The following is a 69,658-nucleotide window of genomic DNA, read 5'->3' as shown; positions in this document are numbered from 1 at the left end:
TCCCCATCCCTCCAGCCACTGTGCTCCCCATCCCTCCAGCCACAGTGATCCCCATCCCTCCAGCCACTGTGCTCCCCATCCCTCCAGCCACTGTGACCCCCATCCCTCCAGCCACAGTGCTCCCCATCCCTCCAGCCACTGTGCTCCCCATCCCTCCAGCCACAGTGACCCCCATCCCTCCAGCCACAGTGACCCCCATCCCTCCAGCCACAGTGCTCCCCATCCCTCCAGCCACTGTGCTCCCCATCCCTCCAGCCACTGTGCTCCCCATCCCTCCAGCCACCATGGTGCCTGCAGCCAGGGTCATGGCCACATTGTGGGGGGACAGAGCTGCTGTGGGAGAGGAGCTCCCCAGGGAATTAAAGCACCACAGAGGCATGAGGCAGCTCCTCTTTTTACCCCTCCCCAGGTCAGCCCCAGCCCAGGGGGGGGCTGCACCCAGAGTGGGAGGAGGCAAAAGGGAAAGGGAGGGGGTTGGGTTGGCTGTTTTTTATGCCGAGGTTTCTTTTGGAAGCTGTGTTTATCCCCCTTGTTAAACGCCAGATGAAAAGTTTCAGCCCTAAATTAGTTTTGTCCTCTTCCCTTCGTTTATTTACATGATAATAATCCCGCGCCTGCGAATTGTGTCAATTATTCTTTCCTCTGGGCGAGCCAAGAATTCTTTGTTCCTCTCTAGTTTACAAAAGTGAAATATAGGTGAGGTTTAGGACCTTTTAATCCTCCTATGTAATTACTGTTCCCTGCAGACACCGCAGCGTTTTACAATCGCTGCGTGTAGCTGCCGGGCTCAGATTAGACACACAAAGTCCCTTCACTTCATCAAAGGTTTCCTTATCTGCCCAAGACAGGGAAACAACAAACGATCCCCAAATCTCGCCGGACCCGCTGTTTATTTGACCAGCGCTGAAATAAATAGCTGTGGCTCAGCCCGGGCCGTTGGTTTCCCTGAGAACCGGGCTGGGCAGGCGCCTGCCTGGGAACTGGCAGCAGCAGCAAGGGGCTGGCGACTGAGCTGCAGCTTTTGAACTGCTGGGGTAGGGTTTTTTTCCACGTTTTATGAGCCCAAATGAGGATGAAACTAAAATGACACGAAGAAATAATCCCCCATTCAGGCCTGAAAGGATTATTCTAATTACTTTGATTATTAAAGATCAGACAGATTATTGTGGGGGTGGGGTGAGGGGGGGGTTTCCAGGCTTGGAGTGGGAGTAAAACCAACCCCCAAACACAAATCCTCACTGGGAATTGAGGAACGTCTTAAGTAAACAGCGGGAACAAACGGGTTGTGTGAGGGATCCCCAGGGGAAGGGGGGGAAGAGCCCTTTGTGCCGGCCTCAATAGGGGCTAAACGACCCCCCCTCCCCCCCAGCCCTGAGCCGGGGGCCGCGTCTCGCCCCTTTCAGATGCAAATGCCGGGGGGTTTCGCCTTTATCTGGGGCTGAGATGGTGGTGTCAAGCTGAGCCTGCATGAATAAACCGCAGGATTTATGCTTTATGGGGATCTGGGTTGTGTTTCTTTCCCCCCTCCCAGCCGGGCTCTGCCCGCTGCCCATGCTGGGGGGGGCTGTGCAGATGGTGTGTGTGTGTGTCCCCCTCCCCTATTTATCACCCAGCAAAGGCTCTCTGGGCACGATTCGTTTAAGGACTCTGTTTGTTTCTGCTGATGAGGACTGTTAATTTGCACAGCGGTCTCATTAGGCCTAAACCACCAATTAATTCCTTTTGTTCTCATTAAACGGCTGATTCCTGAACACTTCTGCAGCCACAACCCACAGCTCCCAGCCACAGCACCCTCCCGGGACACCCATGCACTTGATGCTCTGGGGCCTGATCCCAACCTGCAAAATGGGGTGTTAAACCCTCTTCCCTTCTCCCCCTATCCTCTCTCCTCCATCACCCATCCTCCATCACCTATAAGCCATCCTCCTTCCCCCATCACTCATCCTCCCTCCTCCATCACCCATCCTCCTTCCCCCATCCTCCCTCCTCCATAACCTATCACCCATCCTCCCTCCTCCATAACCCATCACCCATCCTCCTTCCCCCATCACCCATCCTCCTTCCCCCATCACCCATCCTCCCTCCTCCATAACCTGTCACCCATCCTCCCTTCCCCATCACCCATCCTCCTTCCCCATCACCCATCCTCCCTCTCCCATCACCCATCCTCCCTCCTCCATCACCCATCCTCCTTCCTCCATCACCCATCCTCCTTCCCCCATCACCCATCCTCCCTCCCCCATCACCCATCCTCCTTCCCCCATCACCCATCCTCCTTCCCCCATCACCCATCCTCCTTCCCCATCACCCATCCTCCCTCCCCCATCACCCATTCTCCTTCCTCCATCACCCATCCTCCCTCCCCCATCACCCATCCTCCCTCCCCCATCACCCATTCTCCTTCCTCCATCACTCATCCTCCCTCCCCCATCACCCATCCTCCCTCCCCCATCACCCATCCTCCCTCCCCCATCACCCATTCTCCTTCCTCCATCACTCATCCTCCCTCCTCCGTCACCCATCCTCCCTCCTCCATCACCAATCCTCACTCCTCCATAACCCATCCTCCCTCCATCACCCATCCTCCCTCACCCATCACCCATCCTCTCTCCTCCATCACCAATCCTCACTCCTCCATAACCGATCCTCCCTCCATAACCCATCCTCTCTCCATCACCCACCTTCCTTCCTCCATCACCCATCCTCCCTCCATCAGGAGCTGGGCAGTGAGCCTGGATGAGCCCTGGGATTCTCTGAAGCACAGAGCTCTCCCCATCATTCCAGCGTGCCCAAAATGAGGGTTTGGGCTTGGCTGCCTCGGGTTTGGGGTTTCTTTGGGCTCTGTGCTCCCTTATGGTTTGCTCCGATGACGGGTGTGTTCAGGCCAAGAGGAGCTGGCCACGTGTGCTTTGCAGCTTGGCCCACACAGTCTGCAGCCACGTTGAAGAGTCCTTGACTGTCTTGAAGTGATTTAATGCCAGAAAGCATCAGCTTTTGTCTGGGAGGAACGCTGGGGCAAGTACTCAGCCTTGCCTGACATTCCTGCAGTTCAGGCTTGCTTGGGAGAAATGAACTAGCCAAGGTGAGGTTACCAAACAGCTCGTCAGTGACCGCAAAGCCATGCTGCAGAGGGAACCTTTTACACCAAAACCTGCTGCTCTCCCAGCGCTTTCTGGAGCACCCCAGCCCTGGGGGGGTTGTTTTCCTGTGCCCTGGGCACGATTGCTTCTCTAAAGCCTCTGCTGGGGGTGGGGGCTGTGCCAGTGGGGCGGTTGGTGCCGGAGCAGATGGTTCAGCCCTGTGGATCCTGCCTCTTCTTCCTCCTGGAGCGGTGACTCTGCGCTTCCCTGCGTCAGTATTGTCTTGCCTCTGCTGTGCAACACTCTGTCCTTTCCTCAGCAATTCAAAGAGCTGCTGCAGGGAGATTAAATGGAAGAGGAGCAAAGGCAACCCTTCCCTGTCAGCTCCAGAGCCCTGCACCTCAGCCCTCACCTCGCCACCCATTTCATCCCACGTTTTCAGATGCCTTTTAGTTGGTTGCTCAGCAGTAGAGGGCCAGCCCCTGGCAGCAGCTCAGCTGACATCAGGGACACTTGAGGTGTTGCCCTTTGGAGACCTTTGTGCTGAGGAAAACGTGCTGCCAGGGTGAGATCCCTCCCACCACCAGAGCTGGGTGCCCCTCACGCTAACCCAGTGCAGGGGCAGCCCAGGGATGGCCCAAGGGACGCTCAGCACCCTGCTGCCGTGTCTCCAGCCCACTGCCAGTCGGGCTGGCACCCATCTGTCCCAGTTTCTGCCTCTCCCTGCAGCTGGTGGGGTTGCAGACAGGCAGAAGGGGCCACATGGGCTCCTGCTGGGTGCAGCACAGGCCACACCGCTTCTCTCTTTGCTCCAGAAAGGCAGAAGGGCCAGAAGCCTCTTTGGCACGTGCTCCATCGGGCTCCATCAATTTAGGGGAAGGAGAGAGGGAGGGCAGGTGGGAAAGGAACCTGTGGAAAGAAGAGCAGTGATTTGGGTGCCCAGATGCCTCTGGGGCAGCCTCCCAAGGTGCTGCCACCCCAACATGTGCCCAGCCCCAGCCAATTATCCTTTTTAACACAACCTTCTACTCACGTGGCTCTCCATTCCAGCCAATTAAGAGGAGCTGTGGCTAGGTATCATTACTGCCAGCCCTGCAGCATCCTGGGACCCAGAGGCAGAAACCCTGTGGCCATCCCACGGAGCCCAGGGGATGCTGGCAGGGTGATGCTGCCTCCCATCAGAGCGCAGTGCCCTCTGTGTCACACGGACACCCTCTTCTTGTTACTGATGCAGTGAAGCTCTGCTGTGGGCACAACCAGCTGAGCGGGTGTCCTGGTGCTGCTGGAGGGTGTCTGCAGGCTGCACAGCCCACCCAGGCTGATACACACACACACACAGTCACACAATCACACACATGCTCACACACACACACAAATACACTCTCACACACTTACACACTCTCATACACTCACACACATACACACACTAGCTCATGCACTCACACACACACACTAACTCATACACTCACACACTCACATACAAACACTAACTCATACACTTTCACACACACACTCACATACACACACTAACATATACTCACACACACTCACACTAACTTATACACTCTCACACACACACATACACAAACTCCTACACACACACATACACACACTAACTCACACACACACACATACACAAACTCATACATTCACACACTCACACTCATACACTCTCACACTCACACACACAGAGTAACTCAGTCTCACACACTCACATACACACTCATACACTCTCACACACACTAACTCATACACTTTCACACACACACACACATACACAAACTCCTACACTCACAGACACACTCACACATACACATACTAACTCATACACTCACACACACACACACACAAACTCCTACACTCACAGACACACATACACACACTAACTCATACACTCACACACACTCACACTAACTTATACACTCACACACACACATACACAAACTCATACACACACACACATACACTCACACACACTCATACATTCACACACACACTCATACACTCTCACACCCACACACACAGTAACTCATAGTCTCACACACTCACACACCACTTACACACTCTCATACACTCTCACACACATACACACACTAACTCATACTCTCACACTCACACATACACAAACTCATACACACATACACACACTAACTCATACTCTCATACTCACACATACACAAACTCATACACACACACACACACACTAACTCATACTCTCACACTCACACATACACACACACACACACACACACACAAACTCATACACTCACACACACTAACTCATACTCTCACACACACTAACTCATACTCTCACACACATACACAAACTCATACACTCACAGACACACACACACATACACAAACTCATACACTCACACACTCACACTAACTTATACACTCACACACACTCACACTAACTTATACACTCACACACACACACACACAAACTCATACACACACACTCATACACTCTCACACTCACACATACACTCACTCTCATACACACACTCACACAGATATACATGCACACACACATACACACACACACTCACACAGACACAGACACACACACCCCCTCGGGAGCTACTTCCATTTGTCTCTATTACCTGGCAGAAAGGCACAATGATCCTTGAAAAGGGCCCCTTGTTGGGCACCGCTGCTCCTTCCCTCGTTTCCTGCGCCTAATGAAGACAAATGAACATTATCTTAACCTGTCCCAGCAATTCCCCTTTCCAGCAGCACTGGGGGAGGGGACAGGGGGGGAACAACAGGCAGTAACCCTTTCCTTGCTGTGCCACCTGCACTGGTGCCTCAGAAGCGAGCTGGATGTCATAGAATCACAGAATGGTAGGGGTTGGAAGGGACCTTCAGGGATCATCTGGTCCAACCCCCCCCTGCAGAAGCAGGTTGAGCTAGATCAGGTCACACAGGAATGTGTTCAGTTGCCACAGGAGTCCTGGCTCTTTGCTGCTTGCACCACAAAGGGAGCTGATTTCTCCTCTTTGCTTTGCTGCAAGGGCAGAGCTTCAGCTGTGTTCCAGTTCCTGCTGCAAATGGTGCTTTGCAGCATGGAGGAGCTGCAGTCACAGACCTCTCCATGTTACCCTCAGGAGGGGTGGGTTTATAAACAAATGGTTTATAAAGCCAGTGGATTAAAGGAAAAAATAATGCCAGCAAGAGATAAAGCTGAGGGGGAAAAAAAGGACCTTTCTGAGCAGGACATCCTGACAACATCCTCCTGATGGACAGGGGGAGGATGCAGGAAGGGCAGAGGTGTTCAGAGCCATGTGTTGGGTGGCTGGGAGGAAGCCAGGGGCTGGTTGGGGTGGGTGGGTGGTGGTGAAAGCCGTCCTGCCCCTCAGGGACTCGCAGGAAGGTTGAGCAGGGGCTGGAGCTGGAGCTGTGGAAGTCGTGGCGTCCGGCTCCGCCACAGCCCAGGAGCTTCACAGCCAGTTGGCCAAGGGGAACGGTTGGGCCCTTAGTGTTGATTTTCAATCAGTGTTTGAAGAGCTGGGTGGTTCCAGAGGGCTGGGAGGAAGCTCAGAGTCGTGCTGGCGTTTGAAAAGGGCAAACAGGATGACCCAGGTAATTACAGGCTGTCAGGCTGACATCGATCCCTGGCAAAGTAATGGAACAGCTGATACGGGACTCAATTAATAGAGAGTCAGAGGAGGACAGTGCAATTAATGCCAATCAGTGTGGATTTATGGGATGCAGCCCTTGCTGTACTTCCTTCAGTGATGTCCTCCTTACAGCCTCCCAGAACAACCATCAACACCCAAGAGATAGGTGACAGGGACCAGAATCCCCCCCAGGTCCCAGCAGTGCTGGTGCTGCCTGCTGTGATCTGGGGATGAGCAGATGTAACCCTGGGGGGGTTGCAGGGAGGGTGAAGAGGTGGGGGGCTATGGAGTGGGGTACAAGGGGACTGTATCTATTTAAATCATCCCTGATGTAAGACAGGGATCAGCAGGTGAGGGAGGGAGCAGTGTGAGCACTCCAGAGCACGATGGGCTGCTTCAGAAGCACCTCAAACATGACCTAGGAGGAAAGATGGTGCTTCCAGCTTATTTAAGTCTCTTTTCAACCTTACAAAGCTCAGCCAACTTTCAGATTAGGAACTGAGAACAAAACCCCAGAGCCTGTGAACACAGAGGTTAAACCCCATTTGGGGAATGTCAGAAACACATCTTCCAAAGGAAAAAAAATCCTCCTCCTGCATTTTGTTTCCAGGCCAAAGCTCTGGGCAGGTTTTGCACCGAGTCCCTGGGGCTGCTGAGGAGCTTCCCAGCCCATCCCCAGGCTGCTCCCAGCACACTGGCTGCAGGGGGGGAGCTTGGCAATGTGGATGTGGGGGGATCTTTGGGGCTGGGGATGGGCAGGGGCCGGCTCACTCTTCACTCTGACACCCTGCCCTGCACGTGTGCCCCCAGAATGGGTCAGTTTGTGGGCAGATGGGCTGCAGTGTGACCACAGCCCATTCCCTGCTCATGCACAGCCCTGGCTCTGCTGCACTCAGCTCCCCACGGGCTCTTCTGGGGAACCTTTGATTTCAAGTATCAAGCTGCTTATAAAAACGTCACTGATGATTTGCTCGTGTTTTCTAAACTGTCGTGAGGAATTTACAGCCAGGACAAAAGGCAAAAGGGAGAGGAGAGACACACAAACCCTTTCCTTCCACCCCCCACCCCTGTGTGCTTTAAGCTGAGCCCCCTCCATAAATTAAAGAGCTTTGCTTTTGAGGGTGGTCTGCAGAGCTGCGTGCCAAAATTGTGTGTGTTCAAAGAGTGAGGATCACGAGGTTAAGTGTTAGGAAAGGGGAGGGGGGAAAGCAACTCCTGTAAGCAAGCTGTGCCTGAAGCAGAGCTGTGTGCATCTGCAGGGCTGTCTGGGCAAGCTCCTGGGCCAGGGAGCTGCTGGGGAAGTGGAAGGGGGGAGAGAGAGCGGTGGTTAATCCCTGCTGCCCTCCATTAGCATGCAAAGCTGTGCTCTTGCTTTGAGGAATTTTCCAGCTGCTTTGGGGGATTACGGGGGGACACTGGGCAGAGGGGCCACAGCACCCTGCTGCAGAGGGATGTCCCCTGCACCGGGACAGGCCCTGGGGGCAGCTCAGCAGGGGTGAAACACCAACCTTGAGAGACAACACGGTCCTTATTTCTGCTGTGAGGAGCATGAGCACCGGCCTGAGGGGGTTTGGGCACGCTGGGCAACCTCAGCTCCTGCAGAGAGCAGCAGGGAGGGCTTGTTGGCTCCAGAGAACTCCTGGGCTCTGCCGTGCTTTGCTGTTCAAATGCCTCCTGTGCCTTGGAAGGTGATTCCTCAGAAGAGGGATAAGTCTCCTTAAAGCTGGGCAGGGGGTCAGCAGTGTGCCTGGGTGCTGGCAGGTCTCAGAGGAGCAGCAGCCTCCAGCAACATCACACAGCTCTCCCCTTCCTCTTGCAGTGCTGCTGGGGGAAAAAAACATGTCAAAAGGAGCCCAAACCCACCCAAAAGCCTCAAGTTTAGCCCAAGGGAGAAGCAGGAGCTCACCCACCGTGCTGAGGCTGTGTGGGGCAGGCTGGGAGCCCCTGGCTGGGATGGCAGTGGGGGGACCCCACAGCAGGGGCTGCCCCAGCTGTGGCTTCCAGGGCTGTGTTGAGCTCGGGGATGCTGCACAGAGCTCAGCAGCGGCTGGTGGGATGGAGCCAGCCCCAACCAGGGCTTGGATGGCTGCAAACACACCGAGCTGCCTGGCCCCTGGGCAGGGTGCCCTCTGTGTGTGCACAGCACCACTGCCTCCCAGAGCCCTTCATGCCCTCCCCAGCCCCCTGTACCCCTCATCCCCCTGTACCCAGCCACCCACCGCAGCATGAGCAGCGGAGCTGCTGGCGGGTCCCTCCCGGCTGGTCCGGGCTCTGCTGCTGCCGTTTGGCCTGGCTGGATTTGATCTTGATCTTTCCACAGCTCTGTGCTGTCAGGAACATACTGGCTTTGGCACTTTTGCCTCCTACAGAAGAGCCAGCTGAAGGCAGCCAGTGGCTTCGTGGTTTGCCCAGCAGTGATCAGGAGGGTACAGCCATCACCAGCGTGCCATGCCATGCCATGCTGTGCCATGCCTCGTCTGCTGGCCTCACACAGGCCAAGCAGAGACTCCCAGAGCTGCTCTGAAGAAGATGAATTCAGCCCAGCTGTGAAACTTTGCACCTTTTGCATTCATTTCTAACACCCAAGCCACCAGAGGAGTGTGAACCGAGCAGCAGCAGTGGGAGGTGCCCGAGCCCCTCGCCTCCCCCCAGTCCCATCTGGCAGCAGGGCTGGAAGGTGCTGTGTCACACAGAGTGGTGAATCAGAGCAGAGAGCCTCATGGCCTGTGCTGACTGTGGGACCAGTGAGCCTGTGGGGTTGGCAGGAGCTCTGGCCAGACCCCTGGGCCCCCCACAGTACCCCACAGGCTGTGTCCCCACCACGCTGGGATGCAGGGAGTGCTCATAAGCACCACCTCTCTCAGCTTGCTGTGGGCTCACTGGCTCCCCTAGACAGACTGCACCAGGGGATAATATATTTATCTGCAAGTAAGGTAAAAGGCCACAAGTCCAAAGCTACAAATCCTCACAAGTGAGCATTACTGGATTATGTCTCTGCAATCCGCTGCGTGTTCTGGTTCTACAGCAGAAAAACTGGGATAATAAAACAGCTCTTAGTGTCAAAATGTAATTAAACTGCTTCAGCACGCCTTGAGAGCAGCACAGCTGCTTTGTGCTGCCATAAAGCACTCCCAAAGTGCTGGGCCGTTCGCTTGGGTGCCTAAATGAGAGCTGCTGGGTTCAGCCCTGGCTCCCACAGCGTGGTTTGGGCAGGGAGCTGAACCTCTCCTCACATAAAGCAGCTGCAAGGGGATCCCCCCCCAGCCCCAAATGTACTGCAGCACGGGTCAGGTGGTAAATGCCAAGTCAACAAGAGCTGCTGTCAATAGACTCTTGTTTAGTACTTCTGTGGGGATAAATGAACCGTTAATTAACCTCCCAGCAGAAGCCATCAAACCCACAGACATGAAATAGCAATTACCAGCCAGCCACAGGGTGGATTCTCATCAGTCTCCATCACCTCCACACACAGCCAAGGTACATCCAGGCCTTGGGTAGCACAGGGTGTCCCTGGGGTCTCCATCCCATTGTGGTCACTCCCACCAGAGCAGGGGCCTCTGTGCAGGGAAGGGGATTAGTCCAGTGAGCATGAGATCACAGGACCCCACAATAGTGGGGGCTGGAAGGGCCCTGCAGAGCTCCTCCAGCCCGTGCTCCAGCAGCTTCCCCTGGCTCAGGGGCCACAGGAACGTATCCTGGTGGGGTTGGAAACCTCCTGAGCAGGAGCCTCCACACCCTCCCTGGGCAGCCTGGGCCAGGGCTCCCTCACCCCAGCACCAAAGGAGTTCCAGTGGAACAGTTTGTGTTCCAGCTGATGTCCATCACCCCTTGTCCTGTCAGTGGACCTCACAGAATAAAGCATCCCCCCATCCTCCTGACACCCACCCTTTAGGTGCTGATCAGTGTTGCTGAGCTCCTCCCTCAGCCTTGTCCAGGCTGAACAGCCCCAGGTCCCACAGCCTTTCCTCATAAGGAAGATGCTCCAGTCCCCTGATCATCTTGGTGGCCCTGCCCTGGCCTCTCTCCAGCACTTCCCCATCCCTCTGGAGCTGGGGAGCCCAGAACTGGCCACAGGACTCCAGATGTGGCCTCAGCAAGGCAGAGCAGAGAGGGAGCAGAACCTCCCTCACCCTGCTGCCCACACTCTTGTTGATCCAGCCTGGGAGCTGTGCATGTGTGGCAGAGCCGTGCCAGGCATCCCACCTGAGGGATGGCTCTGCCCACGGGGGCTGCAGACAGAGGCACATCTGACTAACCAAGAGCCCCAGCAGGGCCCTGCAGAGCTGTCCCTGGCAGACACACACTGGCCCTATGAGTCCCACTGATGCTGCAGGGTCTGGTCCCACTGCCAAACCTCCTGGGGCAGGAGGGGTCTGTGTTTGTGTGAAACCCTGTACTCTAAACCCCACAACCATCCCTCCTCAGCACCCAAACCACAGCATGTGGGATGCCCCATGCCCTTGCATCCTGCTGGGACTGCCACATCCCTGACCTGGGGAAAAGGGGGTTTTACCCCATGGCATGGCCCATCCAGGCTTGGGGAGTGACAGGAGAATCACACCAGGCTGGGCTCATGAAGTGGGGCTGGGTGGGAGACACACACACGTGCAGCCACGCACGCAGCCCCCTGTCATCTCCCCCATCTCCTCCCCAGGGCTGTGCTGAGGGTTTGGGACTTTTGTGTGTAACAACAATAAAAAACCAGCCCTTCCCTTGTAGCAAAACACTGGCTGGTCAAAATTAGCCTAGTTAGTTCCAGAGAATTGTTTCATCTCAGCTCAAACAGCAATCATGAACCTTCTTGCCTTTTCTTTCTGTCTCTCTTACAAGATGACTTGGTGAGCAGCCAAGTTCCTCCAGGGCCATTCCTGGGTAGTGCTGATCCCCCTGGAATTCACCTTGGGAAAGAAAAGAAGAAATAAAAAGGGGGGGAAAAAACCCCCCACCCCCCACCAAAATAAACCCCTGCTTAAAACTATCAGATGCTCCTACTCAGAAGATGTTGTTTAGCTCAGTCATCTACTCACAGGGAGTGATGGAGCCAAGGCTCTTGCAAATAAACCACCCAAAACTCTGCTCCCCGTTCCTCAAAGCAATACCAAGTGCTCCCAAGCAGCTTCTTACCCTGGCAGGACCCAGAGGACCTCAGTGAGGGCAGAGCTGCTGTTAAAAAGGCCTTGGCCTCTGCTCTCTGTGCCCCTCAGCCATGGCTCAGCATCCCCAGGTGGGCAGGATTGGTCCCTGGGGCTGTGGGATTGGGCTCATCCAAGGGGAAGGTGTTTCTGAGAAGAGAGATAAAGCTCATTAATTAAAGCCCCTCTGCACCACCCACCCCTTTGAGGGGCTTTAATGAGATTTTTGAGACTTCTCATGCTTTAATGAGACTTGTCACACACTGCAGGGCCAGGGGAGCAGTGCTGGCCTTGCTGGAGGTGTTTGCTGTGGAGCTGAGGGCTGTGGGTCAGTGCTGGGCTGGGCAAGGTGAGGGCAGGGCTGGGACTGCAGCAGCTTCAAGGGCTTTAACAACCCAAATGGATTCTCTGATTGTACCCTGCCACAGCTGGGCTCACTCAGGGGGATGAGGGGAAGCAGAGCAGCCAAAGGCAAGGGCAGCAGCATGCAGGGGCCAAGTGGTGTCCATGGGCATGGGCCAAGCAGTGCCTGGCACCTTCCCTGCAGCTCCAGATGCCCTGGTCAGCGAGGGAGCAGGGGCTGGCAGCGGGGAGCCTGAGCCCTGAGCATCCTTCTGCCTTGGTGGAGGGGTCAGAACCTGCTGGTGATTTTTTTCATCAGGCAAAAAGCTCTGGAGTGGGTTTTTTGCCATTGTGTGTGTGTGTGGAGTTGCTGTTGTGGTGTTTTGGAGTTGTTTGTGTGTGTGTGTGTGTGTGTGTTGGGTTTGTTTTGTGTGGGGTTTTTTTTCAAGAGGGATTAAGCCAAATGAGTTTTTGTCTGTTTCTGCAGCTTTTCCACTGGGACTGAAGCAGCAGTGCCTGAGAACAGAGACGATAAACATCGGCACAGGCACTCTGAGCACTGTTTTATCTCTGCCATTTGAAGTGATGACACCCTTCAACCAGATAAACAAAGCAACGAGGAGGGGCATGTTGTTAGATGGAGTGTGTAACGAACAGAATACTCCCTGCCACATTACAGACAATGGTAATGCACAATCATTCATTATAACTCAATTACAGTAATTAAAACTGGTGGGATGCAGAGGCAGAACAGACAGAAGGGAGCAGTGCCAACAGAATTTACACTCCGTGTCATCAGCTAGAGATAACAACAGCTGATGGTGGCCCAGAGCCTCCTCCCGCCATCTGTTCGCACAGGGATGGCATTCCACAGCGGCTGGGGGAAGGAGAAGGGGGCAGCAGGGAGCTCTGGGCCCCCTGGCACGGCCTGGGGCTGCCTGAGCACCGCTAAGGTGGGCACAGAGGCTGGGCAGGGGGAAAGCAGGCACCCTGTTACCCCAAAGGGCACAGCTGCCAGCCTGGGAGCTCAAACTGCAGCCGTCTGCTGCGCTCCTGCAGCGTGGCACAGCCTGGCATGTGGCATGGTGTGGGAGGGCATGGCATGGCTCAGCGTGGGATGGCATGGCTCAGCATGGGATGGCACACAAAGGGGTGATGGCTGCAGGGTCTCAATGCTCAGACACTGCCAGGGGAAGAATATTGTGTGTCTCCATGGGAGCCCTTTGCTGCAGGGGGTGATGCTCATGGAAGGAAATCATACAGTCACAGAAGGGTTGTGGTTGGAAAAGCCCTTGAAGCTGCTGCAGTCCCAGCCCTGCCCAGCACTGACCCACGGCCCTCAGCACCTCAGCTCCAGGGCTTTGGGATCCCTCCAGGGCTGGGCACTCCCCCAGCTCCCTGGGCAGCCTGGCACAGGGGCTGACACCCCTCTCAGGGAAACAGTTCTGCCTCAGCTCCAACCTCAGCCTCCCCTGGGGCAACTCCAGCCCCTTTCCCCTTGTCCTGTCATTCGTTACTGGGGAGCAGAGCCCAAGCCCCAGCTCCCTGCAGCCTCCTGTCAGGGAGTTGCAGAGTGCTCCTGTCTCCCCTCAGCCTCCTCTTCTCCAGGCTCAACGCCCCCAGGGCTCTCAGACACTTCTCTGAGTCCTCTGGGGATGTCCCTCCCAGGGTGTCCCATGCCCATCTGGCACAAGCCTTTTGCAGAGCCCTGGAGAAGAGACTCAGCATCTTGCTTCCCTTTGTCCTGAAGCAAAAGTGGGTAAAACAGCCTAAAAGGCACCATGAGCCAGCCCAAGGGCTGGAGGCCTCTGCCATCCTGCCCTCCCTGCTCTGTCACAGCAGCACAAGCCCAGGCTGCCCTAAAAGCATGTCAACAGCCACCAGCAGCCAAAGAGAAACCCCCCCAAGCCCTGATGAACATCTGCTGTGTGCAGCTGAGCGTGTGGGGCCTGGGAGTGATCACAGCGCAGGGGGGGAGCTGTAAGCACCCTCTGCACCCTCCCAGGGGCTGCACTCGAAGCCAATTGATTGCACAGGGCAGCAGTTTGCTGGGAAGCGTTGAAAGCAGAAGCCAGGGAGGATCAGGTGCTGCAGGGGCAGCTCTGAGGGGGATGGCCCTGCTGAACCCTTCTGCTCCCTGTGCTCTTACAACAAAGGCTCCCTTGCCCTCCTCACCCTTTAGTGCTCCCGTGTGAGCCCCCTTCAGCTGGGGCTGAAGCCCACTCACAGCCACTGAGCAGCAGGGAGAGGGGCAGCTCCTGCTCTTTCCTTCCCCCTGGCAGCAGGTGCCACGGTGTTCAGTCCATCACGGGGCAGCCCCGGAGCAGGGGACACACGGCCTGGCTCGAGGGGAAGGGCTTTGGCTCTGGCAGGGGCTCAGGGGCCAAGCTGCGTCCCGGGGGTTGGGAGCTGCTCAGCACCGTTCCTGAGCTCGTGGGGAATTCTGCATGGGCAACTGGGACCCAGCCTCCATGTCCTCAGTCCCTGCAGCAGAAACAAAGCAGCTGGGGAAGGAAAAAGGAACAGCAAGGCCCAGGCTGGCTGTAGCCTCGCTCAGCCCAAGCAGGAAGGAGCTGCAAGTGGCTGCTGCCATCAGCCTTGGGCTGGCTCTTCCTCCATCCTCCTCCCTTGGCACTCCCCATGGGCAAGGGGCAGCCTGTGCCCCCACCTCCCCCCAGCACCACAGCAGCAGCAGCCCCTGCCTTGGCTCAGCAGCTGGGTGCAGCTGTGCAGAGACGATGTTTCACACACACGGGGCTGCCGCTTCGGCTCCGTTACATCCACTTTTTATTCTTTTTCTCCTTTTTTTTTTCCCTCTCCTTTTTTTCTCCCCCTTTTTTTACAAAAAGCCAGTGGCAGTTATGAACAGCTGTACAGATTCTGCTACATACTTTGGTGTAAAGTTGAGAAGTCTGACTCAGTCCCCCCTCTCTGCCAGCCCCGGCACATGCAGTTCCTCTTCTTTTGTGTCTCGTTTTGGGGAGCAGGGAGGGGGGAGGAAAACAAAGCACCGACTTGCAAACCAGTGATCACATAAGACAAGAGCTGGGGGTGACCTCACAGCTGGGGGAGTTTGCCCTGAGGGCAGTTCAAAGCTCCCCTGGCCCTTTCCAACACACTCCCCCCCATCAGTGTAAAGAGGGCTCGTGGCCATGGGACACACGGCTGTCCCCACACACCCCAGCACCAGCCCCAGGGCCTTCAGAACCAGCCCCAAACACAGCGTGGGCAGGGCTGAGCCCCTCAGAAGGCACCTGCACAGGTCTGGCAGCATTTTCAGAGTCATTTTCCCAAGCCAAGCTGCCCTCAGAGCCACCTTCCCCTCCCTGCAGCTGGGGGGAACTGGCTGTCCCCTTCCCTGGCACAGCAGCGCAGCAGACCCATCCCCTCTCCCTGGCACCAGCCCCCACAGCACCAGCACCCTTTGCCTGGGATGCTCCCCTTCTTTCTTTCTTTCCTTTGAACAGAAAAAGGTGAAAGATCTCACGAAACATCTTACTGTGATGGAACAACAGCATTTTCCTCACGAGATCTCCTTCCAACCCCACCTCTGCTCCCCAGGGCTGCGCCAGCGAGCGCACGCTCGGGCCACTCCAGCCTCCTCCTGCCCTCTGCCCTGCTCCTGTCTTCTCCCCAGGCCCCAGCCAGCCAGTTCCCTCCTGCACCTTCAGCAGTGTCATCACTCCTCACCCAGACTTCCAAACCAAAGCTTGAAAAACCACCGAAAGGCAGCATCAAACCCTCTTCCCCGTGCCACAGCTCCGGGCGCTTCTGCTGCACAAAGACTTTTCCTTCCCCCTCCTTGTCTTTTGTTTGTTGGGGTTGATTTTAGGTACAAAAGGGCTGAGGCACAGACCTTGTGCAAGGAGAGGAGGAAGGGTTTGCTTCATCAGAACCTACAAGACCAGAAGACACAAGAGCACACAGCCCAGAGGAGCCTAACCAAAGCCAGCCCCGCTCCTTTTCCCCCACCCCGCGTCACCCACTTTGTTAGCAAACCTCTTGCTTTTTCTCCTTAAAAAACCCACCCCCCCCGCTGGGATTTTAAAGGTTATGCTTCTAATGCTTTGGGTTTTTTTTCTCTTTTACTTTCATTTGAATACAAAACACATAAGTTTGCTTCTTCTCTTTCGTGGCTCCCTGAGCTGAATTGTTTTCACTATGCTTTGAAATCCACTCCTCGTTTCGCTTCTGTCCGAAGACCAAGGAAAGAAAAGGGGCTTGCACAGACGATCCTGCAGCTTGGGCTTCTCCCCTTTGCTTCCACAACAAAAAAAACCACACACAGAGATAGAGAGAGAGAGAGAAAGGACCCCCCAGAAAGAATCATACAAAAAAAAAGTCCATATATAAAAAACAACCCCAACCAAATCCCCCCCCAAAACAAATAAACAAAGGAAAGCCAAAGGTGATTGTGCTGCTGCAGCCCCAGGTGGGAGCTGAGGGTCCCAGCAGCGTCCCACCATCACCAACACACCCAACAGCTCAGGGCTGGGACAGCAGGAACAACGTGCCTTGCTTTTTGTTTTGTCTTTGCTCGGCTGAGTTCACGTCGCGTTGTTTGAGGGGAAAGGGGTGAGAGGGGGTGGGGGGGGGGGAAACCCCCCAAAATAAGCCAAAAAAACCCCCTCCCTCCCCTCAAAAAGAAAAAAACCAATAATAAAATTGCCACCACCAAAAACCATCAGTGGGATACAATTACAGCAGACAAAAATACACAGCTAGTGTACCGGGAGGGGAGAGGAGGGTCCCCCACCCTTCCAATGCTATTTACTAGTCCGTTATTTACACTTTTCACAAGTCTTATGCAGGATGCACGAGGGGGGGAAAAAAAACCCCAAAAGAACAACAACAAAAAGAACCAGTCACTTTAAAAAAAAAACCCAAAAAGCCAACTTCTGAGTCCTTTTTAGTGCCACCAAAGCGCAGCCGGGAGGAACCGGGAAACAACCGAAACTCGGCTGGAATAAACCCCCCCCTCCCCAAAAAAACCCCCAAAAACCAAACCAACAACAACAGCAACGAAGAGAAAAAAAACCAGGGAAGTAAATCCATGTAGGGCTCCAATGTGTGCCGTGTCTGCAGACCTCCAAATGAATCCGTGTGTGGTGCTGCCCGCCAGAGCCTCCAGGCAGGGTCCTGCCGCAGCCGGGCTGGGGGCTCAGCCCCGGGGGTTACCCCCTGCTGCAGCCCCTGTGAGCCCTGGGCCACTCGCTGCTGGCTGCCCCCCTGGCTCCTGGCCCTGTTGCTGCTGGGGGGTTGCCAGCCCCTCACATCAAATCCCTGCTTTAGTAGATGACCTCGTAGACTGTGGCTTTCTTGTCGCCGGAGCCCGTGACGATGTATTTGTCGTCCGCTGAAATGTCGCAGCTCAAGACGGACGAGGATTCCTTGGACTGGGGAGAGGAGGGAAAGGAAACTCCTCAGTTTGAGTTCATAAGATCACAGAGTGATGGGGGTTGGAAGGGCTCTGCAGAGCTGCTCCAGCCCAACCCCCTGCTCCAGCAGCTTCCCCTCACTCGGGGGGCACAGGAACGTGTCCAGGTGGGTTTGGGAACCTCCTGAGCAGGAGCCTCCACACCCTCCCTGGGCAGCCTGGGCCGGGGCTCCCTCACCTCAGCACCAAAGCACTTTCTCCTTATGTTTAAATGGAACTTTCTATGGTCCTGTCACTGGACACAACAGCAAAAAGTGCTGCCCCAGAGTGATTTCCCTGAGCGAGCAGCACCCACGCCAGTGGCATCACCACATCCCACCCAGTACCAAACCCAGAGGCCACCCCCCCAGGAGGGATTCCCTGCTCCCCAACCCCCCAGATGATGCTGAGAGTGGGGGGATCCTGGTGCTGCCCACCCCTGAGATCAGGCTCCATCCTACCTGGAAGATGCTCGCTCCGTAGGGCGTCCTCCAGGCGTTGAGCAGGTTGTCTTTGCCAGTGCTCACAAACCATTTACCTGCTCGGGGGAAATGTGGCATCAGCAGCTGAGAGCTGTCCCTGATGTGTCCCCTCCCCACCCTGTGGTCACCAGCCAGACCCCATGGCTGGGCTCTCCCTGTCCTCAGAGGCTTCTGCCTGTTTATACTCACAAACTGGAGAGTTTGGAGAAGGTGGAAGATGTGGTTTCCCCACCCAGCCCCTTCTCCTGGTGGGATGGATCCCAGTGGGATAGATCCCCACACTCACACCCGGGTCCCATCCACCTCCTGCCGCACGACTGGGCCACTTGCAGCCACTCCTGGGATGGTTTTACAGGCACAATCCCCAAGTGCCCCATCCCTGCTGTGGAACCTGTGTGCTCATCCCCATGCTGTGGGCCCCTGAGTGCCCTTCATGCCCCATCCCCAGCTGCTCACCGCAGTAGGCAAACTTGAGGGAGAGGACGCAGCTCTCGTGGAGGTGCAGCTGGTACTTGTCGGGTTTGGTGTGGTGCAGCACTTCCACGTTGCTGCTCTCCATGCCCACCGCCAGCCACTCGCCCGTCGGGCAGTACCCCAGCGAGAAGATCTGGGGTGAGGGGACACACACAGAGGGATGCTCAGGATGGGGGGTGTGTGTGTGTGTGTGTGCACCCTGCCTGCAGCCCCCTGCCCCAGCGGGCACCAGTCACCTCTGTGCCCCCAGAAGCTCCCTGCTGGGGAGAGACATCGAGCACCCAGCACAGGCTGAGCTGGGGGTGAACCCCTTTGGTCATTTTAGTGATGTGGTGGCTACCAAAGCACACAAGGAAGAGCCCAAGAGGTGAGGAAGGAAGGACACAGGCTGACCCTCTGCAATCACACAGTGTCCCCAAACGTGGGTGCAGCAAAGCCAGGAGCTGACCAGCAGCACAGCCCTGGCCCGGGCATCCCAGCTGAAACACAGCCTCTTCCAGGGACAGAAGTGTCTTTGGACAGGGAACACCTTCCTGGTGTCCTCCTGAAGAGGAAAACTCAGTGTGGAAGGCAGAGAGACCAAATAGGCCCTAAGCCACAGCTGCTCGTGGGCTGGAAACTGCAGTGGCACCGCTTCTGGGTGCCCAGCTCCACGCTGGGGAGTGGTAACGGCAGCACTGGGGGATGCAGCAGAGACCTCAGCCACACTGCTGCCTTTCTGGGCCCTGAAGGCACAACTCCAGTTGCACTGGCTGAATGGCACTGGTAGAGGCTGCTGGCCAGCCCAAAACGGGCACAGCAGGGTTTGGAGAGGCACAGCACTGTGCTTGGAGGAGCTGTGAATGCCAGGGTGGCTCCAGCCCCACGGAGACTTGCCAGGAGGACAGAAACACCCAGCTTTGCCCCAGAAGCTCCCTGCTAGGGAGAGACATCAAGCACCCAGCACAGGCTGAGCTGGGGGTGAACCCCTTTGGTCGTTTTAGTGATGTGGTGGCTTCACCCTGCAGCGTGGCTATCAAAGCACACACGGAAGAGCCCAAGAGGTGAGGAAGGAAGGACACAGGCTGACCCTCTGCAATCACACAGTGTCCCCAAACGTGGGTGCAGCAAAGCCAGGAGCTGACCAGCAGCACAGCCCTATCCCAGCTGAAACACAGCCTCAAGGTCTGCAGGAGCAGGGAGGTGCCCAAGCCCCGCAGCCATCCCACCCACAGGGCACCCAGAGCCAGCCTGTAACACCCTGGGGCTGCTTTCTTAGTGGCAGCCTTGTCCTGCAGGGGTTGAAAACACAATGGAAGAGGAGCTGAAACAGGAGTCAGGGGAGTCCCCCAGCTCTCCCTGCCTCCAGCACTCTCGGGTTCCACCTAAAGCAGCGGGGACAGTCACCCACAGAGCTAAAGGAGCCCGCACAGCCCATCCTCCCAGCAGCAAACCCCTCTGCCACAGCCACGCTGAGCCGTGGTGGGGCTCACAGGGAGCTGCACAGCCACTGCCTGCAGCCAGGACCCAGGGCAGCCCCCGCTCACCTGGGAGGTGAAGTCGTGCTGCTGCAGCTGCCGACCTTCCCGCAGGTCCCAGGAGCGCACCGTGTTGTCCAGGCCCCCTGTCCACAGCTTGGTACCGTCGTGGGAGATGTCTATGCAGCTGGCACCGTCCGTGTGGCCTTGGAATTGCCTTTTCAACCACAAAGAAACCCACATGGACGTACTGCAAACCCCCCAGAGCAACAAGGGGAAGAGTTGCCTGGAGGGAGCTGGGGGGCTCAGGCACTGAGCACGCCTGGACAGCCTTCCCACGCCGAGCCACGCCAGGCTGGCTGAGCCACGCTCACAGACACAGCATCACAAAGATGCCACCGCCCCCAAGAGCCTCGGGACAAGCCTCAGCCCCGGGCTGAGAGCAGGGTGGGCACGGGGAGGGCAGCAGCTCACCTGACCAGCGTCTGGTTGTGCAGGTCCCACACGGCGATGTTGCCGTCGCTGCAGCAGGAGAAGCAGACTTTGGCGTCGGGGCTGATGGCCAGGGCGTAGCAGGCGGGGGCAGAGGAGGTGAGCTCGGCCTTGATCCGCGGCGTGGGGGACGCCAGGTCCCAGATGGTGAGCGTGCTCGCCTCGCCCCCCACGATCAGCGTGCGGCCGTCGGGGAGCAGCTTGCAGGAGCGGATGTAGTTATCCCTGTTCTGCAGGGGAAAGGGACAGGGGTGTTGGGGCAGGAGAGGCACCACGGGGGAAAGAGAGGGTGAGGCATTGCGAGGGGTAGAGAGAGATTAGGGGGGAAGAAAGGGAGAGAGATTGGGGGGAAGAAGGAGAGGCAGAGATGGGGGAAAACAGAGGGGGAGATATTGGGGGAAGAAAGATATTAAGAGGGAAGAAGATGGGCAGAGATGGAGAGATATTAGGGGGAAAGAGGGAGAGATATTGGGGAGAAGGGAGAGATATTGGGGGAAGAGGGAGAGATATTGGGGAGAAGGGAGAGATATTGGGGAGAAGGGAGAGATATTGGGGAGAAGGGAGAGAGGCAGAGATGGGGAAAAGAAAGGGAGAGAGGGGGAAAGAGGGAGAGAGATTGGGGGGAAGGGGGAGAGAGATTGGGGGAAGAGGGAGAGATATTAGGGGGAAAGAGGGAGAGATATTAGGGGGAAAGAGGGAGAGATATTAGGGGGAAAGAGGGAGAGATATTAGGGGGAAAGAGGGAGAGATATTGGGGGGAAAGAGGGAGAGATATTGGGGGGAAAGAGGGAGAGATATTGGGGGGGAAGAGGGAGAGATATTGGGGGGAAGAGGGAGAGAGATTGGGGGGAAGAGGGAGAGAGATTGGGGGGAAGAGGGAGAGAGATTGGGGGGAAGAGGGAGAGAGATTGGGGGGAAGAGGGAGAGAGATTGGGGGGAAGAGGGAGAGATATTGGGGGGGAAGAGGGAGAGATATTGGGGGGGAAGAGGGAGAGATATTGGGGGGGAAGAGGGAGAGATATTGGGGGGGAAGAGGGAGAGGCAGACATGGGGGAAAAGAAAGAGAAGGAGAGACAACAGGGGGAAAGAGGGAGAGATATTGGGGGGGAAAGAAAGGGAGAGATATTGGGGGAAGAAAGAGAGATATTGGGGGGAAGAAGGAGGGAGAGGCATTAGGGGGGAAAGAGAGAGATGTTGGGAGAAAGAAAGAGAGGGAGAAATATTAGGAGGGAAGAAGGAGAGGGAAAGAGATCAGGAGAGAAGAAAGGGAGAGATATTGGGGGAGGAAGAAAGAGAGGGAGAAATGTTGTGGGGGAAAGAGGGAGAGGCATTGGGGGTAAGAAAGAGAGGGGCATTGGTGGAGGAGACGTCGTGGGGAGGACAGAGGACGATTAGATGCGGGGGCCAGCAGCCCCTGGCTGTGCCCAGGCGCCGGCCGGCAGCCCCCAGCCCCTTACCAAGCAGTCCAGCTGCGAGATGGGGCTCTTGCTGCCGGGCTGGCTGATGTCCCAGATCTTGACGCAGCCCTTGCCGCCGGTGTAGACGTGCCGGGTGGGGTTGCTGATGGTGACGGCGCACACCACCTCGCCGTGGCTCAGCGTGTTGATCTGCCGCGCGTGCCGCGGGATGCCGGGACCCGCCAGCGCGTCGTGGGGGAACGGCACCGGCTGCATCTGCCCGTCGGCGCTGACGTGGAACGAGTAGGCTCTGCAAGGAGAGAGCACAGGGAGGGGTCAGCCTTGGGACATGCAGCTTTGCTGCAAAGGGGAGGGTGGGTGGCATCGCAGCCCCGTTGCCAGGTTTGGGGCTGGACGGCAGCGCTGGGGTTTGGACGTAGTTCTGAGTGAAGCCCCCAAGCTCAGAGAATCATTTGGGTTGTTAAAGACCTTGAAGGTGCTGCAGTCCCAGCCCTCCCCTCACTCTGCCCAGCACTGACCCACAGCCCTCAGCACCTCAGCTCCACGGCTTTGGGGTCCCTCCAGGGCTGGACACTCCCCCAGCTCCCTGGCACAGGGGCTCACACCCCTCTCAGAGAAACAGTTCAGCCTCAGCTCCAACCTCAACCTCCCCTGGGGAGCCTCTTTCCTCTTGTCCTGTCATTCATTACTGGGGAGCAGAGCCCAACCCCCAGCTCACTACAACCCCCTGTGAGTGAGTGATCCCCTCCCCTCTGTAAGGAGCCCAGGAGCAGCTTACGGCTTCCCGCCGGGGATGGAGGCCAGGCTGGAGGGCAGCCCAGGGGCTCTCATGGGCGGGTGCGGGTCGAAACCAACCTGCCAAGAGACACACAGAGGTGGGTGAGGCCAGACAGGAGCTGGGCACACTGGCAAACAGCTTCCCACTGCCCAGACACAGGGACACTCGGTGCCTTCCCCTTCTCCCTGGCTGCTCAAGAGCCAGTGGTTAACTTTTGACTTGGCTGAAAGAGGAAGGGCTGGGGAATTAGCCAAAGGATTTGGGTGTGCAAGGAGCAGCGTGGGACGTGCTCACCCTCCCCATGCTGCTCCCAAACCCCCAGGGACAAGAGCAGCCAAGCCATGCCCAGCACCCTGGCTGCAGAATACCCCATCTCTGCACTGATGGCAGCTTTCACTTCTGGTTTTGACTGTTTTATTGCCTTTAAGCATGTGGCCCAGTAACAGGGCAGGGGGCTGTGTGGTCAGAGGCAAAGGATAAACCCCAACACCATGGCACACATGCATCACTCCCCTGGGAAGCATCTCCACACCCACCATGCCTGCCACAGCAGCTGATTCAGACCACAGCCAGCAGGGAAATCCCCTCACCTCTGCACCCCCTTGACCCTCCCACATCCCCTCACCTCTGCAACCCCTCTGACCCTCCCCACATCCCTTCATCCCCTCACTCCTGCATCCCCTGACCCTCCCCACATCCCTTCACCTCTGCAACCCCTCTGACCCTCCCCACACCCCCTCACTCCTGCATCCCCTGACCCTCCCCACATTCCCTCACCTCTGCACCTCCCCTGACCCTCCCACATCCCCTCACTTCTGCACCCCCCTGATCCTCCCACATTCCCTCACCCCTGCACACCCCCAATTCTCCCTACATCCCCCTGACCCTTCCCACATCCCTGCACCCCTCCTGACCCTCCTTACACCCCCTGCACCTCCCCAGTCCTCCTCACAGCCCCTGCACCCCTCCCGACCCTCCCCACACCCCCTCACTCCTGCATCCCCTGACCCTCCCCATACTCCCTCAACCCCTGCACCCCCCCCAACTCTCCCCTGCATCCCGACCCTCCCCTTCACCCCTACACCCCCCTGACCCTCCCCACACTCCCTCAACCCCTGCACCCTCCCCAACTCTCCCCTGCAACCCCTGACCCTCCCCTTCACCCCTGCACCCCCCGACCCTCCCACATCCCCTCACCCCTGCACCCCCTGACCCTCCCCACACCCCCTCACCCCTGCACCCCCGACCCTCCCACATCCCTTCACTCCTGCACCCCCCTGACCCTCCCACATCCCTTCACCTCTGCAACCCGACCCTCCCCACATCCTCTCAAACCCTGCACCCCCTTGACCCTCCCCATATCCCTTTACCTCTGCAGCCCCTCTGACCCTCCCCACACCCCCTCCACCCCTGCACCCCCCTGACCCTCCCCACACCCCCCACCCCCCCAGGAGCCAGCCAAAGGAGCTAAAAGTGCTACGTACAGCTCCAAAGCTCACCATTGGCGACCGGCCGTAGGCGGCGGCGGCGGCGGCCGCGGCGCTCATCTGCGGGGGGATGTTGTGCAGCCCCGCGTAGGCGCCGGGGCTGGTGAGCGACCCGTTCATCTCGTGGTGCCCCATCATGGCGAAGGGAGCGGCGTACGAGCCCGCGATGGAGATGGGCGTCCGCAGGGCAGAGGCTGCGGGAGGGACACGGTCAGGGCAGGGAGCCCGCTGGCATCCAGCCCCGCTCAGCACCCAGGGGAGGATGCAGTGGCTGTGCCTCCCTCCTCACCCCACTGCTGGCACAGGCACCACCTGAGCTGATGGCACCTCTGGATACATCTCTCCTCACCCCACTGCTGGCACAGGGACCACCTGAGCTCCTGGCACCCCTGGATGCCTCCTTCCTCACCCCACTGCTGGCACAGGGATCACCTGAGCTCCTGCCACCCCTGGATACATCCCTCCTCACCCCACTGCTGGCACAGGGACCACCTGAGCTCCTGCCACCCCTGGATACATCCCTCCTCACCCCATTGCTGGCACAGGGACCACCTGAGCTGCTGCCACCCCTGGATGCCTCCCTCCTCACCCCACTGCTGGCACAGGGATCACCTGAGCTCCTGGCACCCCTGGATATCTCCCTCCTCACCCCACTGCTGGCACAGGGATCACCTGAGCTCCTGGCACCCCTGATTTAGATCCCCCAGGTAAACGTGACCCCCTCCTCCTGCAGCGCTACTGTGCCCCTATCAGGGGGTCTGAAGCCACGCTGGGGATGGCAGCAGCGAGGTGGCACTGGGGGACCCCGGGACACCCACCCAGAGGGTCCATGCCAGCTGGCTTGCCGGGCATCGGCCGCAGCCCCGGGGTGCTGCTCGTCCCCGGGGTCGGCGCGTCGTTCCTCGGCGTCGGAGTGTTGGATTTGAGCCCGGGCGTCGATGACTTGTCGTTCTGGATGGAGAAGGGACGAAAACCAGAAAAGATGAGCTGCAGCACTAGAAAAGGGTGAGGCCCAAGGGCTGGGGCTGGCAAGCCCCCCCAGACCCAGCGAGCAGCCGCTCGACCCCCGGCACAGCGACGGACGTACGTGGCCCAGGTCTTTAGTCTTGGAGGAGGGAGTGCTGCTGGAGGAGGCCACCGAGGCCGGGCTGTTGGGAGCGTCGCCCTTCTTCATCACACGCCCTTTGTCGATGCCATTCTCTGGGGGGGAGTGGGCTGGGCTCACCCGGGGCGTCGCGGGGTCCTGCGAGACACGAGAGCGCGTTGGCACCCCTGGCAGCGGGGAGGGCTCCCTCCCATCCCACCCCTCTCTTCCAAGCCATGGGACCCCTAAGGCATCACCCCAAACCCCCCAGCATGCCGTGAACCTGCCCAAGCGCTCGTCTCACCTCGTTGGAGACATCGACCACCAGGTCATCGCTCTTGTCACCGTCGCTGTCCTGAAACACAACGCTGAGTCACATCCCCCACGGAGCCGGGGAGCCAACCCCCACCCCAGCAGCAGCACGTGGGGTCACCCAAAGCCCTTCTCCCACGGCCCCAGCAGCCCTGAGCCCCCTTGCCCTGCGCTCACATATCGGCTCATGCTGTCCTTCTCCTCTGCTTTCCGCTTCTTGGAGTCGATGCTGTAGTCCGTGGAGCTCCGGTGCTTCTCGCTGGCCCTCAGGCTCTCCGAGGGCGAAACAGAGTTATTCTGCAAGGACAGAGGGAGCTTTTAAGCTGGAAAGAAGCAGAGCTTCACAAAACCCCACCTGGGACACGTTCCTGTGCCCCCTGAGCGAGGGGAACCTGCTTTCAGCCAGCACCGAGCCTGAAACCCTGCTCTGCCCCAGGCTGCTAAGCCCCAACGATGGGGTGAGACCCCTGGAGTGCCAGGGTCTGGATATGGCTGGAGGATGGCCACCACCAAACTGAGCATCACTTTGAATCACAGAATCACTTTGGTTGGAACAAGACCTTTAAGATCCCCAAGCCCAACCACTAAGGCCTGGGGATGCTGTCAGGGCAGCCCTGCACGGCTGCTCGTGGGCACCTGAGCCCATCACTGCAACAGCACAGCAGCAAACAGCTGGGTGTTGTGGGATTTGGTGAGTGCAGAGAGGGGAAAAGCTGTGCTGTCCTCTAAAGCAGCCCCAGTTCCATCACCCTCAGCCCCTCAAAGGGAGTAACATGGTTTTCCCCCCAGGCAGGCACCCACGAGAGCCTGGGGATGCTTCCCGTGGCACCAGCAGAGCTGAGGGCCTCACCCCTGGCATTCATCAGGGTGCAAAGCAACCACTTCATCAGTGAAAGAGCATCCAAAACACAGCTGGACAAACCCCCATGACCAGCAGCAGCAGAGTCTCGTGCCCTGTGGTGCAGCTCTGCCCGGAGCCAGGGTGGAAGGGACAGGTTCTGTGCCTCCTTTGAGCAGCAAAGCCTGAAGGGAAAGCCCCTGCCACACTGGGATGGTGCTGGGAGCAAAATCAGCAGCACAAACCCACCTGGAGAATGCTGCAGACAGCCCCAGCCCCGCAGTGCCCCAGAGCACAGCCCCAGCTCTGTGCCCTCCAATTAGTTTCCCAGAGCAGCAGGAGAAATTACCATCATTTGACATCTTGCAGCAGAGGCTGCTGCCCCTGCTAAGCACAAACCCCTCCCCTAAGCTGCTCTGCCTGCCTTTCTTTCCCAGCTGAAAGGGAGAACTAAAGCAGTTCATGTTTCTGCTCGGTACCCAATAAGCAGCTTTGGATAACACCGGGGTCTTTCTTCTCAAGCAGTCATGCTGAAAAACCTCGCAGCTCCCAGAGAATCATGTCAAGCATTTAGAGGCATCGATCCATTCAGCCCCAACGCTGGCCCCATGCCAAGGAACTAAATATTTTTTATTGCTCAGGCAAGGCCAGGAAAATATGAATGAGAAGCCTCTGAGGCTGGAGCATTCCACCTCCACGGGGAATACCCCCCTGGCTGAGCTCACTCAGCGGGAACCTTCCCGGCCCCCATGGCTCCCTCCCTGCCAAGGAGCTGGTTAATGATGCCCAGTTCCCCTCTTCCTCCTGCCTTCCACAAGCACTTCTCTTCCCAGCCACCCCCCAGCTCTCAAAAGGTCTATTTGTGGGCTCGGTGATGGCAAGAAACTGCTGTGACAACGGCAGCTCACATGGTCACAGAATCATCACAGGATCACAGCATCTCAAGGGTTGGAAGGGACCTGGAAAGCTCAGCCAGTGCCACCCCCTGCCAGAGCAGCACCACCCAGAGCAGGGCACACAGGGACTCATCCAGCTGGGTTGGGATGTCTCCAGAGAAGGAGCCTCCACAGCCCATCTGGGCAGCCCCTGCCAGTGCTCCCTCACCTCAGCAGGGAACAGGTTTTGCCTTGTGTTGCTTTGGAACCTCTTCTGTTGCAGCTTGTCCCCATTGCCCCTTGTCCTGTCATTGGCCATCACTGAGCACAGCCTGGCTCCAGCCTCCTCACACTCACCCTCTATGTGCTTGTCACGTGAATGAGCTCACCCCTCAGTCTCCTCTTCTCCAAGCTAAAGAACCTCAGCTCTGCTGGGCTTTGTCCTGACAGCTCTTCCCTACACAACCCACTTCATGGGGAGGGCAGCTCCCCAGCAGCCTCTGTTCCCCCTACAACACATCCACTTCAATCCCTGCACACAGCCAAAACACAAACCAAACCCTCTGAGCTGAGACAGGGACACCAGAGGCACCGGCCGCTCTCCACTGCAGCCACTGAGCTGCTCAGTTACCTGCCTGACCTTCCAAGTCCTGCTTAAAGCAGCCTTCCTAGCCCAAACCAGCCCATCCCCAGCAGATGAGCTGAGCCAAGGTGACAGAGGAGCGACGAGAGGAATCCAAGAGCTCCTCATTCCTCGCCGTGCGGGGCTGAGCACGCTCGTTCCCGGGGCTCAGTCAGCTGGAACCAAACCTTGGGGCTCCCCAGCAGGCATGAAAAAGATTGCAATCAAACCTTCCCTTGAAAAGGCTCACACCCACCAGCCTGCTTCTTAAAACAACAAAGCAAAACCACACAACCACCAGCAAACCAGGGAGAGGGGGAAAGGAGTGAATGGGACTTACTGCACTCGAGTCTCGCTCTTCCAGGAGAAGCCGGTGGCAGAGGTGAGGTGGCAGCCCAAATCAAGAGAAGGCAGAAGAAAAACAAGGCAAGTTAGAGTCAGCCTGAAAGCACAAAAACAAACCCAGTAGCTCCTCCTTGCATGGTCTCCTGCCCCAACTCAAAACCTCTCCAGACTCTCTTGGGCTTTGCTTCACAATCCCTGGCCCCAGCCCATCCGGCTCCCGCTGTCTCCTGCCCCTTGCTTTTACTCCAGGGGATTTATTTGGCAAGGCACACAGAGGAAAGGGAAAATGCCCTGAAATGCCAAAGGAATGGCACCAGCCTAAGGCTCCTGTGCCCAGACTCAGCAGCTCAGCAGAAGGGCCTGACCACTCAGCTCCAAAGCCAGTGGGACGTGGTTTAAGCATTCATTTGCACACAGATGGCCCTGTTTCACCTGGGATCTGCTGGGAGCTCCTGAGAGCATCTGGGATCTGCTGGGAGCTCCTGGGATCCATGCAGGAAAAAGCCCAAATGCAACTGGGTAACTGGCACCAGTAGCTTTTTCTCACTGGCTTGCAGAAGGAGAAAAGCCACTCCAAACCCAGGGCTACCAAAGGCAACCTTAAGGCTACCAAGTTGATCAGGGGAGTGGAACACCTTTTGTATAAGGAAAGGCTGTGGGAGCTGGGGCTGTTCAGCCTGGAGAAGAGAAGGCTGAGGGGTGAATCTCATCAACAAAAGGATTGGCTTATTGCTAGTAACAAGAAAACCCAGCAGGTCTGCTGATGAATGTTGCTGGTTTCCAGACCATTGTGCCTCTGACAGCAACAGAAAGGAGAAGGAGGAAGGAGAAGGAAAGGACCTTCACCACTAAGGCCTGGCTGGAGGGGAACGCAGGGTTTGCAGTGAGACTCCATCAAAGCCTGCACAGACTCAAACCTGCTCAGGGCACGTGAGTGCCTCAGCCCAAGGGTCTGCCAGTGTCACCTGGGGCAGTTTGCATTCCCTGCCCTCAAGGAGCAAAGAAAGAGCTGTCCAGGGGCAGGTGCCCTCCTCCTCTGCCACCCTTCACAGCCCTCACCATCCCCAGCTGCTCCCAGGGAGCATCCTGACCTCACTCAACGAGCAAACCAGGGAAAGCTTTGCAATGGTCTGGAAGCTGCAGCCGGGAATATCCTGCAAGAGCAGCATCTTCCTTGGCCTCCCAGGCTGACTAAAGAGGCCTGGGCATCACTGAGGGGAATCACAGAACCATTTGGGTTGTTAAAGCCCCTGGAGCTGCTGCAGTCCCAGCCCTGCCCAGCCCAGCACCGACCCCTCAGCACCTCAGCTCCACAGCTTTGGGATCCCTCCAGGGCTGGGCACTCCCCCAGCTCCCTGGGCAGCCTGGCACAGGGGCTGACACCCCTCTCAGGGAAACAGTTCAGTCTCAGCTCCAACCTCAGCCTCCCCTGGGGCAACTTGAGCCTGTGCTATACCCCTGAAAGCAGAAGCCCATCCCCCAAAGGGTGGGAGCAGAGCTCTGCCTGCCCCACAGCACTTCTCACGCAGCCCCCAGGCACTGCAGCCTCTCCCTCTCACCTCTGTGGTCCAGGTCATGGTGGTTTTTCTCATCCTTGACGGCGAGGTGAGCCTGGCTGCCCAGGGCACCGAGGGCCAGCAGCCCCGAGCTGCTGCCCGTCACCGGCGGGATGCCCGGCGGCTGCAGACCCGAGGGGTGCGGCGGCAGCTGGACCGGGGGCCCGTGGGCGGCGTGGGAGAGGTGCTGGGCCTGGAGCTGCTGCTGCTGCAATGAAACCACCAGTGAGCCAGGGAGAGGGGGCAGAGGGAAAGGGGGTGCTGAAGAAGGGGGGTGCCCGGTGATGCCCGGCTCGGCTGCCTGGAAGGAGAAGCCCCGTTAGCAGGAGGGACAGGAGGTGCCCCAGGGATGATCCACTCTGGCACAGCCCTGTGCTCAGCACACACCCCCCAGGGCTGGATCTGGGGGGGATTCACACCAGAGTGAGCTGGTTTGGCTTTGCAGTAGGTATTGTGCAAAAAAACCCCGTAGAGAAAACCTCCACAGCTGCAGAAAGGGGCTGTGGCTGCAGTGCCAGCTGCTGAACCAGCACAGAGACACCTCCAGCATCCTCACAGGCCACCTCACAAAGCAAAGGTTCTGCTTATTTAGTCAGCAGCAGCTTTAAGGAGCTTGATGTGAGGAGAAAACTGCCTGCACAGCACCACGGTGGCCAGCACACAGGAGGGTGCACAGCCCCCAGCTGCTCCCTACCTCCCCAAGCCTGCAGGCAGCTGAGTCCCAGCCACCTCAGCACACACACATCCAGCCACAGCTACATCTCACTTGTAGCTGGAAAAAACTCAGCTACAGCTTTGGGGAGAAGAAGGGAAAACTAACCACATCCCCTGTGTTGCTATTGCAAAGGCAGACTTGAAGCAAACAAACTGAAATCTGAGTTGCTGTCGAGTCCATGGTTTGATCTCAGCACTGTCCCTTGCAAGAGTCCCAGGGCTCAGGACAGCAGCCACCCAGGCAGCAGGGGCTCAGAGCTGCTGCTCCTGTTCCTGACCCCCCTGCACCCACAGGCACCTCAAGCGGCACCTCAAGCAGCACCCAAGCAGCTGCTGGGGAAAGCTGCACTTGAGCAGCTCCAGCAGGAATCACAGGCTGGGGGACACTTGGGCTGCAGAAGAGCCCCCACACACCTCTCCCAAGTCCCTACAACCAGCTTGGAGCAGGTTTTCTACCTCCCTGATGGCCCCTAAGCAAGAAAAGTCACTGGACCAAGCAGGTTTCCAGCAATCCAGGCTGGGTGAGGAGAATCCCACAGCACATGACCAGCCCACAGCCCTGCCTGGGGCACCTCCATGGGTGAATGGAAGGTAGGGCAGAACCCCTTGTGCCAGGGTCTGAAGGGCTCAGTGCCAGCCCTGCACAGCCAGGCAGTTAAAGGACATCTCCAACACATCACCCCCAGGGCAGCAAGGGGATGCACCCAGGAGCCCCTGAACTGGATCATGCTCTGCAGCACTGGGAGGGGACACCCCCAGCACAGCCCAAAGGAGGGAGGGACAGGGGAGGACATCCCAGCACAGGCTGAGAGCAGCACCAGTTCCTGCAATACAGTCCCCAGCTCTCAGAACACACTGTGCCCACAGCAGAGGTGGGTTTAACCCCACGGGTCCTGCACTCAGCTTCACACACGTCCCTGTTTGACCCCCTCTGTACATTTAAAGAGCTGTACAGTGACCCAGGGCCCCTGGCACCTCCTGCCCACATTGCCCAGCCCAGCAGCCAGGATGCAGCTTTTCAGCCACCCCCTGCACTGAGGCCACATCTCAGAGGAAGCACAGGTTCCACCCCCTCCCACCTCAAGGCCCCGTTTTGGGGGGCAGCAGGAAGAGGGTGACTTGCTGTCACATGCATGAGGGAAACGAGTGGGTGACCCACAGCTGCCAGGCTCTGGTTTCCAAGCCTGCTGCAGGGTGTGGGGAGGGAAATCCCCAGGCAAGATGCAAGTCAGGGTCAGCTCCAAAAGGCAGTAGCTGCAGTTCCAGGCAGAGGAGATGCATTATCTCCAAGAGCAGCTTCTTCCAGGCAGCGCAGAGGTCTCAGCTGGAGCAGAAGCCAAATCCAGAAGGCAATTAGACCTCTGCAGTGCTGTTATAGGAAAAGCATAAATCACTGTGTCCTCAAAAGGAGCTTTTGGCTTCTGCTGGGTTGCTCCATCCATAGAGCAGGGAGGGGGAAGCATCCTCAAGACATCCATTTGAGGAGGTGTCCTCAAACCTCTGCACGGAAGGACAAAGCAGAGCAGGCTGGCAAAGCCAGGAGAGCAGCACAGCTCTGGGGGTGCCCCAGCTCCAGGGGCTCTGCTGTGTAGGGCCAGCACCACATCCACACAGCCCCTTGCCAGGGCAGAGCACACAGGTAGCGAGATGAACCCCTCCAACACCAGAGGACGATGGACAGAGCCTCGGTCAGCTCCTGCTGCAATCACTCAGGCTCTTTGCAGTCCCAGTCTCAACATTTCCACCCATTTAAGCCAGAGGCAGGGCTGGCTGCCGTCTCAGAGCATCACCTGATGGGTTTCCAGCAGGGCACTCTCCTCTCCTGCCAGGTGCCCAGCAGTGCCCATCCCCAGGGCGTTGCACAGAGATCCGATGCTTTATCCTCAGCCACCTCCGAGTCCCACGGTGGCAGAAAGACCCACCCTGCAGAACACTTTCCATCCCAGGGGAGACCATCCCCACAGCAGCAGCAGCCCCACAAGAGGGATGTGGTCTCAGGGGTACCCTGGATCCCAGCAATACTCCAAGCCAGCAACGTTGACAGTAGAGGAGTGGCTCAAAGCCTTGGCACAGCCCCAGAAGACAATGTAGTTCCACCACGAGCAAGTGCAGCAGCACCCAGCTGGGGAAGGCAGGAGGAATCAACACCCAGACACTCAAAACTCCACTGGAGCACAAAACTGATGGCTTCTTCCTTTTTATCCTGTTGGCAAATACATCCATCCAAGGGCTTGGTGAGCTGGGAGAGAAGGATCCCCCAGGGTCTGAGCCTCCCCTCCAGCACAGGGCATGAAGAACCAAATGACAAGACACATCCCACTGTGGCCCGAGAGAACGTGGAAAGGTGGGGGCTTGTCTCCCTTCTGGCTGGCAGGAACTGGTGAGCAGAATCCATCTGGAAAGTGTCCTCGTGGGGCAGCTCTGGTTTGAAGCCTCATCCCTCCATCCAGAATTGGGGCTGTGCTGCCCACAGCTCCATGGGGCAAGCCAGGACTCCCAGCTCCAGGGGGGGCAGCCCAGGATCCCCAGCTCCAGGGGGGGCAGCCCAGGACCCCCAGGCTCCAGGGGGGGGCAGCCCAGGACCCCCAGGCTCCAGGGGGGGGGGCAGCCCAGGACCCCCAGGCTCCAGGGGGGGGGCAGCCCAGGACCCCCAGGCTCCAGGGGGGGGGCAGCCCAGGACCCCCAGGCTCCAGGGGGGGGGCAGCCCAGGACCCCCAGGCTCCAGGGGGGGGCAGCCCAGGACCCCCAGGCTCCAGGGGGGGGGCAGCCAAACTCCATCCTGGCACTGCTGAAGGAGCCGAGGAGCTGATGAGCCTGATGCAGGTCCCTGGTGCAGGTGAAGGGGCCCAGGGGGGTGCTGGGGAGACCCCAGGCTCTGCTCACACCTCCACACATCCATCTCTGCCGTCCTTCCTGGCTGCACCACTCTCCTGTGCCTGCCAGCTCAGGGGGCAGGTGATGCACATCCCTCTGCACAGCACTCGGGATCACGTCCTGGAGATGCATGGAGGGGGATAGAACCCACCACCCAGGGCTCCACAGCACAGAGGGATGTGGTGCAGCTCAGCACTGCTGCTTGCCTGGCATCTCCTCTGCCAAGAAGCACCCCCTCCCTCTCCCACCCCTCATGTGGAGGCCCGTTGCAAACAACCTGAGGCAGAGTGAGCTGCAGGAGCTCTTCAGCCCCTTTCACCATGCAGAACACAGCCCTACACCTGCCCAGGGGTGGGTACCCCGTGCTCCAGGGGGTAGCACAGACAAGACAGGGTGCCCACCTCCACGTGGGATCAGGTCCTGCCCAACCCAGCTGTACACTACAGGCGAAGACAGCATCCCTCCACAGCCTGCCCAAGCCAAAGGGCAAGCTCAGGCCCGCTCAGGATGCTGCCATGGGGCTTCTCATCTACTGGCAGGATCCCAAAAGTGCCATCCCTGCAGAGCCCAGCTCATCACCCTGCAGCAGAGGCTGCAGGCAAAGGCACTGCAAGCACCCAGCCCCAGGAGCCCGGCGGAGATGCTCAGCCACGGGCGCGTTTTCCTTCTGGGGTCCCTCAGCATGTGCCAGACAAACATGGTTTAAGAGAAGAAGGAGGTTGCAATTTATGAGGAAGGCTGGCAAGGAGTATCTCGTACGTGGAGTGCTTTTAATTGGATTATGTACATCATGCTTCATGCCTTTGTTCCCCCATTTAATGGTTCACCACTTCAGCTCACCACTCGCGTTAAATTTAGTAAAGTAGTCTAATCATTTCCAGAGCTATAACCAAATCAAGGGCTCAATTTCACAGGAGCCTGAAGCAGAGGAACTGGGAGACAATGGCCTAGATGCATAAAATTAACAGTTCTTGACCTCAGAAGGGGCAGAAAAGCAGCCCAGGAGATGATGTTAATGATCTGGTGCGGGGTTTTTTTGGGGGGGGTGGTTTTGTTTGCAGCACCTGCACCAAGCCACTGATGCAGCTGATAATCAGTCTTGCTGCACAGCATGGCAGGGGACAGGGGGGTCACCCATCCCCTGGGACACTGGGGGTGTGGGTCTGTGCATGTCCCAGTGCACTGCCCTCCTCCCCTTGAGGAAACACACACGAGCCATCTGCCCCACACAAGCAACCCTTACAACAACAAACCCCTCCCAGCACAGACATGCTGTTTGCTGGGGGGGGAAAAAAATCAACCCTAAAACCACACAGACACCCCAAAGCCTCTTGGCTTCAGAGGGCACTGGGCAAGGTGCAGCAGCCACTGACTTGAGGCTCAAACCAGCTCCACGTGTGCAGCACATCAGGGCTGAGCCCTGTCCTCCTCCTCAAGGCACCTCAGCACCCTCCTGCCCATGGGCCCCACTTCCAGGTCCACCTCAGCCAGGCAGGGGGACAGGCTCCCACCACTCTAACTCCTGCTCTGGAGGTTGCTCAGGCAGAGGGATTAAATGCCTGGCTGCTTAATGACAGGACGACACTCGCTGTGATCCGAGGAAGCAATTACCTTGGAAATGGGGGTCACGGGCCTCGCTCGTTTACCTTAATTGAATTCCAATATCTGCCTGGAGCTGCCTGGGCTCCTGCCTGCCACTGCAAGCAGCTCAAAGCCCAGCATCCCCCCCCTCAACCCCCAACCACTGCACCCTGGTTCTGCCAGGGACGAGACCCAGCTCAGCTCCCACCCCACTGTGCCATCCTGCCACTTGCCAAGTGCCCAGGTGAGCCCCATCCAGGAGAGATCTGGGGGCTTTCCTGCACCCCAGGAGCGCATTTCTAAGCTTAGCACTGGCCACAAAACCAGACAAATGCATACAAAAGCAAGTTAAACAAGGGCAAGCACAAAGATCCTTGTAGCTTAAGGAAGAAGTGAAAAGAGTTAATCCCCTAGAAAATATAAGAACCGGTATTTTTTGGCAGACAAAGAGTGAAACCCAGAGGAGCTCTGGAGCCACCTCCCCAGGACACTGCCTGGGGACACTGATGTGCCAGGGTTAAGGGAGCTCCACCACAGAGCAGGTTTGCTGCAGGACTGAGGCTGTGACATCAGTTAAGGAGACAAGAAAAACTGTTAAGCCTGTTAAAGAAAAAACCAAACCCCAAAACCCCAGCATCACAGATCTGTGAGAGAGAGAAAGAGAGAGAGAGAGACTGAGCCCAGGAGGGCAGGAGTGGGTAAGTCAATGCATGGAACAACAACTCTGTCAGGTTTACAGCACATTTCACATCAACAGCACACGCAGAGACACGCCTGGGCTCAGGGGGCTGCGGGAGGGCTGCTGGCACCCAGCTCGTGGGCAACAGCCAGGGTGGCTCCCAGTGCTGTGGCACTGCCTGGGGAGGGGGACAGGGCTGCCAACACCCCTGTCCCACATTGTGGGAGGGGGTTGGAGTGGTTTGAGGGGGCTGAGGTGCTGCGAGCTGCCCTTCCTTAAGCCGTCCTGAGCGCAGGATTGCCTCTGGTTATGGTAAATGATAGGAATAAAAGGGGTATACACACGGTGAGAGGCAGATTGGGAAGTCCACGTACCCCGATGATAGCATTCAACTCCGTCATGGTCACTTGCTTGGCACGCTCAACAGCCTGTGCCACCTGCTGTTGGTGCTGTGGGGACAGAGGGGCACAGCCAGGTCAGAGCCTGGCATGGGGGCACCCAGGCCAGCCACAACCCCCACAGAGACACGGGCAACCCCTGGGTTTGTCTGTGTTTTGCTCAGTGGAGCAGCAGCCCAGCTGCACCTCCCTGCTCCGAGCCACAGCAGCCACTCACAGCCTTTGTTTTGCTCCACAGGCTCAGCAAAGCCCCTCACGGGGTCCTCACCCTGAGGGTTTTACAACATGCACACAGGATCTCAGCCCTGTTTCACCCAGGAGCAGCCCCCACACCTCCAGAATAAGGCTTTGGTGGGGGTAGGTCTGTGGTCCATCATGGGAACTCCCCAAGGGGCGCAGATCCCTCCCCCCAAACAGAGTGTGAACACATCCTTACCTCTTGTGACAGAAAAGGCATGATCTGGGCTAAAATGGTATTCAGTCTTTTAGCAATTTCTGTCTGGAAAAAAGAAAAAGGAAGAAGAAAAAGCAACAGTCAGTAGCCAGCAACCTCCCACAGCCTGCATGAGGCTTCCTGGCAGCAGCACCGTGCATCCCCCTGCCTGTCCCCTCCCAGCCACACAGGAGGAAGCTGTGACTCCCAGAAGAGGCAGCAAAAGTCCCTCCATGCACACTCTGCTCCTGACAGCTCCACACTCTGGGGACACTTTGGTCCCTTTCCCATCATGGAACCATTTAATCATTTGGGTTGGTAAAGCCCTTGAGGCTGCTGCAGTCCCAGCCTTGCCCAGCCTAGCACTGACCCCTGGCCCTCAGCACCTCAGCTCCACGGCTTTGGGGTCCCTCCCCCCAACCAAATGCATCCACTCAGGGTTCCTTTCCCCATCCTCACATCCCACTGTGGGAAACTTAACCCATAGCCATTCACAGCCAGGAGCTCAGCATTACTTGGGAGTTTAACAGCAAAGCTGCCCTGTGCAGCTGTGGTTTCTGCAGCATCCCCAGCACGGTGCCTTCCCAGCACGCTGGAGCTGCCTCCCAAGGGTTAACACCGGCTGCTCCCCTGCCCAGGCAGCTGTTAAAACAGCTTTGGGTCCAACTCAAACACAGCCCCAGCAGCCACAGAGGATTCAGAGCCGCAACAATGGCCCCAGCGAGCCGAGACCTGGCGCGGAATCAAACGGCTCCAAATTCCTCCCCTTATCAATAACACAAGTGATCACCCAGGTCTGGCTCCAGCCTCCCTGAGGGAAAGGGGCCTCCTCAGACAGCCCCAAATCACCACCTCCAGCCTCAGCACCCCGAGCCTTCGCCCTCCCCAGCACCCGCTGCTGGGCCCCGAGGCATCCCCGGGATGTGCTCTGGTTCTTAACCCCAGCCCCAGCGGGGTGCTGACCCAGAGAGGGGCTCCCAGCTCCACCTGCTCTCAGATACAGCAAGAAAACACCAATCCAAACAGCACAGTCTGCAGGAAGAAAATCCAGCAGCCCCTCGGATCTGGCTTTGGGGGGTCAGGCTGCTGTTTAACCTAAACCACACAACTAACCAGGATGCCTCAGCATGAGCATAAGCAGGGAGATGCCAAAAGAACCCCCCTCTCCCCCAGCCCAGGCTGATTTCCCACAGAGGGAACCACCTCACAGACAGCACTGGCAGGGGTCCCCACAAGCTCCTCCCTCACTGCTCTGGAAGCAGCAACTTCAAAGCACATTTCTGGCCATTGTCTCCTCCAATCTCCTCACACCTGAGGCTTTTCTCAGCCCTCACCAAGGGCAAGGCACAAGTGACCCGGTTTGGAGTCAGCTACTGAAGCCAGAAGCAAGTGCTGCAGGGACTATCAGAGACCCCCAGTGAGGCCGTGGTGCTGCTGAAGGCTCAACACTCCCATCCCAGAGGAAAGGGCTCCAGCCAGGACGAGCTTTTAACCACCCAGCCTGGCAGCAGTGCCCACAGCAGCCACCCTGCAGCTGGGCACGGCGCTCAGCCGTAGCTGAACCTCCTTAAAGGCCTCTTTGGCATCGACTGGATTAGACAGAAACTGCAGCTCCATTAAATATTCATCCCTTCTGATGAAGCCTCTGTTGGATTCTGGATGCAACGAGCCCTGGGCACACAGCTCCTCCAGCATGGTGGCTTCTCCTCCCAGCTCCCCAACAAACTCAGTCCTCATCTGAGGTGCAAAGGGTGGTGGCAGCAGGAGCAACCCCCACAGCTGCCTGTCGCTGAGGTGGAAAGGAGTAAAAACCCCATAGCATCCAAACAAGCCACATCCACAGAAGAGGGAGGGAGGGAAGGTGGTGCTGAGCCTTCCCCAGGCACTGAGAGGGTCCAGACAACCCATCACCTCCACGTTCACATCCAATTCCAACCAGGAGCTGAAGAAACCTTCTTGCTCTGCAAAGAGAGAGGCTCCCCACGTGGGACTCAGCCAGCAAGAGTTAGATATGAGATGTCAAAGCCACGCTGCTTACAAGGGTGAGGTTTCCTGTTAATAGGAGATTCAATAATCTTTAAATATTTGGTCACTTTTTTCCCCCCCTCTTTTCCCCAGCACATTAAACTCCAGTTGTCCCCATTAAAAGTTTAATCAGGAGGGAAAGAGGATCCTCCACAGCACAGAGGGAAGAGGGGAGGGTTTCATGCCTGACACCTTCCCCTTGACAGGGCTCATTCATCACCTCACCCCAGAGCAGCCGAGCCCCCTGAGCTGCTCCTGCCAACTACAACCTCCATTCCTGGCCTGTGGGTTGCCATGGCAATGGCAGCCTGCACATCCCTTCCCAGAGCCCTGCATCTTCCCTGGACCACCTTGCACATCCCTCACAGGGGGCTGGGGGGGGCTGCAGAGGGCACCCTGGGAGAGGCATCCACCCCTGGGTGCTCCTCCTGGGCCCTGCCCCCTGGGGCAGCGAGATGCTGACAAAGGGCAAAGAGTCAGAAGGACCTGAAATCCCCACTAATCCCCTGCCCCTGCCAAGAATGTGACCTGCTGCTAGACAAGAAACACTCTGGGGTGGTGTTTCGAGAGCAGGGAGGTGGGGAGACAAAAAAATCCTGAGCAAAAACATTTGGACTGGTTATAAATCAAGAGCCAGAGAACTTGGCCACGGGCTGCAAGTCCTGTCACCCGCTCTTAAAATGGCCAGAGCTGCTCCCAGCACCAGAAGCACTTAAGGGCACAGAGAGCTGCTGCTGGAGGCGAGTCAAGAGCAGGGCAGGGGCTCTGGCTGCAGCGGCATGGTGTTAAATAGCTGCAGGGCTGGCTCTGCCCAGCAGCCCCAGCCACTCGTCTTTACACCTGGGCATGGCACAGGGAAGCTTAAAAATAGCACCACTGGCTGCAGGAGACACTGAGCAGAGGTGAAAGGAGCAACCTTAAAAAGCAGCCTGAAGCAAGGGGATGCAAGCACAGCCCTGAACCTGGGGAAGGGGGCATGGGAAGAGCCTGCACCCCAGCATGACCCCCTGCAGATGTCGGTCTGGGCAACAGAGATGCTCACTGTGCCTAAACAGTGAGCCTTGGCCTTTGCTGGGCAAGCAAATGGGAGCTGCAGGGCTGCCCCAGTCCAGTCACTGTCCCAAGCCCCCTCAGGCAAGACTGTGGGGCACACAACAGGATCCAAACTCCTCCTGGGCTCCCAGTGCTCAGCCAGGCTCTGGGATGGAGGTGCTTGCAGAAAGCCACCACTCTGCAGGGAGCACTCCCAGCCTTCCCAAGCACCCTGTACACACACCCTGACCAGGACAGACTGCAGAATAATGGCATCATTTGGGTTGTTAAAGCCCTTGAAGCTGCTGCAGTCCCAGCCCTGCCCTCACCCTGCCCAGCCCAGCACTGACCCACAGTCCTCAGCACCTCAGCTCCACAACTCTGAGATCCCTCCAGGGCTGGGCACCCCCCCAGCTCCCTGGGCAGCCTGGCACAGGGGCTGGCACCCCTCTCAGGGAAAAGAAATGAACATATCCAAACACCCTGCACACACAGCCCAAGCAAGACTGATCCTCCATGAACACAGACGGCTTTGAAGCAAATCCCACCAGTGCACCAGGCGAGACCATCTCAGATACAGCCTCAGAGCAGATTTTGGTCACACCAAAGTCCAACATGCCTTGGCTTATTGATTTAAATCACAGGAGGAAGGCTGGAGACAAGGGGTTGAACATGAGGCAGCACTCATTCAGCCCTTCCTCCACTTCAAAAACACTCCAAAGCATTATAAAGACATTTCATCCCCAGCCTGAACCCCCTGAGCAATGGGGCTGGTCCATGGGACACAGGAACGTGGCATCAGCATCACCCCACAGCTCACACGAGACTCCCAGGGGAAAATAACCACCCATCCACAAGCCCCTCCTTGGCTCCAAAACCACAGCTCCCTCCACACAGGCACCCCAACAATCATTGCAGGGAGGGCTTTGGACCACCACAACCCTCCTTCAGCTCCACAGCCCCAGGTCAGCGGGGGTGGTCGGAGGGAAGCGAGGAGTAAATCACACCACCGGTGAAGCACCAGAAGCATTTGTTGAAACCAGGATATTGTCTCTTTAAGCACATGAAAATAAGGCCCTTGAGCAGTGTGGTTCTCACTCTGGCGCACAATTATGGGTACTTTCAGCTGTCTACCACTATTTCAAGTGCTCTCTCCAACCAGGCTGTCAATGGCATGTTGAAAGCTATTTGTGGCTGCTATCGTTATTAGCAAAGTGGAGAGCTTCACTGATGAGAATTAAATTCAGGGAGGGGGTGTGGAGGGGCGGGCCACAACCCCTCATTACACAATTACCACCAGCAGCAGGGCTGGGAGGGGGGGAGGAGCTTGCTCAGGACCCCCAAAACCCACCCAGGACCCCACGCTGCAGGGAGGGAGAGGTTAAGCTGACTGATGGCTATTCCACCTTAGGAGACCTGGGAGTATCACACTAACAAATGACTTGGCTTCTGAAGTATTTAGCAAATTAATACCTGGCACTCCTTGCTAAGGAGCCCCACAGAAAGTGTATTGTGTTCCTGGAATATTCTAGAGAAGAAACCTCACCCCCCTCACCACCACCACCATGCCTCTCTCTTCCCCTGCAGGCATCAGGAGGGTTTAGGTTTGTTCCAAGCATGAAGTGTTTAAGCAGGAAAACAAGAAGTGCTCACATTGAGAGTTCTCAGCCATAACAAGCAGGGGGAAAAAAATAAACCCCAAGGCCATCAGCAAGGTTCCCCCCTCCGAGGTGTCCCGTTTCCCCACACAAAATTGCTTGTTTTCTCTCTGGGAATCATTCTTCCCTCCGATTGCACTCGGCGATTATCTACAGCGACCTGAACAAGAACAATGCAAAAGCCAACAGGGCCAAGGAGGCTTCTGCTGTTTAGAAAATAATAATAAACCTATTCACCTTAAGAAGAAAAAACACAAATCAGCCCCAAAACAAACCAAAAAGAGTCTCCCTCGGGTTTAAAAAGCGAAACTCCTCCAAGGTCTCCAGCGAGCCGAGCAGGGGTAAGAGTGCTTCATTCAGCAGGAAGGCTGATGTAAGGACCAATTCACTGCTGTTATAAGCAACAAAGTGGGTAGTCACTTCCTAAATATTTCCTTGCATATGGAGTTGTTTATGAAACTACTTTTTTTTCCCCTCCTTTTAGAAGAAACAAAAAGGGAAGAAAGGGAGGGGAAAGAAAAACCCACCCACCCCACAGGCAGCCACATATGCACACACTTAATATTCAGCGTGGACCAGATAATCTGTTATATAAGCCCACAGACAGACAATCCCCTTTTGCTTAAAGATGAAGTATCCATCAATGTTTGTCTCAAGCAGATGTAATCACGAGCAGTCAAGTCTGGAGGGCAGGACACTGCATGAATAATTCAAGCACTTCAGTCTACTTGATTGTGTGCAGATAAACACAAATCAACCGCTAAACAGGTCAGCTGATAAACTTGTTTGTTCAGGACTAGCCACCCTCAACCAGATGCAGGCGGGACCACGCTGCCACGGGCCAGGGATGCCTTTCAGGGGGGATGCTGCAGCCCAAAAGAGGTGTAAACCCTCTGAGGACACCCACCCGAGGCGCAGCTCTCATCCCTCTGCTCCCTCTCGCCCCACTTTCGCCTGGAAGCGCGCTCCGAGCAGCTCGAGCTGCTTTGTTTTCCTCCAGCATCGTGTACACTGCTGTCAATTAAACAACAAGACAGCTTCACCTCCCCAAACTTCCCCCATCAGCCCAGCACCAGGCACGCAGCATATGTCACCAGGAACAACTCAAGCAGGCGGGGGATGCTCGGCACAGGCTGCAATGGTCCAGCCAAGGTTTCTCTTGCGGAGCCGCCACACAGGGCCTCACCTGTGCTGCAACCACCATGCTATGGCAACTGCCACCACTGCCCAATCCAGGGCATGGAGGGGAATTTACCTCCCCCAGCCTCATGGAAAACTGCCCCTGGGCATTGTGAAGCTCCTCAGTCACCCTCTCCAGAACCATCCCGGATGCCGCAGGGTCGACACGCTGAGCCAGAGCGCTCCATCCGCACAGCAACAAAGCCAGAGCTCACGCCAGGTCCTCACCCCACAGCTCCCCACGCTCAGCCTGGGCTGCAAAACCTCTCCAGGCAGTTTCCAACGGGAGTCACACCACAGCTCTCAGGAAACAGCAACCGCTTCTGAAAGCTTCCATCGAGAGAAAAGGCTCCACACAGCTCAGCATCTCCCAGCGCCGGCACCAAGCAAAACCATTCGCCAGCAAGCAGCCAGGTCCTGGGCACTCCCTCTCCCCAGCAGCCTGTGCTCGCCTCACTCCGGTCCCTTGAGCAGCTCCAAAGCCTGGCAACCCTCTCAGGGAAAAGAAATGAACATGCCCAACCCCCCTGCACACACAGCCCAAGCAAGACAGATCCTCCATGAACACAGACGGCTTTGAAGCAAATCCCACCAGTGCACCAGGCGAGACCATCTCAGATACAGCCTCAGAGCAGATTTTGGTCACACCAAAGTCCAACATGCCTTTGCTTATTGATTTAAATCACAGGATGAAGGCTGGAGGCAAGGGGTTGAACGTGAGGCAGCACTCATTCAGCCCTTCCTCCGCTTCAAAAACGCTCCAAAACGTCACAAAGACATTTCATCCCCAGCCTGCACCAGTCCCTCGAGCAGCTCCAAAGAGGCCAAGGGGTTCCACACCCCTCTGGCCACACAGAAACAGCGACGGGGTCCTCGCAGGAGGCCACCACGGGCCTCAGCACAAATCCTGCATTCAGGAGCATCCCTGCACCGAGGCAAACCGTGCCCCAGGTCACCCTGAGCCATACACCAGCCTCAGGTGCACCCGCCTGCCCCAGGCAAGGGGGTGACCCTGGCTCCCACGCAGCCCCCCTGCAAGCAGCGCGGCCTCGCAGGGACGCTCCTGTCCAGGCAGAAGCAAGGAGGAGAAAGCAGCCAGGATTATCTGCATGGGAGAAGATATTTTTACAAAACTGAAGACTAAGCAGGAATTATTTTCGTTGCCCTGTGACTACGTCTCGGAGGGGAGCACGTGCAGAGGAGACGGGCGGCAGCTCTGCACAGACGCTGCTCGGAATTGCATCAGTGGCCCCCGGCACCCGGGAGGGAGATGCTGCTGCTAAGGCAAAAAGGCACTTTGGAGAGGAGCTGTGAGGGTTCTGTGGGTGGCAAAGTTGATGTCAACTTCCATCGGTCTTAAGTTCTTAATTAGAACTGCTTCTAAAACCAAGGAGCAGCAGCAGCACAAATAATCAGGTCTAATCTCAATAATAACTTTATTCCTTTAAGTTTTACCATCATGTGCCCAGCCTTTAGGCTCTTTACCGATAATCTTATCAAGGTAGCACACCACATTCTGTTACAGCCTTCTATATTTTTCCCTCAGGCCACTTACATATTAGAGGAGACCGAGGGGAGGGGGAAAACACAACACAACAACCCAACAAACCCCAGAGTACCAAACGTTGCTTCATTTTCCAGATGCAAAGACAAGCCTGTGACATTGAGCAACACACCAGGAGATATGGGTAACCCTGAAGATAATTCCCTTCTCAGTCCCACGCTCCAGCACGGTGAGTACCAGGGGCCTGACCTTAGAAACAGGCGTGTTGTGCCCACCACAAAGCCAGAGGAAAACACAGCAGAGATAACAGTATTTTCCAAGTGCTGGGAACACGTTATTCCAGGTACAGCCTCCCAGCGTGGAAGGCAAGGCTATTTTCACCTCCTCTCACCAAAAAAAAACCTGCTTTCAAAACCTATTTCTCATGAATGCAGACAAATAAAACCCATCCCTCTGGCCTGCCATCAACCTGCAGTTCCTGACATACCTGCCAGGCCACGACATCTCCCCTAGAGCCACCTCCCCAGCTTCAGCACTCGGCCCCCATTTAGTGCAATCAGGGCCTGTTTTATCTCAGCTTGAGGAAAGGGCAACAGGAGATCAATCAATCACAACTTCCCTCCCCCCCACACACATACACACCTCCCTTCCCCTTTAAATTACTCACCTGTTTGTGCATTTCAATATTCAAACCATAGGACATCTCATAGTACTGGGGAATCAAACAAGCAACAGGGGGAAAAAAAAAAAGAGACAGGCAAGAAGAATTTGAATTAATTTACCAGAAGGTATTTGCATAAGGTCATTACCAGAAAGCATCCCCGGTCAAAACTGGGCTTAAAAGCATGCATAGCCAAGGAAATTATACCTCATCACAAGCAGATGTTTATGGGGTTGAACTGGCATGCATTTCACAGGAGGACACTCCTTTTTACTCCTGTTTTCTCCTCCTAAGCTACTTAGGGAAACGAGGAGGTGGTGGGCCCCGAAGAACAGGGACAACCCTGGTCATCAACTCATCTCCTCATGGTGGGGGGGGGATTTACTCACACTGCCCACCCGGGTCGAGGAGCTCAAGGAGATGCTGGGTCCTGCTAAACCCACCAGACACACAACCCATCCCGCCTCCGGGCCCTGCGGGGCCAATTTGGCCAGGAAAAAGAGGCTTTTGCAGCAACAAAGGAGCCTCCTTTTCCCTGGAAGAGGGGAGGGTGCCCTGGGAAAACACCGGGGTGGCCTCATCCCTAGCTCTGCTCAGCACCCCGGAGCAACCCTTGGTACCCCCGACAACACAGGGAACCCCCTCCAAGCCCGGAGCCACCGCTCTTGCGCTCCCCTTCCCCCCCCTCAGGGCTGGCAGAAAGGGGTTAACAGGAAACTTGTTCTGGTGCTTCCAAGCTACCCCGGTCTCCCTGGTGGCCCCATCCCTGCGCAGGTCAGGGGCACGGCGGTGTGAGTGGTGGCACAGTCCCAGCTGCCCGTGTGTGTGTGTGTTTGTGTGTGTGTGTGTCCCCCTCCGCATCCGCCCGCCCCCCCGCCATCCCCAGCGCACGGCTGGGCTACCAGCTAATGACATTTACAGCCTGATCCGAAATCTGATTAAAGTCTCTTACCATAACGTAATGGCGCTGCATTTCTGTCTTCTCGTTCGCCAGCTTATCATACTCCACTTTCAGGCTGGGGAGGGGGGAGACGGAGCAGAAGGGTGAGCCCCGGCGAACGGACGGGGGAGGGAGGAGGGAGGGAGGGAGGAGAGCGGCGCTGCCCGCGCCGCACCCGCCGCCCCCCGGGCTCACCTGTGGTACTGGGCTTGTAGGAACTGGAACTCGTCCTTGAACCGGTCGCAGGACTCGGCTACGGTGAATTTGAAGCCCGGCTGGCCCGGCTGGTGCGGAGCCCTGCGGGGAGAGGCGCTCAGCCCCGGGGAACCAGCGGGGAGGAAGGAGGAGGGGGAGAACGTCGGTTTGGGGGGATGGCGGGGGGAGGAGGGGGGGAGCGGGGACTCACCGGGTGCCGGCCCTGGGGGTACATGGCAGGGCTGGGGGCGCGGTCACTGGAACCAGCCGCGCCGTGCCTCGCTACGGCGATCGCGACGTGCGCTGCTGCCCGCCGGCCACGGAGCGCTCCGGAGAGGCCGAGAACTGGAACAAAGAGACGAGAGGAAAGTCCGGTGCGGGGGGCGGAGGAGGGAGGGCGGCTGGGGGGGGGGGGGGGGTGGGGGGGGAGGGGGGAAGGAGGAGGGTGGGCGGTGGATGGGGGGGGGGGGTGGGAAGCGGGCTCCGCCGGCCCGACTCGCTGCGCGGCTCCCCCCCCCCCCCCCCCCCCCCCCGCGCAAAGCCCCGCACCGCCGGGAGGCGCTGCGCGCCCGCGGAGGCCGAGCCCAGCCCGCAACCGCCGCTCTGCCGGGGGCCAGGTGCTGGCCCCCCCCCGCCCCGCTTCGCCCCGGGCCGCCTCGCTCCGCGGTTCTCCGCTTCCTCACCCTCCCCCAGCACCCTTCCGGCGCTCGGGAAAGAGAAAAAACAATGAAAAAATCACCCCCAAAAAGAGAATCTTTCAAAAGCGGCGGCAACAACAACAACAACAAAACGCAACCAAAACAGCCCCGGAGGAAGGAGGATCCCGCGGTATTCCTGCTGCGAGAAGAAGGGGAAGCAAAGCCAGGAACTAACGCCGGAGCACGACGGCCATGGAGGAGAGGAGGAGGGGGGAAGAAGGCCGTACACATCCGACTTCCCGGGCGCCCGCGGACATGCGAAGTGCCCTCCGCCGCGGCTCCCCCCGCCCCGGGGGCGGCCGTTTCAGCTCCGTCCAGCCGGTCTCGCCGTAACTCCACAAGCCATGCTGCCGCCGCCGCCGCCGCCGCTCCGCCGCGGGGGAACCGGGAACGGGTGGAAGGGGTGTGCGGCGAACGGATGAGGTTGGCTGGGAGGGGGGGAATCCGAGGCGTTGTGCCGCCCTGCGAAGAAGCCGAGGGGTGGGTGGGCGAGCGGAGCCCCCGCGCTGGCAGCCCCGGAGCACGCGGTCCGCGCCGCCGCCGGAGCGCTCGGGCGAAGCGGGGCGGCGGGGAACGGGGAACAAAACCCGGGCGGCCTCTCCGGCGCCGGCCAATGGCGAGGCGCCGGCCCCACGTGGGGCGCAGTGGGCAAGGAGGGCGCTGATTGGGAGGCGACGTCACAATGGCAGCTTGTGTCTGAAGCGATGCGGAGGAGAGCGGCGCGGGGTTGGTCCCGCTCGGGTCCTCCCCCGCTTCCCCCCCAGCGGCGGGACGCGACGGGCCGGGCGGGAGCCTCCGGCCCCGCAGCCGCTCACGGTGGCCCCTCGCCGGTGAAGGATGGGCCGTGCCGCACACCTCGTTAAGACCGAGCCTGAGCGTCCCGATGAGGGGCTGTAAACCCAACAGAACCGCTTTGTCACTCCCATGTTTTCGCTTGGCCGGCCGCGATACCGATTAAACGCTTCGGTACGGCGTGGGGAAAGGAAGGGGAGGAGGTGCGGGGAGCCCCCCGCACCGGCAGCAGCGGAGGACGGCTGCCTGCCCGCCCGCCCTTCCTCCGCCGTCCCTCCCCCGCTCCCCGGCTGCCTTTGATGTGCCGAGCCTGGCGGAGCCGCAGCCTTGCCCGGGGCTGCCGATGGGGTACGAGGCTGGGGAAGGGGGGACCAGGCCATTCCGTCCCCACCTCCTCCGCGCCTCTTTCAAGTCGGAGCGGTTTTAATGAGGAACAGGGTAATTAACGCTACACCGCGGGCTGGAAAGGCGGGGCGCCCAGCCTGCACCCCCGGCCAGCCGCCCGCTCTGCTGACCCCCGGGGGCGACAATCCCCCAGCCCCGCCGAGCTCCGTGCGAGCGGGGACGGGCCGGGGGCAGCCGCGACCCCCACGCGTGGGCCGAGCAACCGCTGCACAGCACAAAATGGCTCCTGTCCCGCACGTCACACGGAGCCTCCCGGCCCCACGTGGGGCCCCGCCCGCAAACCCCGCCCCTCGGCCAATCAGCGCAAAGCAGGCGCGCCTCCTTGCTCTGCTCCATTGGTGGAAACCCGCCGGCTCTGGCGCTGCGGGGAGGCCGCTGTCAATCAAACCACGAGGGGCCCGAGCGCTGACAGCCGCCGCTGATGCCCCCCCCCCCCCCCGGTTCTACCCCCCATCGCCCCCCGCCCGCCATGGAGCGGTACCGCGGGCGGCTCTGCCCCGGCTAAACAGCGGCGGGACTTGGGGCAGCGACGGAAGCGTTTCGGGGTTCGCTCCTTCCCCATCAAACGCCATTTCTATCATTAACAAAAAGAGGAGAAAAAAAACCCCCGACATCCCCCCGAACCCCCCCCAGCCGCTCCCTTCCGGCACGCAGCGGGCTGTTAACGTGTGTGTCCCCGCGGGGGTGGCAGCGCGGTGCCGGGGGGTGCCCAGCCCCGGTGCGGGGAGGGAGGATGCGGGGAAGGGCTGGGGGTGGGGGGGGTCTGGGGGTGTGCTCCAGCCCGGAGCTTCCCCCCGCCCCGCTCCCCGCCGCGGCCCCCGCCGCTAATTGGGGTGCGTTCCGGTTGTTGACGTGACAAGAAGTGTCAGAGCCGGGCGATGCCCATTGGCTGCCCGCGGCCGGCCCCGCCCTCCCCCCACGTGGGGACAGGAGGGAGCGACGCGAAACCCGGCGCGGAGTCGGACCCGCGGAGCCGGAGCCAACCGCGTTCATCTCGCTCCCCACCGCTCCGCCCCGCGCCGCCGCCTCCTCCTCGCCCTTTCGGCCTCCTCTGCCATTCCCCTTCCCCCCACGCCTGTTAACGGTTTCATTTTTGCCTTCCTTTGGCTTTGCTCTGCTTTTCCTCTGTAGAGGCAGCAGCTCTTTGGCAAAGCCCCTGCTCTGCACGAGGTGTGTGTAGGGGTGTGCATCGGGGTGCAAAGTCTCCCTGGGACCGCAGCCCCAGGAGCCACGCAGAACGCTGGGGGAGCACCCGTGCAAGCCCAGCATGGGATAACGTGGGACCACGGTGCTTCGAGCTACCCATGAGGGTGGCTCCTGAGGCTGCTGTGCCCAGAGAAAACAGCCAGAATCAACGATGGCCAGAAACCCTGGGAACACTTGTGGTGAAACCGGTACTTATCTGTCCTCCAAAGGGCTCTCTGGCAGCTCCACCTGCCAAGTACATCCAAGGTGACATCTATTTAGCAGAGAATTGTGCCTGGTGCTCCCGGTGTCACACACTCATGTCAGGGCCCGGGAACATCACAAAGCAAAGGCAGCAGCACCTGAAAAATCCTCTCCCTGTGAGGCCCTCCACAATGGTACACACACTCCCTTGCCACACTGCCCCTCCTCACCATGCTGCTCTTCCTTGCCATGGCTGCTCTTCCTCACCACATTGCCCTTCCTCATCACACTGCTCTTCCTTGCCACTTTGCCCTTCCTTGCCATGCTGCTTCTTCCTCACCACACTACCCTTCCTCATCACATTGCCCTTCCTCATCACACTGCCCTTCCTCATCACACTGCTCTTCCTTGCCACATTGCCCTTCCTCACCATGCTGATCTTCCTCACCACACTGTCCTTCGTCACCACGCCACCCTTCCTCATCACGCTGCCTTCCTCACCACACTGCCCTTCCTCGCCACACTGCCCTTCGTCACACTGCCTTTCCTCACCAAGCTGCCTCTTCTTACCACACTGCTCTTTTTCACCACGCTGATCTTCCTCTGCACCCTGCCCTTCTCCACCACCCTGCCCCTCCTCTCCACGCTGCCCTCCTGGCTGCCCAAGCACAGCAATAGGCTGCCAGAGCTTCTGAGCATCCTCAGGCGGATGGAGGACAGAGTGATCTGTGACAACTCTCCCAACCGCTGCCCTTCGGCCTCAGCACTTGCTCTGGGCTTTGCAGATATTCGTTAATTTTTCATGGCTGGGGAAGGTTAATTGATCCTTCCCCCCGCGGGCTCGTGCTGACCCTGCAGGGTGTGGGTTTGGTGCTGGGGGGTGGTGCTGAGCCTTTCAAAACGCACCAAACCGAGTCAGAGAAGTGCAAAGCAATGGGGCGATTCCAGCGGGGGATGGGGGGGAGGAGGCTCTGCCCGAGGGGCTTTCAGAGACCTCATTCAGTGGAGAGGAACAGAAAGCAGCGATTTTGCACTGAAAATTCATTTCGCTGCTTAAAATAGAACACATTAGATGAGCTGCTTCCCTCCCCCAGCGGTACTTATGGACAAATTCTGATTTTTATTTAATGGTTTCCCCGAAAAGGTTGTAATTCTCTTCACATTCCCATCCAGCCCCAGCCCCAGCCCTGTTGTGCTGAACTCAAACGACTGAGAACGCCTCTGGTTAATTGATATTCCTCAGGCTCTCCCTGTACTGCAATAGCAGATGTTTTATTTTAGCTTCTTAAAACTCACCTGATTGGGGGGGGGGGGAAAAACCAAAAGCCACTATTAGGGGTGAAAGAAAAGGTTTCATATTGACTTAAAATCTACTTCAATTGATATTTGCACGGCCCAATTAGAAACCATCATCTTTTCCCATAAGCTCTTCTCCTGAGGCTTTTTTTTCCCCTTTTTTTTCAGGGGAGCAGGAGGCAGTGAGGTCCTTCAGAGCCATACAGATCCCTCCCCACGGAGGCCACTGCTCCCAAGAGAAGTTTTGGATGAGGTGTGCCCCATGAAGCAATGCCCAGGTACCCAGACGTGCTGAGGACCTGCAGCCCTGGCACCTGTGAGGCCTTACAGCCAGGGGGAAGGACACCAAAGATGTCCTCATCCCCTCATCCACCCCATGTGGGGAGAAACCTCAGGCTCAGCTTCTCGGCACAGGCTGTTGTGACATCAGCCCGTCCCCACCATGATGCTGCCCTTCGGGGAAACGGTCTGAGCTGCCCTTCCTCTTCCCAAACGGCCTCTGTGGGGGAAAAGCCACTGTGCCTCATCCTTCCCTGTCAATGCTCCAGCATCAGCACCTCCTGGCCTGTCCCAATGGCCCCTGGGGTGCTGGTCCCCAGCCCCTCGTGTGTGCACACAGAGGTTCAACCATCCTGGGGCCACTGCACAGCTGTAGGAAACAGGGGACAAAGAAATGTGCAGGACAAGGTTTGTTTGTTGCCTCTGGTCAGGGCCAAACGTCTGCACAGACACTGTCACCCTGCTCCCTCCCAACCTTCTTCCAGGGAAATGGAATCATAGAATCCCAGGATGATGGGGGTTGGAAGGGCTCTGCAGAGCTCACCCAGCCCCTGCTCAAGCAGGTTCCCCTGGCTCAGGGGGCACAGGAACGTGCCCAGGTGGGTTTGGAAACCTCCTGAGAAGGAGCCTCCACACCCTCCCTGGGCAGCCTGGGCCAGGGCTCCCTCACCTCAGCACCGAAGGACTTTCTCCTTGTGTTTAAGCAGAACTTGTGTTCCAGCTTGTGTCCATCACCCCTTGTCCTATCACCAAACACCGAATGGCCCCAAAACACTGGGGATAGACAATGGGGTTTTTTTCCCCTCCATAGCTGATCTCTCCCCTTGATGGGGATCTGCCCTTGGGGTGCAGGGAAAGCAAAGGGCAAGGGGGGGAAGAGCAGAAACCGGCGTGCGTGCACACACACACACACACACACACTCTCCAGTCCCCGAGTCGCCTCCGTTCCGCTCCCTCCTCCATCCCCGAGCCTCCGGGCGCGCTCCCTGCGCAGCAGCGTGACGGCAGCCGCCCCGAAAGCTGCCTTTATCGCTGACAAGCCGGTCCCGGCCCCAGTCAATAGCCTGTGTTTACATTTCAGGTGACACTATCTGCCCTCCGCGCAGGGCAGGACCCAGCCTGCCAAATTTCCTTTAGCTTTCAAGTTTATCTAAACAAGGATTTCAGAGCTGGGAAGGAAGGCAGTGAAACGCATACTAATGACCGACCACGGAGAGCCTGGAGAGCTATCAGCCGGTTTATTTTGCTTCAGGGGGAAGCTGGGTTTTATCTGCTCTTGGCAGTAAGGTTTTACAGCCCCCCTCAGCAAGAGAGGGTTCAATCCTGCATCCGCTGGTCCCAGCAGCATCCCCCACAGAGCTGGGCTCAGCAAAAGCCTCTCTGAGTTTTGGGTGTTCCCACTAGAGATGCTCTGAGCACCCAGAGCCAGCCTGAGTGAATATCTGCCCAACAGACCACGCTCTGGCTTGGAGCTTTTTCTCCTTTTTCTTCCTTTTCACAGTAAATCTTGAGGGTGGAAAACACACCCACACAAACCTGCAGAGCAGCAGAGGCCCGTGGGTCAGGAGCTGTGGGTCAGACTCTCTTCTCGAGTCTATTAACACCATCATCCCCCCCCCTCTTAAGCCCCCAGCAGAACCTACCAACTGTGACTTTGCTCCACAGCCATTAAAGAGAAATGAAAGCACCGTGCCAGGGAATTTTGGGCCATGAGCAGGAGCAGGGAGCGGTGGGGATGGCTGTTGCCCTCCGTGGCCACACATACCCACTGAGCCCCTCCCCAGCCAGCCCCACCGAGAAGCTGCCAGGAGGCTCCTGAGCCTCAGCCTGGTGCAGGCAGAGGGATGAGGAAGAGCAGCGGTTGCTGGTGTTGCCACAACAGGCCCCGATTACCCCGTCCTTTCACAAGCAAAACTCCCATTGACCTCACCCTCATCCGCGGGATTTGCTTGAGCAATCCCTGCCCAAGCCCAGCCCAGCCCAGCCCCTCTGGGCTGCAGCCACTGAGCGGCGCAGCAGGGGCCAAGGGGCACAACAAACCTGCTCCAGACAGGCTGCAAACTCCTCAAAGCCTGCACACAACAGGGGCTCAAGCCTCACGAGCAAAATCCTCCTGGATCAGGAGGTACAGGTGGATGCAAACAGGGCTTGGAGGCAGAGAGAGCCCCAGGACCCTCCCAGCAAAGAGGCAGCTCAGAATAGCTGGAGCTGGGCTGGGACCTGGTGTCCCACCTGCCACAAAAGCCTCGGCTAACAACTCTTCTGCAAAGTTCTGGCCAAGAAGTTGGGACCAACAGGAGGAGCTGGTGGAAGGATCGTGCCCAGGAGTCCATGGCAGCTCAGGTCCAAACCCAGATGGGGGAAAAAAGAGAGCATCAGAGAGCTCTTTGCACGCAGGGGAAGGATGTTCTTGGCCCCCATCTCCCTCCTTGCTGCTGCTCCTGCCCATACCCAGCCCTGGCACTGAACCAGTTCACCCAGATCCCTTGGGTGAGCAGAGCCCAGGGCCCGAGCTCTGTTTCAGCAGAGGATGGGTGCACAGCCCTTGCAGCTGGAGGAGGGAGAGGAGAGCCTCTGTGCAGGGAGAGCAGCTTCAGCTGTGCCCACGGAGCCTCCCCGGGCACTGGAGCTGTGCCAACCCCTCTCCAGCCTGCCCGGTGCCCACAGCCGGAGCCAGGTCGCTCACCACCCCGGAGCCAGAGCCGCGGGCACTCTGCTCCCACGCTCACCTGCCCTTCCCGGGGCCAGCAGCTCAGCCCAGCCTCTTGCTGTATACTGTCTAATTATAGATATTATATTGCAAATGGCTTTTGGGCCTGCTAATGGTATTACTGGTGTTATTCTTCTACTTGTTAATTATAACCAATTTGTTTGGGATGCCTTCCCAGTTTTCGTCTGTAATTGCTCTCCCCATTCCCTGATGACTGTGACTCAGCAGAAACTCTGCAGTTTCGCTCAGGGATGATATTACTCTTTGTCTGTCCTGCCAAGCGTGGCTGCAGCCAGCCGCCCGTGCAGCACGGCTACCGCTCCCGCCCCGCCGGTGGCCACACTCCAGCCCGGAGCCAGCGGCTCAGGGGCCCGGGAGGGATGCGGGACGCTGGTGGATATCAGCACGGAGCTGGAACAGGGGCCGTAGCTCCGTGTCCCCCGCTGCGGCATCTCTTGGGCTCAAGCCCGGGGATGCTCGGAAGCCACTTGCTGAATCAGGGCTGCGGCCCATCAGCCCGCGTAGGATTCTGCCTGCGAGAACGCAGCAAGGCTCCGTGTGACTAAAGGCTTAGCCAAGGAAAGGGGGAAATATTACACGGGTTGTTTTCTTTTTATTATTGCTAAACTCTAAAGAAGTTTGCTCTTCTCCTCTCCCCGCAGATAAGTTATTTGGAAAGCGAGTATTTCACCAGAACAGCCATTCAAGTAGCCTAATACACACATTAGAGTCTATTTGCACTTAAAAGAAGTGGGAGGTATTAAATCAGCCTCTGGCCAGATAGTCATTGTATAAACAAGAGCTGTTAACTCCTACTTGATAGCAGTGATAGCAAAGGGAAGGAAAACAGCCCTGCAGTGTCATGACCAACCTGACACAACATGTTTTAGGTCTGGGTTAAAAAAAACCAAACCCTTGGGAGTTCATGGCGGGGCTGGCTGCGGGAGGTGGCTGCCAGCCCCGGGTTGTGCGGGCAGGGCTGCTGCGGCTCCTCCAGCCCCTGCTCCCCCGCACATCCCCGGCCCCGCGACAACCCTCGCAGCCGGGCTCCGGCAGCAGCGTGGCGCTGGCATTACCGGGACAAGCAGCGGTGCCTCTCTGCCCGTGCTGAGCCAGGAGGGGACGAGCAGCGGGGGTTGCCTGCATCCGAACCCCTCGCCGATGGTGGATCTCCATCCTCCGGGTCCCGCATCCCTGCAGCGGAGCGTGGCGGGGCCGGGGCGGCGGGGAGCTGCCCTGGCTATTAATGAAATTTATGAGTCAGAGCGAGCAAAAGCAACTCTTTTCAGCTGACTTCACTCACCACTTCCTCTCCTCGCGTTCCTCTCCCCCGGCAGCCCACTTATCTTCCCCCTGGAGCGGTGCCCGCCCGCCCCTGCCCGATACGCCTCTATCGCTAACAGTCCGCAGCGCTCAGCACCGGCATTGCTTCTGAGTTTACTCACTCAAGCACTCTCAAGTTGTTCCCTGTGGCTAATCAAATGTCAAAACAAGCTACCCCTGTGATTTCTGAGAGCTTTGAAACAGGAAGACATTTACCGCTGATACATGCGAGCCGCGCACATTCGGCTGGGGCTCAGCCTCAGCGGTAGCTCAGGACTGGTTTCAGTTGGAGCAAGTATCTGCCAGGTCGGAGCTATTTTGCGGTCTCTTTGGAGGAATAATGACTGTACGATCCCGTGGCAGCCGTCCCACAGCTCCAAGCCCGAAATATTCCGTGGGGACGGGGTTGTTTCCCTCGCTCTGACAGGCGTGAGCCGGCGGCCAGCGCGGGCGGGGGGGAGCATCCCTCCAGCCCACTCCTCGGCTAATTAAGCTGTAGTTTATAGCGACTCTGAATCCCGTGTTTCGGGACTAAAGCAGAGAGCTTGCAGCACTGAGAAGCCGTCCAGAAGGCCAGGAGTCCCCTGGAAAGGCTCCGGGGACCTTTTGGCTTCCGCGCACCCCGCGGCGAGCTGCAGCACCCGCTGAGCACCACGACCCAGCACGGGCCGGGCTGAGCCGAGGGCTGCAGAAGCACAGGGCTCTGTGTAAAGGACACTTTGGGGTTCAGCACCGCTTGCTTTCAAATCAAAGCTGCTCATTACGCGGGTCCCTGCTCTGACACCCAGTGCGGGACTCTGCGAAGGGCTCCACACAGCCTGGGCACCCCCCCTCCATCTCCCACCCTGGAGCATCTCCTGCCCAGGGGAAGGGCTCAGAGGTTCCCCCCATCCCCAGCACGCCCCTGTTCAGCGGGGGGTCCCATCTCCCTGTCCCACCCACATGGGATGGAAGGCACGGGGGAGGCTGAGCTGTCCCGCCACGCTGGCGGGGCTCCAGCATTGTGCAGCTGGTGCCTTGTGCTCCCCTGCCCCGGGAAGGAGCCAAGTGGGGAACCAGAGGCTTTTTTTTTGTCCCAACACTGGGCTGTCTCGGCATAGGGGCCAGCAGTGCCTGCAAGGGTGTGTGAGAAGTTGCAATGAAGCAAGAAGAAAACAGCAGAGGAGGAAGACAAAGAGACCCCGCATCACCCCCAGTCAAACACGGCATTTATCTGCAGAGGGTTTGTCCCCCAAGCTGCCTGGGTGCTGCGGGGCTGGGAGTGCTCCTTTCCCTCGAGGTCTCTGCTGCAGGCAGCTGGTGAGTTCCCTCTTGCAGCATTAGCCCTTCCTTAGGTGACAGGGCAGCAGCAGCCACCAGCTGAGGCGCATCCAGGAGCAGCAGCGTTTGCACTTGGCCTTCGGAGCACGAGCTGCTCACGGGAGCTGCCAGGTTTGCACGTCACTTGCCCTGTTTTCCCTTTTGTTCCCAGCACATCTGCAACGTCTTTAAAAGAAGAAGAAAATCCTCACAGTTTCCTAAAGGCTCCACAACAGAGAGAGATGCTTCTGTTGCTCAATCTGTTACTGGTCTGGAAATGAAGCGTCTCCCTCCTCAGAAGCGTTTACTCAGACATGAAGAGCACACACATCAGTTCGAGCCACGAGCCCCGATGCTGCCCTCAGCCAGAAACACAGTTCTCCATGCAAAGTGGATGTGGCCAGGCAGAAAAAAGCCTCCAGGGCCCAGGAGGGCACAGGGACATTGTGACAGGGCTGCAGCATCAGAGGATGGAGGGGGCCAAGCCTCATGCTCACCGCCTCCCACCTCTAATAAATCCCAAGCTTTAAGTTTCCTGCTTTGCTCGGGGTCTTGCTTAATCCCAGCATCACTCCCCCCAGTTGTTTGCCTGGGGATGGGGGCAGGGCTGTGGCCATGCCACCCTGCTGAGCCCATCCTCAGTGCTGGGCCAGGAGGGCACGATGCCCACCGCCACGGTCGGAAGGGCGTTGGGAGGAGACAGGCACAGACTTTGTCCCAGCCTGAGACGAGGAGAATGCTGTGGGTTTGTTTTGAGACAAATGAATGGATTTTACTGTTTGACCAACACTCATGAGAATGCCAGGCAGTGTGAATTTGGCAGGAGGTCTGACACTTGTCAGCTTTGGTTTCTAACAGGAGAGGAGCAGCCAGCTCTCCGGAGCAGTGACGTGTGAGCTGCTGCGCGGGTTTGTTCTGGGAAGAATGTGTGGCAACAGAAGATCAAGCAAATGCTTGGGGCTGCCACACCACTGAGGCCTTTGTCAGCTACCAAGGAACTTTTAGAAGGGCTTCACAGTCTTTAAAGACAGCCAGGCCACTGCCTGGAGCCGGGTGGGGGGTGGGGGAGGAATATAACAGTGTGGGGTTTGTGAGTAACAGGAGCGTTACTGTGGCATCTCTGAGGGAGTCGGGTCTGTGAGCAGCCCTGTCTGCCCCATGCAGAGCTGCCTGGCCAAGGGGGAGAGGTGGGGGCCAGCAGCATTCTCCTTGGGGGTTTGCCACGGGCACAGAGGGGATTTCCAGCCTGGCTGGCTTTGGTGCAGTGTTTCCCACCATCTATCCAGCAGCTGGGGCAGGATGCCTTCCTGCAGGTGGGGTCCAGAGGCTGCAACAGAGCTGGGGAAGGGTCTGGAGAACAAGTCTTATGAGGAGCAGCTGGTGGAGCTGGAGTTATTTAGTGTGGAGAAGAGGAGGCTGAGGAGACACGGGATCACTCTCTGCAACTCCCTGATAGGAGTGATGAGGTGGGAATCAATCTCTCCTCTCCAGTAATGGATGAAAGGACAAGAGGAAATGGCCTTCAAAGTCTCTCCTTCAGATAGGGCAGGTCAAATGGCTGTGGGGATCATTCCCTCTTCCTTGGCTCTCTCCCTTGCCCAGGGATGCTGGAGAGTATCTGGCCCAGGACAAGGACAGTCCCTCCATCACCCCCTGCACATCTGCATCAGCAGAAACCCAGAGCTGCCACGTCCAGGGCCCTCGAGGTGATGCTGCAGCAGGAACTGAGATCCCAGGCTGCAGAACGGCCCTGACCACACAGCCCAGCCCAGCTCCAAATGAATCATCACAGGCAACGGAGTAAATCACTCACCTCTCCAAAACAGCACCAATTGCCTTTCCCTGGGCAGCTTTGGAGCAGGGCTTTGGGAGACAGGACTTTCTAGGGAGCAACAGAGAGCATGAGGGCTGGCTGGGGTGGGGAGGGGGCTGCACCCATGGCTGCAGGGCAGGTGTTGCTTTTCTCCCAGCAAGAGGTTTTTCTCTGAGGCCCAGCAAGGCTCTGACTGGGACTTGTGGTAACGTGGCTCCTTCTGCTTCGTGCTGCCAGCTCAGGCTGATGCTGCAGCCTGGCTTTGCTGTGGTCTGCATGGCCTTCAAGTCCAGGTTTGGGAGGCTCCACCTAACACCTAATGAGTGTTTGCCTGCTTCACCAGGCACTTTGGCACCGTGGGCAGCCTCTGCTCAGGAGCTGCCTCAGTCTGGGAAAGATAAGGGTGAGGAGGGATGACAGAGCTGTTTGCAGGCAGCTCCTCTGATCTACCCAGCTCTGCTGTTACTCCCCAAGCAACCATTAATAACCCCACTCATTACGGGGTGCTTTTCCATTCACAGACTTCACAGTTCTCTAAAGCCAGGGCGGGAGGTTACTTATGAGCTTCACCCCGGTTGCACAACGAGCCCAAGGCCGAGCCAGGAACCAAACCCACACCTAATCCCTGGGCCACAGCTCACCCCTGGCCTGGGGCAGGCTGGGGCTCCTCCATGAGCCCACAGCAGCGTGGTGCTTGCAGGCTGGGGCATGCTTCTCTCCAGGCAGGTGAGGTGTTTCCCTGCACAGGGACTGTGTCTCTTTTGGACATCCTTGACCCGAGTGTTGTGGTCTGCCTGGCCTCACACAGTGGGGGTGTGGAGGGAGAGGATAAAGCTCTGGCTGCCCATCCCTGATCCAAACACCTGTCTCACCCTGCTCCAAAGACTTGTTTGACCCTCGGTACTGCAGCATCCCCAGCCATCTGCTCAGGCTCTGACAAGAAAGGAGGCTCTTGTTCCTCACACACACACCTCCCCATCACAACCTCATCCATCTGCAGTCCTCATCCTGTTGTCATCAACCTCCAGGACAAAGCCCCCGAGCTCTTCTTTGTTCCCCTCAGCTGCATGCCTCAGGCCTCTGTTGCCTGGGCAGCTGTGAGGCAGACATGGTCCAGGACATTCCCACAAGGTCTATGTGACAAGAAAAGCCTCTGAGGTGTGGGGATGCCTGGGATGAGGAGCATCAGCCTGGCACCTACCAGCTGGTTGTTGAGTAGGAAGGAGAAGTGGCTCTTTGATACTGAGACAACAACTTCTGAGTTTCTCCAGACAATCAGCTACCTGGGGTGAAGGAGGATGGGGAGGTTCCTCACCCATGGGCTGGGGTGTTGAGGATTTCCTACAGCCCCACGTCCCAGCAGCCCTCACTGGGGAAGGGGCAGCCCAGGGATGCTGGTGCTGACTTGTCCTCCAGCAAGGGAGGATCAGATGGTGCCCCTGCTCCTAAGTGGTGCCAGAGGGCTGTGCTGGTTGCAGCAATCTCCTGCTGTAAGGGATCATTGGTCCTTAAAATAGCTCTGTATCATTAGTTACATCTAATTGAAGGTGTTTTGAATGCAACCTCCACAACACACAAACCAAATGGGAAATGACATACCATCAAATTAATGCCCCCAAACCATGATAAATGACTGGTTAGATGATTAATGTTTCTATTTCTTGGTTTGAGAGAGAACAATGCTGTCTGGCCCTGCATTTATCTGTGTTGCCTCTAAAAGTTCACCAGGCATCCTCAAAATAAACCCGACCATGGCCCCGCTCTGACGGCCTCAGACACACCACGGCCCCCTCATCTGTTTGGGGATGGAACAGGGGGAGCTTTAGCCATCATCATAAGAAAAAGCCCTTGAAGGTGCTGCAGTCCCAGCCCTCCCCTCACCCTGCCCAGCCCAGCACTAACCCTCAGCACCTCAGCTCCAGGGCTTTGGGATCCCTCCAGGGCTGGGCACTCCCTCAGCTCCCTGGGCAGCCTGGCACAGGGGCTGACACCCCTCTCAGGGAAACAGTTGTGCCTCAGCTCCAACCTCAACCTCCCCTGGGGTGACTTGAGCCCCTTTCCTCTTGTCCTGTCATTCATCACTGAAGAAGAAATCAACTCCCACCTCACTATGACCCCCTGCCCATAGCTGTAGAGAGCAGGCAGGGACAGGAGCTGGTGGGCAGCCACGGTCCAACTCAGGTCCCTTTCAGCCCCATCATTATCCACACTCCAGGCTGCCTCAGGAAACCTCTCCCTGATGCTGTGTCTGAGGCAGAGAGTCATCAGAGCAACGGTGTGTTGGATTGGGCTTTGCACACCTGAGAGGACTCGTTGCTAAGCTGTCTGTTTTATTAAACCATTAGCAGCCACTTCTTGAACAGACCCAGAAATAGCCACTTTTCATGTGGCCGGGGTGGGCTGGCTGCTCTGCACCTGGAAACGGCACCGATGCTCTGGCAGGTTCAAAGCGAGTCTGGCTTTCTGCTGCCCCGCGTGCAATTAGGGATGATTGCAGGCAGCAGCTTCAAAGGAGCCGGAGGAGCTGCCGCAGCCACCGAGCAGCAGCATCGCTCCCACCCGCCGCACCGGGGCTGTGCTGAGCCCCCCACGGCCCCTCAGCACCGGCTACAGCCGGGCAGGGGGTCGGTGCACGGAGAGGTGATGCCCCATAGCCCCGGGATACCGCAGCCTGTCCCGACAAGATGCTGGTTGTGTGTGTGTGTGGAGATTAAAGTCTCCTTGCTTGGTAGCAGGGAAATGCAAATGCTCTTTAAACAAGCTGTTAATTGTTAAACCGCATTATTTAGAGGGTAATAATCAGGGAAGCACCTTGTACTGCTAAAACGAGGCCAAGAGCTGTCCGGTTGTGAGCTCTGCAAGAGAAGAATGTGTCTTGTTTACTGGCTGTGTGTGGTGAAAATGAGCAGGCAGAGGTGTGGGAATGGAGAGAGGGGGAAGGAAAGTGGGGATGTGTGAAAGGAGAGGGTCTGGGGCAGCAGCTCTGGTGGCTGTGGCTCAGCTCCCACGCAGACCACACGGAAAGGGAGAGACCTCCTGGCTGGAGAGGGAGCTGGTGGGGATGGAAAGGGTCATGCTGCAGAGGGAAAGGCAGATCCCGCTGCTGGGGAGCTGCCCTGGCTGACAGCATCGAGGCTGTGTTGGGCATCAGCACCTCTCTGTGAGGCCAGGGCTGCTCTCAGCTGGTTTCCACTATAGCAGCAAGCCCTCTGCCCTTGTTTTGGACCGACACCCCTCTGGTCCTGCTGTGTTTTGTTTGCGTTTGCACAGCCCTGGCAGTTGTGGGCTGAGTGACCTGGTGAGGCAGTCTCCTTCAGAGCCCTGGCGATGGTGTCAAGGCTGGCACGATCCTCAACAGCTCAGAGCCCTGGGAGATGGCAGTGTGAAGGCTGGGAAGCAAAGCCAGCTCTGCCCAGCACAAGGAGGGATGTTTGGAGAGCCCCAGCAGAATGACTTGCAACTCCTGGACCTGTGTGTTCAGCTGCCAGCTCCACTCCAAAGGGCAGCTGCGACCCTCCCGGCGTGGGGCAGCCCCCCATCCTGGCAGCTCAGCACCCGTGGGTTGCTCCCTGCGTGGGGAATCCCTTCCAGTGCACCAGGATTGTTTAGCCCTGGGTTTGGGGAAGGCAGAGGAAGCCCCGGGCGGCTCACAGCTCGCTTCACAGCGGGGTTTCCACAACCAGGAACTCGTGTATACTTTGGATTTTAATCCTCTGCGGCTGGGGCCATGTGCAAGATGTAATTTAAGCTCCAGCTCAGGGTCCAAATGTTCTCCAAGTGCGGAGGTTTTGGCACTGAGGTTTTGGTTTGGTCCCAGCTTTCACGGCAAATTGAATAATCATATGAGAGGAAAGGAGAAAAGAGCAAGAGAAGGGGGGGAAAAAAACCACCCCAAACCCCAACCCCAACAAACCTATCGACGGTTCTTCCAAGAGTGGAAAGAGCCGAAAACCCATCTTTCGCTTTCATCAGCTCTGCAACGGAGTTATTTCCCTCTAGATCTGCACCAGCCTTTCCAACAACGTTTTTCAATTTAGCTTTTTCATTAAAACCCAGCCGTGGCCCGGCAGAGCCGCCCGGAGCTGCCTCCCCTCCCCTTCCCCAGCCTCCATCCTTCCCCCCGCTGCCACCGCGGCTGTGGCGGCCAGACCAACGCCTCCAGCCCCCGGGGCTGAGCCCGCTGGGAGCGCCCGGGAGGGGCTGCGAGAGATCCCCGTGTGCGGAGCCCAAGCACCTACTGTTGTGCTGACTTTCTGGCCTGTTATAGCTTTTAATTATTCCCATGTTTATAGTCTGCTGCGGCTTAAAGGATTCCCCCCCCCCCCCCCCCCCCTTTTAAATGCGTGTTTTCCCGACAATTAGTGCCGCTGGCTGTAAAAGCACAGATGAAGGGCTGGAGAAGGAGATGAGCCCAGAGCCGAAATCCAAACCTGCCTCCTCGCTGTGGTGCTGGTGCTCAACCCAGGCTCTGCACCGGGATCAGCCCCGGCTCAGTTTCATCCTGCCTCGGCATCAGGACCAGCACCAAATCCTTCCCAGTGCATGCCCTGGAAATAGGAGCCCTCAGCCAAGCAGGGCAGGATGAGGCCATCCCTGCAGCAACGTGGGGCAGCCAAAGGTTGGGAGCTTCCAGGACTTGCTGGGGGGTGAAGGGTGGGCTGCTGGGGCAGCCGTGTGCCACGGGGCACGGGACTCCTGGGCTCATGCAAGCCCAGAGCTTCCCGTGTGAGCTCAGCTCCAAGGTTTTGCATGCAAGAGCAAATTAAAACCATGGCTGGCCTGGAGAGGCTCACATGTACCTACTCAGTGGTGGCCATGGCCACATCCTCACCCTTCCCAGGGGCTTATCCCACCACAGCAGCCAGGCAGGGAGTGCACTTTGCCTGACTGCACTGCAACCTGCAACAGAGAAGCAAACCACAGCCCCACTGCCAGCTCTCACTGAGCTCTTCCAAGGGGACTTCTGACCCAAGAGGCAATTGTTCCCCTGTACTGGGCACTGATGAGGCTACACCTCAAATACTGTGCTCAGTGTTGGGCCTCTCATTCCAAGGAGGACACTGAGGGGCTGGAGCGTGGCCAGAGCTGGGGAAGGGGCTGGAGCACAAGGGTGCTGGGGAGGGGCTGAGGGAATGAAGGTGTTGAGCCTGGAGGAGGCTGAGGGGAGACAGGAGCACTCTCTGCAGCTCCCTCACAGGAGGCAGTCAGTCTTCTCTCCAGTAACAAGTGACAGGACAAGAGGAAATGGGTTTAAATTGCCCCAGGGGAGGTTGAGATTGGAGCTGAGGCAGAACTGTTTCCCTGAGAGGATCATCAGCCCCTGCCCCAGGCTGCCCAGGGAGGCAGAGGTGTGGGCAGGCTGCCAGCCCAGCCCTACTGCACCCCCAGCCCTGGGTCCCAGCCCCACTGAGCAGTTATCTTCTGCACTTTTGCACCTGAGGAAACCCCCAAAATAACCCCAAGCTCAGCTGAGTCAGTGGGGATTTACACATGAGGTGGCTGCTGGCCAGGGCGAGGGCACACAGAGGGTGACCTGGACAGTGCCAGACCTGCCAAGGGCACGGGGAAGCAGGGACACAGGGCAGGTTGCAGACCCCACAAGCATCCCCTGGTGCTGCAGGACCCAGGCTGGGGGCATGGTCTGAGATGCCCTTCACCTCCTAGGTGCACCAGGCTCCCTTTGGCTGTGCTCCAGCCCCTGTGCCCCACAAGCCCTGGTAACCTCCAAAGGCAACAGGGACATGTAAGCTCCTGATCACCAGGATACAGACCATGCAGCCAGGCTCTGGTAACTCTGCCCAGTGCTCAGCTCACTGGCACTGTTGGGAGGCAAAGCCCATCTGCCTGTTCAACCAGGGTACTCCCAGGGGGTTGCAATCACCTCTCTGCCAAATTTCACCCCAGGCTAAAAGACAGCAAGCACAACCTCTGCAGGGACAGGCCCTGTGACAATCACCTGCCAAGGCTCCAGGTCCTCCTGTCACAGGGAGAACACCCATCCCAAGAGGAACCCCCTGGGAAAGAGGCATCCCCAGGGCTCATCCTCCAGCTGCAGGCTGCCCTCCTTCCCCAGCACACACACACACAAACACACCCATGGCCACAGACACCCCAGGTTTAAACACTCACCTTACTTGGAAAGCTGCTCCTGAACCTCTGCACCCAAACAAAAAAGCAGCTTTGGGGTGGCAGGGATGGGTCCCAATACTCACAGGGACCCCTCCATCCTCACACTGCATCTGGCCCCTCATTAACCAGCACTTCCCTGAAATGAGGTGGGAGTTTCTGTTAATCAGCTACAAACTATTAAGTCAATGGCCAAACTACTCTCCTGCTCCTTTTTCTCAAGGAATTAGGCCTCCATAAAATCAAGCAGCATGAATCTTAAAGATTTACACGGTGCTTTTTTAACAGTTTTCAGTGTATTTCAATAGTTAATAAAACTAAATGCTGCTTTGTGTAAAAGGTAATAGATTACAATCCAGTGTGTTTTACTAGCACTCAGTGTGTTCATCTAACACCTCATACCTTCAACTTGGAATCTATGAAAAGCACTTTGTGGAGATTAAAAGCAGATTTATCACAGATGTGCCTCAACATTATGCTTGGCTTGAACCATTAGACTCCTGGAGTTTAAAGGTTAGGCTTTAATGACTTCAAGGAAGTCGGTTACTTTTTAAAGCTTTAAATAAGCAGCTGAGATACTAATGCCATTTACCAAACAGGGAGGACTGGTTAAGAGCCGTTCAGAGGATGCCTGAGTTACCACTTCAATGTCTGCTCTGTGAATTGGCTTTGAAGCAGCTACCGTAGTTCAACCCTCATGCAAATGAAGAGGGTGTTATTTACCAGATGAAAGTGTTCCCTTGCAAACTGCAGCGGCAGAAGCTCTGCTGCCACGGGTGGGAGGGATGAGCTGCCTGATGGGTGCTGTGGGTGGAGGGCAGGGGGAGGAAGGGCAGCCCTGAGGCTGGCTGGTGGCCACATATACTCTCACGCAGCGATGTGCAGAGGAGCAGCAGCTTCAGCCTCTGTGTGCTCCTGTGGTGCTCGTGGCCCGTGGCACAGCAGCCCCAAACCTCAGCCCTGATGCAGCAGTTGGCAGGGGGGAGGTTGCTGCCTGGCCTCCTGCGTGCCGAGCTGCGGGTCGTGGCGCTGCCACCTGCCAACGGTGTGGCACAGCCATGGCACAGTGGCAGCCTCTCTGCACAGCCCAGGTGGCACCTGCCCCAGGGACACTCTTCTGCCCTCAAACATTCCTCCATCAGGCACTGTGTAGAGCTCCTGGGAGGCTGCTCGTTGTGCATGTCGGCTGGTGACCTGCAGATGCTCTGGCTGTAGCTGCTTCCTGACTGGGGAGTCAAACCAGGATCAAATACACCTTGCAGAGCTGGGATCACAGAATCATTTGGATTGGAAAAGCCCTGGAAGCTCCTGCAGTCCCAGCCCTCCCCTCACCAACCCTCAGCACCTCAGCTTTGGGATCCCTCCAGGGCTGGGCACTCCCCCAGCTCCCTGGGCAGCCTGGCACAGGGGCTGACACCCCTCTCAGGGAAACAGCTCAGCCTCAGCTCCAACCTCACCCTCCCCTGGGACAACCTGAGCCCATTTCCTCTTGTCCTGACATTCATTACTGTGAAAAAGAGGCTGACCCCCACCTCACTACAACCCCTTGCTCAGGGAGCTGCAGAGAGTGCTCCTGTCTCCCCTCAGCCTCCTCTTCTCCAGCCTAAACACTCCCAGGGTCCTCAGCCACATCCCATCAGACTTGTGATTAACATCACAGATGCTGTGGGTCTGGTCCCTGTGTGGAAGCTGCCAAGGGAGGGATGGAGCAGCACTGGGCACATGGCTGATGGCCTGGGGGTGACACTCTCACCCCTGCACCTGGTTTTGGTACTTTCTGTGCTCTCCCACACTTTTGTGCCCTAAGGCCAGTTGCTGCAGCAGCATTACAGTGCTGCCAGCACATCCTCTGCATTGGGGACATATTTTCCAGCAGCAGATCAATGAACCCTTGTCCTCGTGCTCCACAAAGTGACTCAACTCCTCCTTTGCCTGGCTCAGCTGCTGCTGAGCATCTCCCCCAGTTTCTGTGTGTTCCCAGTTCCGTGCTGAGTGTGGGCAGTCAGGACACAGCCCCAGCTCCCACCCTTGCCCACCCTCACTGCCACGAGCCAGACTCACTGCTTCTGCTTTTTCCAGGCACTGCTTTGAGGCAGGGGTGTCCTGCTGATATCCTGCACAACCATTTGCCTGGCCAAGTCACTGGAATTGTGAGATGGCTGCAGAAAATCCTCCTGCTGATGCCTTAAAACCCAACTATCGATCCTAATAAAAACTTGAGCCCTGCACAACTTTAGAACCAGCTATACATCATCATTGCTTCTGTCCCGAGGGCAAGAACTCTCCTTAAACACAGACATGATCAAAATTTAACCCCAGTGATGCTAACTAAGCATTCAAGGGTATACTTCAACATATTTAAGGGAGAGCTGTGGTGGTTGGTGAGTAAATGACGTGGTGCATCTGGCTCCAAGCACTCCTGCTGCCCTCAGACCAAGGGGATGCCACCAACTGCCCCCAGGGCTTCAGACCCTCTGTGTTTCTTTTGCAACAATGTTCTGTGCTGTTTGAATCAGCACACTTTTTTATCAATGTTTAAACAAATAAAGTGGAATAATCAAAGAACCATTTGGGTTGTTAAAGCCCTTGAAGCTGCTGCAGTCCCAGCCCTCCCCTCACCCTGCCAAGCCCATCATTAACCCTCAGCACCTCACCTCCATGGCTTTGGGATCCCTCCAGGGCTGGGCACTCCCCCAGCTCCCTGGGCAGCCTGGCACAGGGGCTGACACCCCTCTCAGGGAAACAGCTCAGCCTCAGCTCCAACCTCAACCTCCCCTGGGGCAACCTGAGCCCTTTTCCTCTTGTCCTTGTGCAGGGGAGTGGGGAGCAGCACAGGAGGCAACAAAGGTCAAGGAGAAAGCACATGGACTTGGATCATATGAGGGTGAACTTTGCTTCATCACCACCCCTGGGTGGCTTAGGGTGGGCTTTTTTGCATCCTTTAGTCTAAAATGCTAGAACTAGTTCAATAGTTAATGTGTCAGCTGCAGTTTGAAGAATCAGCTCCAGATCCCACCTGGGAGGGACTGGGCTGTTACCACCTTGTAAATCATTATTTCTTGACAATTGCAGTAATTTGCCCTTTTTTTCCATCTATTCTTTTTCCAAATGGATCCTACAGAAGTTCAGGGGGAGGAATTACAGAGCTGATGTGCTGGTTGCAGCCTGGCCAGTGCTCAGCAAGGACTGCTCTGCCCTGCAAACAGCCTGAGCCACCGCTGCAGCCCGGGGGAAGCTTTCTGCTCTCTCATGGGGACCTTTGAAGTTACCTTGAGATGCTGCAATTGGCAAGAAACAGCCCTCAGTGGACAAACTTCAGATCTGAGGCTCTTCCCAAGCAGTTGCTAAAGGTTTTGCATGTCGCAACGCCTTCGCCCTGGCTGCGATTGCACAAAAGGTTTCTCTGCTGCAACACCACGGTTGCAGAAAATGAAGGAAACCAGAAGATTTCTGCAGAAGCTGTGTGAAAAATAGAACCTTCAAAAGGGGGATATTCTGAACATGAAGGGATTATCTGTTTGCCATGTCCATACCTGTCACTGACTCAATGTCTCGAGCTTTAGGAGTCTGCATCCTCTTCCCAGGTGCTGCTTCTCCTTAGCTGCTGGTGGCATTCATTGTGAGCCATCAAAAGGTTTGTGCCTGGCTGGGATATTCTCTGCAAGAAGCTGAAATGGGGCTTAAAAGTTTGGCCTGCAGAGCTTTAAACTATCCCCAAAGGCATCTGCAGCTTGTGCTTACCTGGGGCTCTGTTTCTGTGATGCCGGTGTGGGGTGATGCTGGTGTCTGGGGGTGATGTTGATGTTTGGGAGGAATGCTGGTGTTTGGAGGTGATGCAAAAATTTAGGGAGGATGTTGGTATTTAGGGTGATGCTGATGTTTGGGAATGATTCTGGAGTGTAAGGATGATGCTGGTATCAGGGTGATGCTGACATTTGAGAGTAATGCTGGTGTTTGTGGGTGATGCCCATGTCTGAAGGTGACACTGCTGAGGTGTGAGCCATCCCGGTTGGCAAAGGCTCTGCAAGTGGCTGGGAGGGGAGCATAGGATCGGGATTTGGCCCCACCAGCTGAGCACAATCTCTTGGCAGTCAGCAAGGAGCTGTGCACACCAGGAAAGGCACAACCCCACCACGAGAGTCTCACTTTTGGGAAGCTTGAGCCAAACTCCAGGGTCCTGCTGCTGTCTGATGGAGCTGCCTGATGTGTGGGATCAGGGGCAGCCAATACCTAACCCCCCTCCTGCCCCACACACAGCACCAAGGAGCCCCCTCTGCTGCCCCAGACAAGGTTCCTTCATTTCTATCCCCACAGGACCAGGGTCCCTCCTCCAGGCCATGGCTCTGGGCAGGGAAGGTCCATTCTGGGAGCATCTCCCTGCTCACTGCCTGGGAACCAGCCCTTGGGCTCAGCTATGCAGATGGATATTTGCATCAGTCCATCATTAGGCTGTAGCTCTCATTTAAGGCAATGAAGGTGCTTAATTTCATAGAGAAAACTTAATGGAGCACTTAGTTCCCATGCACTGCTTCCCTGACATTTCATAAGCTTTGAAAGTATAACTTAATAACAGCCAGAAGCCTGAATGCCCAGGTTCTCCTGACCCCTCCAGGAAACAAAATAAAGCAGTTTGGAAAGGGAAAAAAAAAAAAGAAGAAGAAAAAGAGCAGGTGTTGTAGCAAAGTCAGAAGATGCAAATCCTTCCCTCTCATTAATGACTGGATTTATTCCACGATTCCACCTGTTGGTGTGACGTCTCTCCCTCACAGAGACTTCTCACAGCAGATTAAAGTGCACTTTTATCATCCTTCTGAAAGGCATTTCATAAGGGAACATTAGTTCTCCTACATTATTCTCACATGTTATAGAAAGTGTCTTTTTAAAAGTATTAGACAGGGATGGAGATTAATTCCAACCACATCAAACACACCCAGCAGCTTGGCTGGAACTGACACCCCCAACACATGCTCCCTGATGCACCAGCCACAGGCAGAGCTAAACTGGACCTCTGGGCTCTTCTCCCCAGCAGTGATGGAGCTGCAGGGAGATGGGGTGATCATGGCTCTGCTCTGCAAACTCCAGCCAGAGAAAGGCAGAGAGATCTTCGTCCATTGGAGCAAGCTCCAGCTGAGTGCTTGGAGCACAGGGCTGCATCCCCTCGAGAGGTGATGGGCCTCAACCCTTCACAGAATCCCGAGGGCTGGAAGGGATCTGGAAAGCTCATCCAGTGCAACTCCCCCCTGCCAGAGCAGCACCACCTAGAGCAGGGCACACAGGGACTCATCCAGCTGGGTTGGGATGTCTCCAGAGAAGGAGCCTCCACAGCCCATCTGGGCAGCCCCTGCCAGTGCTCCCTCACCTCAACAGGGAACAAGTTTCTCCTTGTGTTTCTTTGGAACCTCTTCTGTTGCAGCTTGTCCCTGTTGCCCCTTGTCCTGTCATTGGCCATCACTGAGCACAGCCTGGCTCCAGCCTCCTCACACCCACCCTTTACATCACCCCTGGACACACTAAGGCAGAGCCACGGGTTGTATCTGGGCAGGGTGAGGAGGCCCATCACCCACCCCTAGGAGAGCTGAATCATTTTGGTGGTGTGACTTCCATCACTCCTGCTGGTCCTGCATCCCACTGTGGGTGATGCTCAGGCCTCGCTGTGCTCATGTACCCATGGGCAGACACTGCCCAGACTCAGGCAGAGCTGTTGCTCCCAGGGCAACCAGGACAAACCCAGTCACAACCATTTCCCCAAAGCTATGGAAACTTTTACTCCTCACTCCTTCCCAGCCAAAATCATTTCTCTGGGAGTCAAAAGTTTACAGTGCTTTTAGACACAGATTGTGCT

General features: G+C 57.4%; 1 protein-coding gene across 9 annotated transcripts; it reads right to left on the bottom strand.

The window, feature by feature from the left end:
* Positions 1-16,243: 16,243 nt before the first annotated feature.
* Positions 16,244-46,995, bottom strand: TLE3 (TLE family member 3, transcriptional corepressor). 9 transcript variants are annotated; one of them, XM_062000336.1, is made up of 22 exons: positions 46,612-46,994; positions 46,426-46,523; positions 45,899-46,031; positions 45,687-45,788; positions 45,504-45,567; positions 44,558-44,602; positions 36,496-36,558; positions 36,006-36,110; positions 29,817-30,021; positions 28,253-28,269; positions 25,755-25,874; positions 25,570-25,620; positions 25,269-25,424; positions 25,000-25,132; positions 24,179-24,375; positions 22,695-22,771; positions 21,956-22,205; positions 20,481-20,728; positions 20,076-20,223; positions 18,532-18,682; positions 18,055-18,131; positions 16,244-17,573 (listed from the first exon to the last, which is right to left on the bottom strand). In XM_062000336.1, exons 3-22 carry the CDS (start codon positions 45,919-45,921, stop codon positions 17,466-17,468), a joined length of 2,340 nt encoding a protein of 779 aa, XP_061856320.1. In that variant the 5' UTR covers positions 45,922-46,031; positions 46,426-46,523; positions 46,612-46,994; the 3' UTR covers positions 16,244-17,465. The 9 variants fall into 9 exon arrangements, with proteins under 9 accessions (XP_061856320.1, XP_061856314.1, XP_061856313.1 ...); XM_062000330.1 differs by lacking the exon at positions 46,426-46,523 and having other exon boundaries at positions 24,194-24,375; positions 46,560-46,995; XM_062000329.1 differs by lacking the exon at positions 46,426-46,523 and having other exon boundaries at positions 29,817-30,018; positions 46,560-46,995.
* Positions 46,996-69,658: the final 22,663 nt, after the last annotated feature.

This window comes from Colius striatus, chromosome 7, assembly GCF_028858725.1.
Source record: "Colius striatus isolate bColStr4 chromosome 7, bColStr4.1.hap1, whole genome shotgun sequence".
In the NCBI taxonomy this organism is placed as follows: Eukaryota; Metazoa; Chordata; class Aves; order Coliiformes; family Coliidae; genus Colius; species Colius striatus.
The sequence above is the reverse complement of the archived record's forward strand: the minus strand, read 5'-3'. Positions and strand labels throughout refer to the sequence as shown.

Excerpts from the sequence above, each read along its gene's own strand:
- TLE3 (XM_062000328.1), bottom strand. The coding sequence starts at position 46,641 with ATGTCCGCGGGCGCCCGGGAAGTCGGATGTGTACGGCCTTCTTCCCCC. Across the intron at positions 45,568-45,686 it reads CTACAAGCCCAGTACCACAG|CCTGAAAGTGGAGTATGATA; the intron begins GTGAGCCCGGGG and ends CCCCCTCCCCAG. Across the intron at positions 17,574-18,054 it reads ACGGAGCGAGCATCTTCCAG|TCCAAGGAATCCTCGTCCGT; the intron begins GTAGGATGGAGC and ends TCCTCTCCCCAG.